This window comes from Coregonus clupeaformis, chromosome 35 (genome assembly GCF_020615455.1).
Source record: "Coregonus clupeaformis isolate EN_2021a chromosome 35, ASM2061545v1, whole genome shotgun sequence".
Lineage (NCBI taxonomy): Eukaryota > Metazoa > Chordata > Actinopteri > Salmoniformes > Salmonidae > Coregonus > Coregonus clupeaformis.
In genome coordinates this window covers 13877106-13947271 of record NC_059226.1, presented here as the reverse complement: position 1 = coordinate 13947271, position 70166 = coordinate 13877106, and the positions used below count along the sequence as shown (strand labels likewise).

At 44.7% G+C, this 70166-nt stretch overlaps 2 protein-coding genes across 3 annotated transcripts; one reads left to right on the top strand and one right to left on the bottom strand.

Moving 5' to 3' along the window:
• The first annotated feature begins 19192 nt into the window (after window positions 1-19192).
• LOC123482602 (serine/threonine-protein phosphatase 4 catalytic subunit B-like) lies at window positions 19193-28750 on the top strand. Its single transcript, XM_045210860.1, has 9 exons — window positions 19193-19435; window positions 19889-20189; window positions 20291-20342; window positions 24160-24210; window positions 24427-24528; window positions 25012-25185; window positions 26637-26763; window positions 26942-27131; window positions 27356-28750. Exons 2-9 carry the CDS (start codon window positions 20080-20082, stop codon window positions 27483-27485), a joined length of 936 nt encoding a protein of 311 aa, XP_045066795.1. The 5' UTR covers window positions 19193-19435; window positions 19889-20079; the 3' UTR covers window positions 27486-28750.
• A 15468-nt stretch (window positions 28751-44218) lies between these two features.
• mmp25a (matrix metallopeptidase 25a) lies at window positions 44219-69581 on the bottom strand. 2 transcript variants are annotated; one of them, XM_045210641.1, is made up of 10 exons: window positions 68714-69581; window positions 67890-68022; window positions 66045-66192; window positions 56367-56677; window positions 55679-55858; window positions 52464-52560; window positions 52256-52338; window positions 50153-50302; window positions 49635-49916; window positions 44219-45165 (listed from the first exon to the last, which is right to left on the bottom strand). In XM_045210641.1, the coding sequence occupies exons 1-10, from the start codon at window positions 68810-68812 to the stop codon at window positions 44903-44905; spliced, it is 1746 nt and encodes a 581-aa protein (XP_045066576.1). In that variant the 5' UTR covers window positions 68813-69581; the 3' UTR covers window positions 44219-44902. The 2 variants fall into 2 exon arrangements, with proteins under 2 accessions (XP_045066576.1, XP_045066575.1); XM_045210640.1 differs by lacking the exon at window positions 68714-69581 and having other exon boundaries at window positions 67890-68701.
• Window positions 69582-70166: the final 585 nt, after the last annotated feature.

The following is a 70166-nucleotide window of genomic DNA, read 5'->3' as shown; positions in this document are numbered from 1 at the left end:
TTCGGCAGCATCAAGTCTCAAAGCCTCCCATCACTCTACAAATCAAGAACCATCCATGAATCCAGAACATTTTACTAAGACACACCCACTATACGACCAGTACCAACAGCTGCTGTCAGGTCGAAGGTTCAAAACCCCACTCTGTAGAACAAACAGGGCACACAAGTCATTCATATCAACCAGCATCAGGTTCCTACATCCAGGAAGACTAAACCGTAACTCACCACCTATAGTATACCTCTATCTATTTGTCTGTCTGACCTTGTCTTGTGAAGTATGTCCTGTGATATTTATGTTGTATTTAAGTGAAGTGTTGAATGTTCTGTGATGTGTTACATGTGTGCCATTATTCCCAAACAAATGCTGCTATGGAACCATTAAGTATTCATTCATCCATCTTTGTCGGGCTATTGGATTCCCTCCCCTGGTCCCAATGCACTCCCTACCCCTTCCCCTTGGCTAGCTATCAGAGGGTTATGACTTCCAATTCTGAAAGAATAACATGCAAATCCTTTTTCCACAATAGTCTTTACTATTGTGTTGTCTTCCTGTTGTTTCCTCTAGAACTGGTTAGGGAATGAAAGAAGAAAACTGTCCCAGAGTCAAGCTGTCCCTAAAAAAAAAACTAAGCTCTACAAACAGAATGTGTCAGCTTTCAACTTGTTTATGAGGGACCACCTTAAAGCAAAAGGTTTGTGCAGGTTTGGCTTTAATTACCTGTTTGCAATTACAAGAGCAAGGCGGAGGACTGTATGCATTTCTCAATCGGTGTGTCTTGATGTAGGTTAATTATTTTTTTTTTTAGATGAATGATCAGAGGGGTTTCTCTTCAGAACTTTATGGGTCTAACAACAAATTCTAAAGTCTACTGACTCCATCTGACACATATTTCTACTTTGTTTCAACAAGTAAATGTTTTGTTGTAGAAATGCCTTATTTTTACATTTACATTTTAGTCATTTAGCAGACGCTCTTATCCAGAGCGACTTACAGGAGCAATTAGGGTTAAGTGCCTTGCTCAAGGGCACATTTACGTCATTTAGCAGACGCTCTTATCCAGAGCGACTACAAATTGGTTCATTCACCCTATAGCCAGTGGGATAACCACTTTACAATTATACTTTTTTTTTTTTTTTTTTGGGGGGGTAGAAGGATTACTTTATCCTATCCCAGATGTTCCTTAAAGAGGTGGGGTTTCAAATGTCTCCGGAAGGTGGTGAGTGACTCCGCTGTCCTGGCGTCGTGAGGGAGCTTGTTCCACCATTGGGGTGCCAGAGCAGCGAACAGCTTTGACTGGGCTGAGCGGGAACTATGCTTCCGCAGAGGAAGGGGAGCCAGCAGGCCAGAGGTGGATGAACGCAATGCCCTCGCCTGGGTGTAGGGACTGATCAGAGCCTGAAGGTACGGAGGAGCCGTTCCCCTCACTGCTCCATAGGCAAGCACCATGGTCTTGTAACGGATGCGAGCTTCAACTGGAAGCCAGTGGAGTGTGCGGAGGAGGGGGGTGACGTGAGAGAACTTGGGAAGGTTGAACACCAGACGGGCTGCGGCATTCTGGATGAGTTGTAGGGGTTTAATGGCACAGGCAGGGAGCCCAGCCAACAGCGAGTTGCAGTAATCCAGACGGGAGATGACAAGTGCCTGGATTAGGACCTGTGCCGCTTCCTGTGTAAGGCAGGGTCGTACTCTCCGAATGTTGTAGAGCATGAACCTGCAGGATCGGGTCACCGCCTTGATGTTGGCGGAGAACGACAGGGTGTTGTCCAGGGTCACGCCAAGGCTCTTCGCACTCTGGGAGGAGGACACAACGGAGTTGTCAACCGTGATGGCGAGATCATGGAACGGGCAGTCCTTCCCCGGGAGGAAGAGCAGCTCCGTCTTGCCAGGGTTCAGCTTGAGGTGGTGATCCGTCATCCATACTGATATGTCGGCCAGACATGCAGAGATGCGATTCGCCACCTGGTTATCAGAAGGGGGAAAGGAGAAGATTAGTTGTGTATCGTCAGCGTAGCAATGATAGGAGAGGCCATGTGAGGATATGACAGAGCCAAGTGACTTGGTGTATAGGGGAGAAAAGGAGAGGGCCTAGAACTGAGCCCTGGGGGACACCAGTGGTGAGAGCACGTGGTGCGGAGACAGCTTCTCGCCACGCCACTTGGTAGGAGCGACCGGTCAGGTAGGACGCAATCCAGGAGTGAGCCGCGCCGGAGATGCCCAGCTCGGAGAGGGTGGAGAGGTGGATCTGATGGTTCACTGTATCAAAGGCAGCAGACAGGTCTAGAAGGACAAGAGCAGAGGAGAGAGAGTTAGCTTTAGCAGTGCGGAGAGCCTCCGTGACACAGAGAAGAGCAGTCTCAGTTGAATGACCAGTCCTGAAACCTGACTGGTTTGGATCAAGAAGGTAATTCTGAGAGAGATAGCAAGAGAGTTGGCTAAAGACGGCACGCTCAATAGTTTTGGAAAGAAAAGAAAGAAGGGATACTGGTCTGTAGTTGTTGACATCAGTGGGATCGAGTGTTGGTTTTTTGAGAAGGGGTGCAACTCTCGCTCTCTTGAAGACGGAAGGGACATGGCCAGCGGTCAAGGATGAGTTGATCAGCGAGGTGAGGTAGGGGAGAAGGTCACCGGAGATGGTCTGGAGAAGAGAGGAGGGGATGGGGTCAAGCGGGCAGGTTGTTGGGCGGCCTGCAGTCACTAGTCGCAAGATTTTATCTGGAGAGAGAGGGGAGAAAGAAGTCAAAGCATAGGGTAGGGCAGTGTGAGCAGGACCAGCAGTGTCATTAGACTTAACAAACGAGGATCGGATGTCGTCAACCTTCTTTTCAAAGTGGTTGACAAAGTCATCCACAGAGAGAGAGGAGGGGGGGGATTCAGCAGTGAGGAGAATGTGGCAAAGAGCTTCCTAGGGTTAGAGGCAGATGCTTGGAATTTAGAGTGGTAGAAAGTGGCCTTAGCAGCAGAAACAGATGAAGAAAATGTAGAGAGGAGGGAGTGAAAAGATGCCAGGTCGGCAGGGAGTTTAGTTTTCTTCCATTTCCGCTCAGCTGCCCGGAGCTCTGTTCTGTGAGCTCGCAATGAGTCATCAAGCCACAGAGCTGGAGGGGAGGACCGAGCCGGCCGGGAGGATAGGGGACACAGGGAGTCAAAGGATGCAGAAAGGGAGGAGAGGAGGGTTGAGGAGGCAGAATCAGGAGATTGGAGGGAGAAGGATTGAGCAGAGGGAAGAGATGATAGGATGGAAGAGGAGAGAGTAGTGGGAGAGAGAGAGCGAAGGTTGCGGCGGCGCGTTACCATCTGTGTAGGGGCAGAGTGAGTAGTGTTGGAGGAGAGCGAGAGAGAAAAGGATACAAAGTAGTGGTCGGAGACATGGAGGGGAGTTGCAGTGAGATTAGTAGAAGAGCAACATCTAGTAAAGATGAAGTCAAGCGTATTGCCTGCCTTGTGAGTGGGGGATGGTGAGAGGGTGAGGTCAAAAGAGGAGAGGAGTGGAAAGAAGGAGGCAGAGAGAAATGAGTCAAATGTAGACGTGGGGAGGTTGAAATCCCCCAAGACTGTGAAGGGTGAGCCATCCTCAGGAAAGGAACTTATCAAGGCGTCAAGCTCATTGATGAACTCTCCAAGGGAACCTGGAGGGCGATAGATGACAAGGATATTAAGCTTAAATGGGCTAGTGACTGTGACAGCGTGGAATTCAAATGAGGAGATAGACAGATGGGTTAGGGGAAAAATTGAGAATGACCACTTGGGAGAGATGAGGATTCCTGTGCCACCACCCCTCTGACCAGATGCTCTCGGGGTATGCGAGAACACATGGTCAGACGAGGAGAGAGCAGTAGGAGTAGCAGTGTTTTCAGTGGTAATCCATGTTTCCGTCAGTGCCAGGAAGTCGAGGGACTGGAGGGTGGCATAGGCTGGGATGAAGTCAGCCTTGTTGGCGGCAGAACGGCAGTTCCAGAGGCTGCCTGAGACCTGGAACTCCAGGTGTGTGGTGCGTGCAGGGACCACCAGGTTAGAGAGGCAGCAGCCACGCGGTGTGAGGCGTTTGTGTAGCCTGTGCGGAGAGGAGAGAACAGGGATAGGCAGAGGCATAGTTGACAGGCTGCAGCAGATGGCTACAATAATGCAGAGGAGATCGGGATGATATGAACTAAACATCAGGGAAAGGAGAGAGCAGGCCTCCCTCACCAAAAAAAAATAATATATATAACTCTCCCAACTTCCACCTCATAAACTATAATTGTTTCACTGAACCACCCGAGTAAAACTCTCCCAACTTCCACTTTAGAAATTAGAATTGTTGTAAACTACAGCAGACTGTTATCAGTAGCTGTAATTAAGTACAGCAGCTACCAACCACCTAACGTTAATGCCTCGGATGAGGTTAGAAAAACAGCTGAATGGTAGCAGCTAGCTGGCTCAATCACAGGTACTCTTAAGCATGAAATAACATTGGAAACAATTAACCATAGTTGCAAAAAGTTACCAGTAGCTACCCGCTAGCTAGCTAGCTTTGTTGGTCCAAGTAGTGGGTAGGCTAGCCTCGTGCTTCGCCGGAGTCCGCCGAATACAGTCCTTACCTACAATAATTACCTACAATAACCTTCAATAACTACCTGAGTAAGCTACCTATAATACCAAACTACAATACCTACCTACAATCTAAATACATGGTTTAAGCTTAACTCAACACCATATAAGAAGCCAAGCTTACCTTTCATAACGCAGCAACGATTAAACGTTGGGTAGCTAGCACAAAGATATTGTATTTAGCTACCACAGCCTGCTGGTAGTGTTGGCTGGCTAGCAATGGCTACTGTGTTGACTTTGTTTGAAAAACGGCGTCGCTGCGAACGAATGTAGCTGGCTAAAAGGATATTGTTTTTAGTTGCAACCGTTGCTAATAGCAACTCGCCAGCTAATCCAGGAGGTGAGTTAGCTAGCTAGCTTCGTGCTACATCCGGCACCGCCGAATACAAAAGTAACCTACAATAACTACACAACAGCTACCCACAACAGCCCACGATGCCTACCTATACTACTTAATAATATACAGCCCACGATGCCTACCTATAGTACCTAACTACAATCTAAATACATAGTTTAAGCCTTACTCGACAAAGCCCAAGCTATGTATAAAGCCAAACTGGCAGACTGATAGAATAGATAGATAAAACATTGTTACTGACATGGTCATGTTTTCTGTTGTATGTCACGAGTTATGGCAGGTACACAGGGCAAAAGGCAGGCATTACCATCTGCCACAAAAGCCCATTACAGTGAGGAGGCAGACAAGCTACAGGCAGGAGGTCAGGAGTTGAAGGGGAACCTGAAGGCCTTAAAAGTCAAAGATGATTTAAGACGGCTGAAATCAATGGTGGGAATATATACTGTAAGGTCACAATAGTAAATCATGAAATTGTAAACTCTTACTTAAAAAAAAAAGGTAATGGATTTGGATTTGATAGTTGGAGTTAGATTTGAGATACAGATTCAAGATCCAAAGAACAGGCATTTTTCTTACGAAAGAATTTCAGTCTTTTTGACAACTCTTTTCCTATAAGCATTTTTAGGTATTGTCTTTTTTTTACATATAATTTCATTTATTATTTATCTATTTCTACATAATTGTTTGTTAGGTTATCGAGTTGGAAGGTATGGGGGTCGACACAGCATTCCTTGTCCACAACCCTGAGGACCCCATACCAGTCAGCACAGCCTCATCTGGGAGGGGAAAGGAATTTGTTGAGGGCCAGGATCTGATCGGCAAGTTTTCTGTACACTTTTCTGGTACACATATTTTAAAAGTAACTTTGGTAACACTTAACCTCAAGCATAAAGATGTAGGATATGAATTGTATCACCCTGTTGCAGGATAACTTTTCTGTAATGTAGGACATTTTTAACTTGTAGTGTATTTGAGGTTTGAAAAGGCTTCTGAAGTTTTTAATTTCCATGTAGAAATTTCAGACTTGATTTTCCCTTGCGATAAATGTATCAACCCCCGACAAAATGTCAATTTATTATAATCCACATATCACATTTCCTGTTACTGCAGGATTATTTTCCTGCTGTAGAAAACTGACTCAAATTAAGATCATACATCTGTACATCTATAATGCCTTTAAACACACTCATACAGTTATTGTTACATCTAGGCAAAACTGCAGCTTCACAAGCCTTATTCAACGAGAAGTATAGTATTGTAACGACCCGGTATTGTGTTCTGTGTTCGTGGGTGTGTTATTGTTCTCATGGGTGCTAACAGGGGTTAAATATGACAGGACAGACGGAAAGGTTGGGGGGGTATGATGGGTAATCCCGCAGGGTTTTGAAATGCATAAATAGGGGTTACTGTCTCATCTCTCTCTCTTCTGTTCGGGACCCTTAACTTGACATGTTATATTTGTGTACGTTCGGAATTTAGCGGCGTGGGCTGTGGCCTGAACAATAGCCCATTTAGGAATAAACCTGTGTTCTGCCCTGTACACCTGGTGCCCGTCTTTCTTTTCCTTTATGACCCAGCTGGGTCATTACATTGGTGTCAGAAGTGCTTTCGAACTACGGGATAGATCGAGATTAGGCGAGTTAGCTGTTTCAGTATAGGCCGCGGTTGGCTTTAGCGTGACTCGCATCTACGGTCGTGATGCTCGGGGCGAGGCGGAAAATTAAGGAAGAGTCGGACAAAGTGTCCGTTGTGGGCTCGGGGGTACCCGGTCGGGAGGGTCAGGCGGCGACTGCTGTAGAAGAGCTGGAGGGCCACATGGCGGTAGTTAAATTGTCAGTCAGCAAGATGGCAGAACTGGCGGGTTTTCCTTCACACCGCTCGACCAGAACAGACGTCACGGCGACGGGGTTGTCGACGTCACCGCGTGCGGAAATGGCTGGGCCTGCTTATGTAAACAGAGATGGCAGCACCCTATTGCCATTAGCCACGGTAGTGGCTAAACTCCCAAAGTTCAATGGACAAGGTAAATGGGAAGTTTTTTTCACTCAATTCGAGTTGTTGGCTAGAGCCGGGAGGTGGTCTGACGAGACGAAAGCGTTACAGCTTGCCCTGAGCCTGGCAGAGGAAGCGTCGGAATGCCTGCTAACGCTAGCCCCGGATGAGAGTGGAGGCATTGGGGGGCCGTTTCGGCAGTGATGCACAGCCCAACATGCTGCGGATTGAACTGAGTTACAAAAAGAGACTTCAGGGGGAATCATTAAAGGTGTTGGCAAGTGGTATTCTGAGCCTGACCAGGCGGGCTTATGCAACTATGCCGATTGGGGTGCAAGACGAGCTGGCACAGGACAGTTTTATTAGAGCGCTCTCCCCCACCGAACTGGGTAAGCATGTTCAGATGTCGGACCCAGCATCTCTGCGGGCTGCAGTGGAGATAGCCAGGAAGAGGGAGCTGATCTGGGGTGTGAGAGTGGAGGTTGCCAGTCAACCAGAGGTGAGAGCAGCGGCGGCCGGGGTGCCGGGGGTCACCAAACCAGAGTGGGTCGACGAGTTGGGCGGGTTAGTCAAGACCGCTTCGCTTGTCATTGAGAGGGGCTCCAGGCAACATCGCAGTGTCAGCTCAACTCCCATTGTCTGCTGGGGTTGTGGCCAGCCTGGCCACATTCAGTGGGAGTGTGGCAGATTCTCCCGTCACCAGGGAAACGACAGCGGGTTCTCGCGCAGGGGGCAGCGCGGGCCCACCCCCCCAAACCCACAGTAAGCAGAAGAGGTACCCAGCAGCGCAGGCAAGAGGGTGGGGACCTGCTCCCCCAGGGTGTAGCTGCCCCCGGGTTTCCTAGTCCGGTAGTTGTGGTGGGACATTCTGCAATGTCATCGTCAAAGTAGAGGGGGTGGAATGTTTGGCCCTGGTCGACACGGGCTCTACAATAACCCTGGTGAGACCAGACATACTACCTGTTGGGGTGCGGGTAGAGCCGACCCTTGTCCAGCTGCGGACTGTCACGGGGGAGCTAGCCCCCATGTTAGGGAAGTGTCAGCTGTCTGTGACTGTGGGGGGGAGAACTGTGGGGTGTCCGGTGTGGGTAGAAGCGGTGCAGGACCCCTGTATACTGGGAATTGACTTTTTGAAAAACTGTGGGGCTCAGTTGGACTTGTCGGGAGGTCCCACTCCCACAGTGGGAATGTCGCCTTCGGGAGGGCCAGCAGGGGGCAGGGCTGTCCCTCCGTCTTCCTCCAAGCTTGCCGAAACTCCACTGGTCGTCCCGGCTGCTCCCTTGGTCGTTGTGCCATCCCAGCAGCTGTCTCCGGCGGCGACGACCTTCACTCCCCATAATGGTGCAAGCACAGGCAGCCCAGTAGCCCAAAACACACTGGCTCCTTCACCCCATCAGCCCGACGGGGGGAAGGAGGAATTTATCGATGCCGTTGAGGCTGTGTGGCTGAAAAACTGTCAAGGTCTGGATGAGAGACAACAGAGATAGTTAAAGCAGCTGCTGTTTGACTTTAAAGATAACTTCGCTTGGGGGGAAGATGAGGTAGGGCAAACGCACCTGGTTCAGCACGACATCGACACTGGGAACGCCCGACCCATTAAAATTCGGCCCCGTCGTATTCCCCTTGCCAAGAGGGAAGCAGCAGACACAGCTATTGCTGACATGTTGCGGGCTGATTTCATTGAGCCATCAGATAGCCCATGGTCCGCGCCGGTCGTCATGGTGCCTAAGAAAGGGGGTAAACTTAGGTTTTGTGCTGACTACAGGGGCCTAAATTCTGTCACCACTAAAGATTCTTACCCCCTACCGAGGATCGATGAGTCGCTAGACCACGTGAGCGGGTCCTCGTGGTTCTCCTCCCTTGATCTGCGCAGTGGCTACTGGCAGGTGCCCCTCTCGCCTGGGGCACGTGAAAAAACTGCCTTCTCCACGGATAGGGGCCATTGGCAGTTCAAGGTGCTGTGCTTCGGGCTCTGTAATGCTCCTGCCACCTTTGAGAGGCTCATGGACAGAGTGCTGGCGGGGGTTCCGAGAGACGAGTGTGTCGTGTACCTAGACGACATATTGGTGCATGGCACATCGTTTGAGGGGGCACTGGGGGCACTTAGGCGAGTGTTGGAGAGGATCTCGGGGGCGGGGCTAAAATTACATCCGGAAAAGTGCCATTTCATGCAAAGGGAGGTGGCGTTCCTGGGTCATCAGCTGGGTGGTGAGGGCATCAGCACGATGCCAGACAAGGTGGAGGCTGTGAGGGGGTGGCCAGTTCCAGGGGGGAAAAAAGAGGTTAAGAGCTTCCTGGGTCTGGCATCCTACTATCGTAGGTTTGTGAAGGGGTTTGCGGGGGTAGCAGCTCCTTTGAACCACCTTCTCAAGGAGGACACTGTTTTTCAGTGGACCGAAGAGCACCAGCGGGAGTTTGAGGCCCTCAAACGTGTCCTGGTGGAGGCCCCTGTCCTGGCCTCACCAGACCCGAACCGTCCGTTCATCCTGGACACCGACGCAATAAATGAGGGCCTGGGGGCTGTGCTGGCTCAGCGTGGTTCTGACGGGGAGCACGTAGTAGCTTATTACAGCAGAACTTTTGACAAGGCTGAAAAACGCTACTGCGTGACAAGGAGAGAGCTTTTGGCTGTCGTGGCAGCAGTACGCCATTTCAAGTACGACCTGGGGGGCCTGCCGTTTGTGGTCCAAGACGGATCACTCCACCCTGCAGTGGCTTCTCTCCTTCAAGGAGCCAGAGGGTCAGATCGCCCGCTGGTTGGAGGAGCTGCAACCCTACGACTTCCAGGTGGAGCACAGGGCCGGCCTTCGCCACAGCAATGCAGACGCCTTGTCCCGCCGCCCGTGTGCTGAGGACGGCTGTGGGTACTGCGCCAAACGGGTGGAGCGAGAGAGAGAACTGTGCATGGAGGAGGGAGTCACCGCCACGGTGAGTCAGCTGAGTGTGACAGAGTGCCGGGAGCTTGAGGCTGTGGAAGTCGGGGAATGGATGCGTCGCCAGGAGGAGGACGCAGAGCTGCGTCCTGTGCTGGGGTGGGTGGAAGAGAGAAGACGACCGCCGTGGGGGGAAGTAGCCCCTCTATCACCAGTCACCAAAGGACTGTGGGCTAAATTCACAGTCCTTAGAGTGGCTGAGGGAGTGCTCCAGAGGGGGTGGAAAAAGCCAGCTACTGGAGAAATGACGTGGCAGGTAGTGGTGCCCAAAAGGCTGCAATGGAGCGTGTTACAGCAGCTTCACGGGGGAGTAGGCGCAGGGCATTTTGGGGTCTCCAAAACATTAAAGCGCGTGCGTAAAGGCTTCTATTGGGCCAGGCACAGGAGGGATGTGGAGGACTTTTGTAGGCAGTGCGACGAGTGTGCTGCTAAAAAAGGACCTCCAGGTCAGTCACACGCCCTCCTACAACAACTCCCAGTAGGGGAGCCCATGGAGAGACTGGGGGTAGACATAGTTGGACCGTTTCCAACCACAGACAGTGGTAACAGGTGGATTCTAACTGCTATGGACTACTTCACCAAGTGGCCAGAGGCTTACGCTCTCCCAGACCAGGAGGCAGAAACAGTAGCTGATGCGTTGGTAGGGGGAATAATCAGTCGGTTTGGGGTGCCACAGTCTATACACAGCGACCAGGGGAGAAACTTTGAGTCACGGGTGTTCTCAGAGTTGTGTAGACGGTTAGGCGCGGAGAAGACGCGCACTACTCCGCTTCACCCCCAGAGTGATGGGCTGGTGGAAAGATTTAACAGAACATTAGCACAGCAGCTGGCCATCGTTACCTCAAAACACCAGAGAGATTGGGACACCCACTTACCGTTTATTCTTATGGCATGTAGGTCGGCTGTTCAAGAATCGACTGCGTGCTCCCCAGCGCTACTAATGTTAGGTTGTGAGTTGCGCACCCCAGCCGAACTGACGTTTGGCCACCCTCCTGATAACGACGACAGGGTTTTGCCTGGCTCGAACTATGTTCGTCGTCTGCAGAACCGGTTAGAAGCGGCTCACACCATCACAAGAGAGCAACTCGAGAACGCAGGGATGCGCCAAAAGCGCCACTATGACTCACGCGCTAGGGGGAGGCACTTTGGAGCGGGAGAACGCGTGTGGCTTCACAACCCCACGCGCAAGAAGGGGCGGTGCCCAATGCTGGACAGTGCCTGGGTGGGGCCGTGTCTGGTGATAGAGAGAGTGGGGGAGGTGACGTACCGGGTGGAGGTTCCCCCACGGAGCAGGAAGGTGGTGGTCCACCGGGACCGATTGGCGCCCTACAGAGGGAGGAAAACGGTAGGGAATGGAAGTGAGGACTCTGATGTGAGCCCACGGTAACAGTCTAGCGAGGAGACTCTAGCGCAACCTGAGCCTGGGGCGGGGGCTGCCTCTTCGGAGGGCGCTGGAAATGACATTGGGGCAGATGAGTGTTCTGGGGGTCCACCGGTGAGAGTCACGGGGAGGCACAAGAGACTGATGCGACCTCCGGGTCGTTTTAAGGATTTTGTTTTGTAACCCTAGGGGCTAGGGTTTAGAAAGGGGGGGGCTATGTAACGACCCGGTATTGTGTTCTGTGTTCGTGGGTGTGTTATTGTTCTCATGGGTGCTAGCAGGGGTTAAATATGACAGGACAGACGGAAAGGTTGGGGGGGTATGATGGGTAATCCCGCTGGGTTTTGAAATGCATAAATAGGGGTTACTGTCTCATCTCTCTCTCTTCTTTTCGGGACCCTTAACTTGACATGTTATATTTGTGTACGTTCGGAATTTAGCGGCGTGGGCTGTGGCCTGAACAATAGCCCATTTAGGAATAAACCTGTGTTCTGCCCTGTACACCTGGTGCCCATCTTTCTTTTCCTTTATGACCCAGCTGGGTCATTACAGTATGTACCATTTTTTTTTTAAATAATTCACTAAAGCCTTATTTCTGTTTCTGTTTATATTAAGCAGATGGACATGGCAGAGTTCCATATATGGCTGTGGCTGCCAAGAAGGTGGTCATAGAAGTAGAGGGCATGCCAGGTGGGATAGAGATAAAAAAGCCCTCCCACTATGGCATGGACCAACTATCTTCCATTTTTGAGGCAGGCCGTGGCATCAAGTTCACAATAAGCAAGATGCAATGAATGCTCTCGACAATGTTTCAATGCAGAATTGTAATGTATTGGTCATTGAGATTAACAACATTGACATGTACAGTACAGGCAGTGACTTGACCCATTACTTTAGACAATCAGGACATTCCCTTTGAACAGATACCCATTGTGGCCACTGCTCTCACTAAAGGGCAACGGTGGGCTTTACTATATATGGCCATCCACCACTTGTTATAGTTTTCTTCTGGGTTAATGTGTCTGCTGATTTTATTTTATTTTAGAATATCTGTTTGCAGCTGGGGGTGGTGCTGGGTCTAGAGATGGTGCTGGGCCTGGGCCTGGGCCTTTAACTGGAGGTTGGGCTGAGATTGGAGCTGGAGGTTGGGCTGAGACTGGAGCTGGAGGTTGGGCTGAGACAGGAGGTTGGGCTGAGGCTGGAGCTGGTGGTTGGGCTGAGACAGGAGGGTGGGCTGAGACTGGAGCAGGAGGTTGGGCTGAGACAGGAGGTTGGGCTGAGGCTGGAGCAGGAGGTTGGGCTGAGACAGGAGGTTGGGCTGAGGCTGGAGCTGGAGGTTGGGCTGAGGCTGGAGCTGGAGGTTGGGCTGCACCAGGACCTGTGTCTAATTCCCCAGAGGTTGGTAATAATATATGCATGTACACTGAGTATACAAAACATTATGGACACCTGCTCTTTCCATGACATAGACTGACCAAGTGAATCCAGGTGAAAGCTATGATCCCTTATTGATGTCACTTGTTACATTTACTTCAATCAGTGTAGATGAAGGGGAGGAGACAGGTTAAAGAAGGATTTCTAAGCCTTGAGACATGGATTGTGTATGTGTGCCATTCAGAGGGTGAATGGGCAAGACAAATGATTTAAGTGCCTTTGAATGGGGTGTGGTAGTAGGTACCAGGCTCACTGGTTTGTGTCAAGACCTGCAACGCTGCTGGGTTTTTCACGCTCAACAGTTTCCCGTGTTTATCAAGAATGGTCCACCACCCAAAGGACATCCAGGTAACTTGACACAACTGTGGGAAGCATTGGCGTCAACATGGGACAGCATCCCTGTGGAACGCTTTGTTATGAATGATGCTTGGCTTAGTTCAATACTAAATTCCAGATAAACAACAGCACTGCACCTGACTCTGCACAGCAAATGTGTACTGCATGATGAAAGAGTAAAAGATAAAACAGTAAATGTAGTCAATGACCAGAATATTTGCTGACATAGAAAGAGTCAGTTCAGAATTAGAAATTGGGTAAATGTGTGGAAACTCATTTACCACACTACGCAATGAATGAGGTGTTTCAGTGCAGACGCTATATTAAAAACATTTTCAAAATGTACTATGAATGTAGCCAACAAGTCAACATGTATTTTGTCTCTGATTATGAAGAACATATTTTATTACCTTACAATTTATCACTTTGTAATTGTGTCTCTGTATTTCTTTTCTTCCAGTCATACACAGACATCCTTGCAGTTGCAATGAACTCCATTATTACTTAGCCACAATGAATTGTTTTTTAATAAAAAAATGTATTCAACATTGTGTTGGGTGTAATTACATTGATACAGTTGAAGTCGGAAGTTTACATACACTTAGGTTGGAGTCATTACAACTCGTTTTTCAACCACTCCACAAATGTCTTGTTTACAAACTATAGTTTTGGCAAGTCGTTTAGGACATTACTTTGTGCATGACACAAGTAATTTTTCCAACAATTGTTTACAGACAAATTATTTCACTTATAATTCACTGTATCACAATTCCAGTGGGTCAGAAGTTTACATACACTAAGTTGACTGTGCCTTTAAACAGCTTGGAAAATTCCAGAAAATGATGTCATGGCTTTAGAAGCTTCTGATATGCTAATTTATCACTTACATTTTAGTCATTTAGCAGACGCTCTTATCCAGTAAGTGCATACGTTATTTTTTTATTTTATTTGTCATACTGGCCCCGTGGGAATCGAACCCACAACCCTGGCGTTGCAAACGCCATGCTCTACCAACTGAGCTACATCCCTGCCGGCCATTCCCTCCCCTACCCTGGACGAATTGTGCGCCACCCCATGGGTCTCCCGGTCACGGCCGGCTACGACAGAGCCTGGATTCGAACCAGGATCTCTAGTGGGACAGTGCCACTCGGGAGACATAATTAGACCACTGCGCCACTCGGGAGACATAATTGACATCATTTGAGTAAATTGGAGGTGTACCTGTGGATGTATTTCAAGGCCTACCTTCAAACTCAGTGCCTCTTTGCTTGACATCATGGGAAAATCAAAAGAAATCAGCCAAGACCTCAGAAAAAATATTGTAGACCTCCACAAGTCGGGTTCATCCTTGGAAGCAATTTCCAAACGCCTGAAGGTACCACGTTCATCTGTACAAACAATAGTACCCAAGTATAAACACTATTGGACCACGCAGCCATCATACCGCTCTTGAAGGAGACACGTTCAGTCTCCTAGAGATGAACGTACTTTGGTGCGAAAAGTGCAAATCAATCCCAGAACAACAGCAAAGGACATTGTGAAGATGCTGGAGGAAACAGGTACAAAAGTATCTATATCCACAGTAAAACGAGTCCTATATCGACATAACCTGAAAGGCCGCTCAGCAAGGTAGAAGCTACTGCTCCAAAACTGCCATAAAAAAGCCAGACTACAGTTTGCAACTGCACATGGGGACAAAGATCTTACTTTTTGGAGAAATGTCCTCCGGACTGATGAAACAAAAATAGAACTGTTTGGCCATAATGACCATCGTTATGTTTGGAGGAAAAAGGGGGATGCAGCATCATGCTGTGGGGCACGGGGGTGGCAGCATCATGCTGTGGGGGTGCTTTGCTGCAGGAGGGACTGGTGCACTTCACAAAATAGATGGCATCATGAGGAAGGAAAATTATGTGGATATATTGAAGTAACATCTCAAGACATCAGTCAGGAAGTTAAAGCTTGGTCGCAATTGGGTCTTCCAAATGGACAATGTCCCCAAGAATACTTCCAAAGTTGTGGCAAAATGGCTTAAGGACAACAAAGTCAAGGTATTGGAGTGGCCATCTCAAAGCCCTGACCTCAATCCTATAGAACATTTGTGGGCAGAACTGAAAAAAGCGTGTGCGAACAAGGAGGCTTACAAATCTGACTCAGTTACACCAGCTCTGTCAGGAGGAATGGGCCAAAATTCACCCAACTTGTTGTGGGAAGCTTGTGGAAGGCTACCCGAAACGTTTGACCCAAGTTAAACAATTTAAAGGCAATGCAACCAAATACTAATTGAGTGTATGTAAACTTCTGACCCACTGGGAATGTGTTGAAAGAAATAAAAGCTGAAATAAATCATTCTCTCTACTATTGTTCTGACATTTCACATTCTTAAAATAAAGTGGTGATCCTAACTGACCTAAGACAGGGACTTTTTACTAGGATTCAATGAAAGGGAATTGTGAAAAACTGAGTTGAAATGTATTTGGCTAAGGTGTATGTAAACTTCCGACTTCAACTGTAGATCTAGTGAACATTAGATAAGCAACACTGAACTGCACTGGTTGGGTGTGATGGAGAGAAGTTGTCACTACAAGCCTTACATGAAAGTTGCCTGAAGCTGAATGGAACTATGCCCTGACTAGTTATTCCAAAGAAAATCCTTGTGTCTAAACAGGCCGTGGCTCGGGTGGTTGATGTCCTTGATTATATTTTTGGCCTTCCTGTGACATCAGGTGCTGCAGGTGTCCTGGAGGGCAGGCAGTGTGCCCCAGGTGATGCGTTGGGCAGACCGCACCACCTTCTTCACCACATTGTCTGTGTGGGTGGACCATTTCAGATTGTCAGTGATGTGTACGCAGAGGAAATTGAAACTTTTTCACCTTCTCCACTGCGGTCGCGTCAATGTGGATGGGGGCGTGCTCCCTCTACTGTCTCCTGAAGTCCACAATCAGCTCTTCTGTTTTGTTGACATTGAGGGAGAGGTTATTTTCCTGGCTGTTCTATATTGTTTTGTCTCTTGCAATTCAAGAATCAATGCAATACACACTGTGCCTTAACATGTTCTACAAAGTTCAAACTAAAACCATGTGAGAGTTTTTGCCTATCATGCTGTACCAAAAGCAATGACCACCAACTCTGATTGTGTGGCAATAAAGAGTCTTGCTGCGACCAGTGTAACAGAACAATCTAAAGACACTACACGAGATGGGAGACCAAGACCAGTCCGTCACATCTTCCTTTTGATCTTTCCTTTGAGCAGTGGCAGTCTTTCTGAATTCGTAAAGTACAATCTGGGTCGGCCATCGTTCAACGACCAATGCGCGAGACTGCTCTCTACACAAAAACAAAACTTAAACAAAAGAACTGCAAATGAGCCGTCGTGGGGCAGTGTGCCCACAAATGCCTGGGACTTGGTTGGAGGCCGTACAGGGTCGTATTCACTAGGCACCAAACCGAATGAAAACGTACTGAAACTGCAAGGGACTACCTGAACTTGTCCCATAAGAAACGCTTGTTTTTAGTTTTTCATTGCAAGGGTGTTTTGCTACGGTCCATACCAATAAATACGACCTAGTACTTACATAGGTTACAACAGAGCTACCTAACCCTCTTCCTGGAGATCTACCCTCCTGTGGGTATTCAGTCCAACCTGGACCTAACATACCTGATTCAGCTAGTTTTGGGTCATGTTCCAGGCCCTGACCAAATTGCAGATAATGCATTGCATCAACCAGTAGTTGCATAGCACGTCATTTGCATGCCACGTCATCGACTGCGCAGTCGGGCATTAGATTACTATCCCACTATATCATATGGGTCCATTCCTGCTTGACTTCATTGCAGACGGCTGCTTGGATAGGTGTTTAACATGTCAGCTAACCACATCATATGATATAGCAATGTAATGCCTAACAGTCGATGACATGGCACACAACCATTGGTTGATGCAATGCAAAGTCTTCAACATAATCAGGCAGGAACACCACCAATATGTGGTTAGCTGATATGTTCAACACTAGCCTCATGTGGCCATCCTTCCAAATCTTGTCTCGTTGAATCGTGTTGGAAATCTTGAGAAATCCAGTATATGATTCTGGGTTTGAATGGGAGTGTAGGTTTTTCTTCAAATCCTTATCTAGTGCACCTTACTAACTGGTTGATAAGCTGAATCACGTTAGTTACTACTGGGTTTGGATCGAAAACCTACAGGATTGTAGCTCTACAGGAACAGAGGTAGTAAGCCCTCCAATTGTTTTTATTTAAACTTTATTTAACCAGGTAAGCCAGTTGAGAACAAGTTCTCATTTACAACTGCGACCTGGCCAAGATAAAGCAAAGCAGTGCGATAAAAACAACAACAACACAGAGTTACACATGGGATAAACAAAACGTACAGTCAAAAACACAATAGGAAAATAGAAAATCTATATACAGTGTGTGCAAAATGTAGTAAGTTATGGAGGTAAGGAAATAAATAGGCCATAGTGCAAAATAATTGCAATTTAGTATTAACACTGGAATGATAGATGTGCAGAAGATGATGTGCAAATAGAGATACTGGGGTGCAAATGAGCAAAATAAATAACAATATGGGGATGAGGTAGTTGGGTGGGCTAATTACAGATGGGCTGTGGACAGGTGCAGTGATCGGTAAGCTGCTCTGACAACTGATGCTTAAAGTTAGTGAGGGAGATAAGAGTCTCCAGCTTCAGAGATTTTTGCAGTTCGTTCCAGTCATTGGCAGCAGAGAACTGGAAGGAATGGTGGCCAAAGGAGGTGTTGGCTTTGGGGATGACCAGTGAGATATACCTGCTGGAGCGCATACTACGGGTGGGTGTTGCTATGGTGACCAATGAGCTAAGATAAGGCGGGGATTTGCCTAGCAGTGATTTATAGATGACCTGGAGCCAGTGGGTTTGGCGACGAATATGTAGTGGCCAGCCAACGAGAGCGTACAGGTCACAATGGTGGGTAGTATATGGGGCTTTGGTGACAAAACGGATGGCACTGTGATAGACTACATCCAATTTGCTGAGTAGAGTGTTGGAGGCTATTTTGTAAATGACATCGCCGAAGTCAAGGATCGGTAGGATAGTCAGTTTTACGAGGGCATGTTTGGCAGCATGAGTGAAGGAGGCTTTGTTGCGAAATAGGAAGCCAATTCTAGATTTAGTTTTGGATTGGAGATGCTTAATGTGAGTCTGGAAGGAGATTTTACGGTCTAACCAGACACCTAGGTATTTGTAGTTGTCCACATATTCTAAGTCAGACCCGCCGAGAGTATTGATTCTAGTCGGGCGGGTGCAAGCAGCGTTCGATTGAAGAGCATGCATTTAGTTTTACAATAGTGATTTGGGATGTGTAAAAAATAAAATAAAAGTAGAGGCCAATAAATCACCAAATAATCTGAACTAGTTATGCTAATCTGTTATGTTAACTATCCAAACGTTGTAATACACCCATAAATTAAGAAGCAATGAAGACACCTGGAACGCACCCGTGTGGACCTGCAACCGCAGCCTAGCAATGAACGCACCCGTGCCGACCTGCAACGCGTCCGCGGGCTAGCGATGTGGTGATTGTTGTCTAATTTGTATTTATTTAATTAGGCAAGTCAGTTAAGAACAAGTTCTTATTTACAATGACGACCTACCCTAATCGGGTGAGCCAGCAGCCAGCGGGGCCACGAGTTGCCGGAGCTCGTTCAGAGTTTACGTTGTAGGTTTGAAATATTTTTATTAATTAAGGTGCTGCAAATGCAATGCTCTCTTATTATTTATTAATTACCATTTTGCTTCCTATGGCGGGCAAGGGAGGTCTGGTTGTCGGCCATGCTGGAAATGTGATCTCGCGTTATTGTGTCATTGTCAATACAGGACATGTACACCAAGATATGAAACGATTATTTGAACCTTCTGACCAACTAGTGGTCAGGCGGCGCCCAACTATCTGATTCATATCGCGTGGTTTCTGATGATTGCTCTCGATTATATCGACTGATTGGTTCTGTATGGGATGATTGGGGATGAAATTGTTTGTGCATAGCAAATTAATAGTGTTATTATTTTACATTTTCAGGATGGGAAAAACGCTTTCAGTGTAAACTTAAACGACTAAAACCAAATAGAAAGTATGTAGAAAAGATATGTAGACAGTCAGGACCCCATTGATTTTGTTATAATGTTTGAGCATAAGAACGCAGCATAAATTTGCTTAAAATCGGAATAATTTCCCTCCCGTTTCAGGACTGCGAAATGCGCGTCCCCGACAGCGGAAGTTGCAGACAGCCCGTCCGGCGGTGGTTAGGCGAACCGGTGAAAAAAAGAAAATAACCGTGGTGGAGCGGAAAAAAATTGCTTTTACGTGGAATAAAACAGCTATATGTCTGTATCTCGAGTTCTTCTTCCCCAATATTCAAAGGTATTTATGTTAGCTTTGGATTACGCCTAGAAAACATAGGTTACAGCTAGCTAGTAAGCTAAATTAGCTAGCTAACCAACGTTAGCATTTCGTAAGGACTCGATAAGCGGGCCAAGATTGTTAGCTAACTATGCTAACAACGCAGTGGTAGAGAAGAGAACTGAGTATTAAATATTAACACAAATATACCCATAATACCAACTTTACTGAAAAGACCAGCCAACTAGCTGACTGCGCTAACGTTACCTACTAACTAACGTTAGTTAGCATGAAGTGAGTTCAACACTAACATAACGTTAACTCGCTAACTTCGCTAGGAACGTTAGCTAGCTATTAAATTAGCTAGTTTATTGGTGTTTCTACTGCTTGATGCCCTCAGACTGAACAGAACGGACATATAACAATGTCTTAATGTAACATGCTCTAAAAAAATGTTATCTTACTCTTCCATAGATCCCTCTCTATTGCACCAATCTGCCGCTCTCTCTTTGTGACTAGAACTGCCTGAACAGCTAGAGAGAGAGTGTGTGTTCCGGACCAGGGTGTCTGTGTGTGTGAAGTATACACACCCTGTGTTTGCGAGGCCCTGTAGGAGACTCCCCCAGACCCCAGAGTGAGGATTGTGTGTGAGCCTCTCGCTCCATATGTGTGTGACAATGGGGGACATCAGTGATCTGGACAGACAGATAGAACAACTTAGGCGCTGTGAACTCATCAAGGAAAATGAAGTCAAAGCACTGTGTGCCAAGGCCAGGTAATTAAACACACACACACACACAGGCCATATTACTGTAACATTTCTGATACGATCTAAATCTTCATCACTAAGCCTGTCTGCTTGTGTTTGTGTTACAGGGAGATTCTGGTAGAGGAGAGTAACGTACAGAGGGTGGACTCTCCAGTTACAGTGAGTATTTTCAGTATAGAAGACATCTTGATTACTTCGTAGATCTGCCTAGACTGCCATTATTTGCACTTCCCAATCTGAGCCCTCATGTTACATGTGTAATGTTGGATGGCTGAATACATTAAGGGGGACTGGAAACACACGGCTTTAGAACACCAGCTAACCGTAAAAGCCAGTTTATACTTGGTCTAACGACATGTTTGTAGACAATTAGAATGCGACAAGTGTCGCTGGTCAAAACAACATTTCATTTATACTCCGGTGGAATGTCTGTAGACCGTCCGTCAGTTTCCTTGTCGTGCAGACATGAAAAAAGTTTACTTCTCTGCGACTGTCGGAACGTCTGTTGTCGTGGTTACCGTACTGTCACAGCAACCAGACCAAATCCTCCTGTGACGATGATGCAGTTCTAAAATTCTCGGATAGAATGACCTACTTTTATTTCGTCACACTGTGGCAGTAAGCTATTTTCTGTAAGCTCGCCATAACCATGTAAATCATTATGTTGTTGTGGATTTACTTTCCTGTAATAATGAATAAGATTTACCTAAAGTTTAGACGTTGTCAGCTATACTCTGGTCATTATTTGAACTGGCTAGACAACGGACCAAAACATTGTTTCGAAAATTGCTTTTAGTTGCCTGGCTTGCTAGGTTGACATTTACTGAATTCATTTTCAAACGGATAGGTTTATTGGTGTTAAAATAGAGCACCGGGCTGCTGATGTCATGCAGAGGCTGTCGTTTTGTGTTTATACATTTTCAGACAATAGAATGTTCATGATGTCGCTAAGACAATTGTCTACAGACATGTGGATAGACTGTAAACCAGCCTTAATTGTAAATCGCCATATAGGCATTGTTGCATCATCGGTAGGAGTGTTTTGAAATTCCTGAATTTACTGAGATCATGACCCCTGCATACATTAATGAGCCATACTTTGCTGGTGTCAAACCATTTATGAAAACATGATACATATTTTGAAAGCTGAGAAACAGCCCTTTCAAATGATATGATGTCAATCAAATGGTAATCAGTCAAGAAAAACCACCTGTGAAAATGTGTATCTTATACACTTTTTTTCCCAAACAACTGCCATTTACACAACTTCCTAATGAAGATAAAGAAACACTTAGAGTATATTGAGTCTTCCTTGTTTTGTAAGGATTGATAATCTGAAATCAGAATAGTAATACCTTTTACTGTGAATGAGTTACAGCTGTTTTAAAGACCGGTTGTGTTTTTCTAGAATTTTATGGAATGTTCTGTGATCAGACACTTTCTTATTTGGATAGTATAGTAAACACATACATGCACCAAAACATATTACAAATGGCATTTAGTCTTACATTTTATAAGGAAAGACATTCATAAGTAATAATAAATAAAACTATAACTTTATGGAAAGAATAAGGTTAGGGGAATACATGATCTCATTCCACCCTGAAAACAAAGTGCAAGTTACATCATGCTATTTTAACCATAACATTATATACAACATTCATCTCAGGGATATTGTCATCAAAATTGAACTGGAATTACTAAATATTATAAGAATAAGGCATATAATAACTATTTGCTTTTACAACTTAAATTTTTTCTTACATACAGTGGGGAGAACAATTATTTGATACACTGCCGATTTTGCAGGTTTTCCTACTTACAAAGCATGTAGAGGTCTGTAATTTTTATCATAGGTACGCTTCAACTGTGAGAGACGGAATCTAAAACAAAAATCCAGAAAATCACATTGTATGATTTTTAAGTAATTAATTTGCATTTTATTATGTACAAGTTATCAATCGGCTTGCAAGGTGACAGTTACATTTTATTCTCCAAAGGTTTTCACTCTAACATTTGAGAAAACATGTAACATAATTTCATATCTGATAGTCCATAATCCTTAAGAGTCTATTGACGCACCCGTGAGTCAATCTAATTAACATAATACACATCTGCGGTGGAAAGGGGCAGAGCTACAGCACTGTTTTCAGAACAGGAGACATTCCGAAAATCGCTTTTCTCATAAAAACGTCTGTTGCGTCCGAACGGTAATATGACCACTATGGAAAGATGAGACGCTTAGGAGCGCGATGATGTTCACTGTTTTGCTCTACGACCCCCAGAAGCCACACGGGACTCATCTGAAGTCAGTACCGCCGATATGCCAACTTCTATCTGTAGCGTCCAAACTATTTGGGCTACAAACTAGTATGACCCCGCTATGGAAAGGGGAGACTCCATTTAGTTTTTCAACACTCTCTCTCTCCCAGAAACACATACACACTGCTCCCAACTTTAAAAACGTTAAGCACCAAACAGAATATAAGGAGCACCAGAAAGAGAGAGATTTTTGATAGTTTAGACTAACATTAGGCCTATATGAATCCTACCTTTTTGAAGCACATATCATCAGTAGTAGACCCTTTTCCTTTCTTCCTGTGCCAATCAAATTTGCCTAAACCTAGTGTCAAGATACCAGGTTGTTAGCTAGCTTGGTAACATGGCTGAACGTTGTTTATCAAAACAATAATTAGTAGCCCGGGATTAGTTTGAAACGGCCCACGTCATGGTTTGTGAAATTAATTCAAATGCGTGCAAAATCGCGCAGGAGGAGAAAAGTTTGTATTTTTTTTACCCTTTGAGCTAGAGACAAGTCATTTTCTTTGCTGTAAAGCTGCAAGCATGACTGTCGCAAAGCTGTTTGCTTCTCTGGCACTGCTGTGTGACAGCGAACTTACAATGCCTATCAGACTGGCCTGTGCTCTTGGTTTTGCCAGGGATTCAATTATATACAATGTAGGCCTATCAACTTTGCTTGCTCTGCGCGCTGCTCCAATGTACAAATGTAACAACAGAAGACTGATCAGTGTCTGCATAGCCCCTCGCCATCACTGCTAAATTATATTTTAAAAACGGAGGAATAGATGCGCAGGAAGAGCGGATGGAGAGAAGCTGGTGAGTGATGGTTGGAATGGGATGCGGCTGGAGGATTACAGCTATGCGCATGAAAGTGAAGGGGACATTATTGGACCGGTACTTACAAGAGACTAGTAAGTTGCTGTTGCTTACATTTTAACAATTATAACAGGTGCCAGCGGGTTCTTTAGATCGGTAGTATCAAATTTGGTAGTATCATATGAAACATCTAAAATGTTGGTATCATAAGTATCATGACGTTTTGGTACCGTGACATTACTGTGGTACCGGTATACCATGCAATACTTCTTCATATCTAACTTAATCATTAGCTAGTTCGTGTTAGCTAGGTCTAGCTCATACCTAATGACAAATGCTCTTCAAATTTTCATATAAGTATTTTAGTTTGTAGTTATCAATGAAAACATTTACATAAAAAAGATTGACAAAAAGATTGCTTTTTGTCCGAATTTCATTTCACAGACTCATCAATTGGAAAAAATACTCTAAAATGTACATATAATTACCAACTAATTGTATACAGTTTCATAACTTTAATATTGTTGTCCTGATCTCAATGACAGCTGTCAAAGTTGAGAAACCTTTCAGGTCCAGTAGAGGTGAGGTGCCTCCCAGTGGCAGCATTCACTTTCAGGCTCGGCGCCAAAACTCACAATTTGCTCACTCCTACCAATGACACATCGGCGTCAGTCGTTACAATGGCAATTCAAGATGGCGCTACCCATACCTCTAATAAACGTTGTTCAAGATCAAAATACTAAAAATATAGATTTTTCTATGTTACATGCACATGTTCAGTAGTATTAGTGTGTTTGCGCAGCTTTACTTCCTGAATTGTTTCCTTTTAATTCTCTACAATTCTCCTTTTCTATCACAGGTGTGTGGGGATATCCATGGACAGTTTTATGACCTGAAGGAGTTGTTTAGAGTAAGTTCAGTCTCCTTTCTGTCTGTATTTCCTGCATTCCATCTGTATGATTTCTCAGAGTGCTGCTTTGTGCGGTGTCTGTACAGTTCCATACTCAACATATGCACCATTTGGCTTCATAATGCCATGAACTCCATGTCATTTACATACATGTCATATTCTACTGTGCCATTTTTGCTGTGTCATTATTTAACACTTCAATTGCGTGTGTGCAAGGTAGGGGGCGACGTTCCAGAGACAAACTATCTCTTCATGGGTGACTTTGTGGACCGAGGCTTCTACAGCGTGGAGACGTTCCTGCTGCTGCTAGCACTCAAGGTACTCGAGAGAAGCCAAATCAGAGCTATTCAATTATTCTGAGGCTAGATGTTTTCATTCTTTAGACCGGCTTTTACCCCCTCTGTAGTAGTGTTTCTAATGCTATGCAGGGTTGGGGTTTATTCAATTTCAACTTATGTAAATTCAGGAAATATTATAATAATATGCCATTTAGCAGACGCTTTTATCCAAAGTGACTTAGTCATGCGTGCATACATTTTTGTGTATGGGTGGTCCCGGGGATCGAACCCACTACCCTGGCGTTACAAGAGCCGTGCTCTACCAGCTGAGCTACAAATTATTGGAAATGTTTTATACTTCTTCATTGTACTGTGCGAAGTGTGCCCTTTGTGTCTAGTGCCACTACTAACCTCTCTATGGGACAAAGTCGGACCTACCACCCCTCTCATTTGCCTTTTGGCCAGTAGGGTCCCTCTGAAGGACCCATTCTAACAAGTAACTTACCCCCTCCTCCTCCCACAGGTGAGGTATCCAGACAGGATCACTCTGATCCGAGGGAACCACGAATCACGGCAGATCACACAGGTCTACGGCTTCTATGATGAGTGCCTCCGCAAGTACGGCTCGGTCACCGTGTGGAGATACTGCACCGAGATCTTTGATTACCTGTCCCTCTCTGCCATCATCGACGGCAAGGTGAGCTCCCTGGCCTCTTCAGTCACATCTCTCTGCTGCTCTCTGATTGTTATTTGTGCCATCTTACCAACTCTTATGGTCATGCCAAGGAGGGACGTGACAATAAACATAGGAGTTGACAATACAGCACAAATAGATCTGGGACCAGGCTAGATTGTAATGGTTAGATGGCTAGTCTCACTAAATAGCTAGCTCTAACTGAAACAGCATGACTCGCTACTATACTCGCTTTATATCTCTCCTGCTAGCTCTGGTTTTCCTCTGTAATTAATGCAAGTAACTGTGGATCGCAATCACACCCTTCGGTTCAAACATGTTTTGTTGCTGTATTGGGAAGAATGTTTTTAAAGAAACCTGTTTCCGGAATTGGATTGTGTAGGGCCTTAACTATACTGAACAAAAAATATAAACATAACATGCAACAATTTCAAAGATTTTACTGAGTTACAGTTCATATGGAAATCAGTCAATTGAAATAAATTCATTAGTATGGAGTGGCGCAGTGGTCTAAGGCACTGCATCGCAGTGCTAGCTGTGCCACAGGCTCTGTCGTAGCCGGCCGCGACCGGGAGACCCATGGGGCGGCGCACAATTGGCCCAGCGTCGTCCAGGGTAGGGGAGGGAATGGCCGGCAGGGATGTAGCTCAGTTGGTAGAGCATGGCGTTTGCAACGCCATGGTTGTGGGTTCGATTCCCACGGGGGGCCAGTATGAAAAATAAATAATGTATGCACTCACTTATCTGTAAGTCGCTCTGGATAAGAGCGTCTGCTAAATGACTAAACTGTAAAAATGTGTGACCACCATTTACCTCATGCAGTGCAACACATCTCCTTTGCATAGAGTTGATCAGGCTGTTGATTGTGGCCTGTGGAATGTTGTCCCACTCCTCTTCAATGGCTGTGTTAAGTTGCTGGATATTGGCAGGAACTGGGACACGCTGTCGATCCAGAGCATCCCAAACATGCTCAATGGGTGACGTCTGAATATGCAGGCCAAAGAAGAACTAGGATATTTTCAGCTTCCAGGAATTGTGTACAGATCCTTGCGACATGGGGCCGTGCATTATCATGCTGAAACATGAGGTGATGGCTGCGGATGAATGGCAGGACAATTGGCCTCAGGATCTCGTCACGGGATCTCTGTGCATTCAAATTGTGTTGTGTGACAAAACTGCACATTTTAGAGTGGCCTTTTATTGTCCTCAGCACAAGGTGCACCTGTAACGATCATGCTGTTTAATCAGCTTCTTGATACGCCACACCTGTCAGGTGGATGGATTATCTTGGCAAAGGAGAAATGCTCACTAACAGGAATGTAAACAATTTTGTGCATGTAGAACATTTCAGGGATCTTTTATTTCATTTCATGAAACATGGGACCAACACTTGACAATTTGTGTTTATAGTTTGGTTCAGTGTAGATTATCTTTCTCTTTCTCTCATTGTGTAGATATTCTGTGTGCACGGCGGCCTTTCTCCCTCTATTCAAACTCTGGACCAGATCAGAACTATCGACAGAAAGCAGGAAGTGCCTCACGACGGCCCCATGTGTGACCTGCTGTGGTCTGACCCAGAAGGTAAGATACTGGTACTGTCCAGAAACAACCCCCTAAATAACCATTCCACCCCAAAAATGTGTAGCTATAAGCAAGATGGTGAAAATTCCAGCAAAAATAGCATCTATGCCCCAACGAAGAGGAATGAGACAATTCAAGTAACGACCAGAATTTCTCTCTCTCTCCCTCCCTCTCCCAGACACCACGGGGTGGGGTGTGAGCCCGAGAGGGGCGGGTTACCTGTTTGGCAGTGACGTGGTGGCCCAGTTCAACGCGGCCAACGACATCCACATGATCTGCAGAGCCCACCAGCTGGTCATGGAGGGATACAAGTGGCACTTCAATGAGACCGTGCTCACTGTGTGGTCCGCACCCAACTACTGCTACAGGTCTGTGTCCTGTCTCTCCATCTCTTGCTCGCTTGTCGTCTCGTTTTCTTCTCCCGTCCTCTATATTGTGTTATTTGGACTGCTGAGTTTATGGCCAAACTCTGCTGTGTATGCATGTGCTTTGTTAACTTATAGCAATGTTTAGGTCACCATAGCAACAATCTCTCTCTCTCCTGCCCCCCTCTCTCTCTCTCTCTCTCTCTCTCTCTCTCTCTCTCTCTCAGATGTGGAAATGTGGCGGCCATCTTGGAGCTGGATGAGCACCTGCAGAGGGAGTTCATCATATTTGAAGCCGCTCCGCAGGAAACCAGGGGCATTCCCTCCAAAAAGCCAGTGGCAGACTACTTCCTGTGACCTCTCACCCTGGAGGGAATATGGGGCCTTTGGTCGCGTTCCCCTGCTCAGACGTTGCATGCACCAACCAATGGTTGCGTGCCACGTCATCGACTGTGTCGTCGACTGCTATATTGCTATAACTTGATGTGGTTAGCTGATACTTAAAATACCTATCCAGGGGTTGTAAGATCTGGCATGCGTCAGCAATGCCTGGGCAGAGGAACGCGCCCTTTATGTTAGGATGGATTCTGGTGTCTTGAATCTCTTCGGTTCTGTTTGAAACTGACCCCTAGACCAGGGGTAGACAACCCTGTTGCTGGAGTGCCACAGGTACTGTACAATTGTCTCAAGGCACCACACTGAGCTACTAAGCTTATTGATCAGTTCAGTGATTGCCTAAATTCAACACATTTGGTCTTCCAGGTCGGTTTAATAAAAAACAGGAAGTGCCTGCCGCACTCCAGGACCAGGGTTGCCTACCCCTGCCCTAGACACTTCTTGAATCCCCAATGGAGGGATGAAAGAGCTGTGTCAGTGTGAGCAAAATGGCATAAACTCCACCTAGCCCTCTATCCACCCTATCAGAGGATGAGATGGAGCTATTACCATACTGCTGATACTGTCCAGACCTTGGTCCTGAAGATCATGAAGTGTCTAGTTGTGACCGCTTTGGGTCCGCATGAAACTGTGCCCATGACTGTTGTTATTTCAGCTCTCTAAAATCACCACGTTCTTCTTTTTCTTCCTCCCCTATTAACGTCTCTTATCCCCTCTCGCCGCCATTGAGCTGTTCGGTGTTTGTCCCCCTAATCTTGTCTTTTTACATTTGAAAATGTGAACATTGTCCTACAGATGGAGAGATACTTGAAAGGAGATGAGAATCTTTTAATCTGCAGATATAGGAAATTAACCCCATTTCTTGGTTGGATTTATCATATGCATAATTTCTTATACAAAAATCTAAGAAAATATAAATGTGTAACTGTTGTGTAAAGGATGAACTGCATTTTTTTCCTTTTTTTGTTTGTTTGCTATTTCAGTTTCCTGTTTGCTTGTGTTTTGTCTCCAACTCAGTTTTCAAAAACATCATTCTCAATGCAACTCAGCATATCCTGAACAGCACCTACCCTCAAACAAAAATAAAGTAACTGGTTGAATGGGATCACTACACAGAACTTTTTTTTCTTCTCTACCTTGTTGATGCCTATTGATCCACAAATCTCTGTAGGGTTCACTGTTGACTTTTGATATTGTGAAAATAAAATCTTTTTGTATCAATCTAATTTATCTGCTGGAGTGGCTATCATTTGGAGGTTTGAAGTTCTGTTTATTTAGCCAGTTGATGCATGGAGTGAAAAAAAACTTCAATTATATATCCATACATGACGTACTGTGGTGTTCCCAACCAAAATCCTAATAGCAATATTACGGAAGGCATGAAGCGAGTAAGTATGGTGATTTTAGATCATAATATTTAGCAGACATACTGTTTTTATATTTTTCTACATATGCTTATATATTTAAATGTATGATGTGTAAATACATTTTAGCTAGTAAAATATAATCCAAAATATATTTCAAATATGTTGCCATGTTTTTTATTAATGTAAAAAACAGATTGTTACCTTCCATACTGTAGCTAGGCTACATTAAAATACAATGCATATAACTACAAAGTTCAGCACTAATTTACAATAGCAGTATGGAGGACCAAAGATGCTGTAATTAAAATCTAATAAATGCACACATAAATTGATAAATAATTATTGAAATAATGAATCCCACTTTGTTTCATTTTATTCATTTATATTATGTATTTCTTCTTCCAATATGATAATGAGGGTGTCAAGCAATCGTATGTGGGTGGTATATACACTGCTCAAAAAAATAAAGGGAACACTTAAACAACACAATGTAACTCCAAGTCAATCACACTTCTGTGAAATCAAACTGTCCACTTAGGAAGCAACACTGATTGACAATACATTTCACATGCTGTTGTGCAAATGGAATAGACAACAGGTGGAAATTATAGGCAATTAGCAAGACACCCCCAATAAAGGACTGGTTTTGCAGGTGGTGACCACAGACCACTTCTCAGTTCCTATGCTTCCTGGCTGATGTTTTGGTCAATTTTGAATGCTGGCGGTGCTTTCACTCTAGTGGTAGCATGAGACGGAGTCTACAACCCACACAAGTGGCTCAGGTAGTGCAGCTCATCCAGGATGGCACATCAATGCGAGCTGTGGCAAGAAGGTTTGCTGTGTCTGTCAGCGTAGTGTCCAGAGCATGGAGGCGCTACCAGGAGACAGGCCAGTACATCAGGAGGCCGTAGGAGGGCAACAACCCAGCAGCAGGACTGCTACCTCCGCCTTTGTGCAAGGAGGAGCAGGAGGAGCACTGCCAGAGCCCTGCAAAATGACCTCCAGCAGGCCACAAATGTGCATGTGTCTGCTCAAACGGTCAGAAACAGACTCCATGAAGGTCCGACGTCCACAGGTGGGGGTTGTGCTTACAGCCCAACACCGTGCAGGACGTTTGGCATTTGCCAGAGAACACCAAGATTGGCAAATTCGCCACTGGCGCTCTGTGCTCTTCACAGATGAAAGCAGGTTCACACTGAGCACGTGACAGACGTGACAGAGTCTGGAGACGCCGTGGAGAATGTTCTGCTGCCTGCAACATCCTCCAGCATGACCGGTTTGGCGGTGGGTCAGTCGGACCTTCATACCATGGTGTGGGGTGGCATTTCTTTGGGGGTCCGCACAGCCCTCCATGTGCTCGCCAGAGGTAGCCTGACTGCCATTAGGTACCGAGATGAGATCCTCAGACCCCTTGTGAGACCATATGCTGGTGCGGTTGGCCCTGGGTTCCTCCTAATGCAAGACAATGCTAGACCTCATGTGGCTGGAGTGTGTCAGCAGTTCCTGCAAGAGGAAGGCATTGATGCTATGGACTGGCCCGCCCGTTCCCCAGACCTGAATCCAATTGAGCACATCTGGGACATCATGTCTCGCTCCATCCACCAACGCCACGTTGCACCACAGACTGTACAGGAGTTGGCGGATGCTTTAGTCCAGGTCTGGGAGGAGATCCCTCAGGAGACCATCCGCCACCTCATCAGGAGCATGCCCAGGCGTTGTAGGGAGGTCATACAGGCACGTGGAGGCCACACACACTACTGAGCCTCATTTTGACTTGTTTTAAGGACATTACATCAAAGTTGGATCAGCCTGTAGTGTGGTTTCCCACTTTAATTTTGAGGGTGACTCCAAATCCAGACCTCCATGGGTTGATAAATTTGATTTCCATTGATCATTTTTGTGTGATTTTGTTGTCAGCACATTCAACTATGTAAAGAAAAAAGTATTGAATAAGATTATTTCATTCATTCAGATCTAGGATGTGTTATTTTAGTGTTCCCTTAATTTTTTTGAGCAGTGTATATATATATAAACTCAGGCTCACCAGGCCAGTATCGCTCAGTTCAACAGTGTGAATATTCACTTAGATACAGTGTCTTCAGAAAGTATTCATACCCCTTGACTTTTTCCAAATTTTGTTGTGTTACAGCCTGAATTCAAAATGTATTACATTCAGATGTTGTGTCACTGGCCTACAAATAATACACCATAATGTCAAAGTGGAAAAATGTTTTTTTAAATGTTTACAAATGAATTACAAATTAAAAGCTGAAATGTCTTGAGTCATTAAGTATTAAACCCCTTTGTTATGGCAAGCCTAAAGTTCAGGAGTAAAAATGTGCTTAACAAGTCACATAATACATTGCATGGACTCACTCTGTGTGCAATAATGTGTTTAACATGATTTTTGAGTGACTACTTAATCTCTGTACCCCACACATACAATTATCTGTAAGGTCCCTCAGTCGAGCAGTGAATTTCATACACAGATTCAACCCCAAAGACCAGGGAGGTTTTCCAATGCCTCGCAAAGAAGGGCACCTATTGGTAGATGGGTCAAATAAAAGTAAAAAAGCAGACATTGACTATCCCTTTGAGCATGGTGAAGTTATTAATTAGACTTTGGATGGTGTATCAATACACCCAGTCACTACAAAGATACAGGTTTTTCCATAGGTGCAACATCGGCGGAAAGTCCAAACCAGGTCTCCCCCATGCACATTCCTCCCGAATATGCCGATTTGGCTCTCGCCTTCTGTAAAAAGAAGGCGACTCAATTACCACCCCATCGACGGGGGGGATTGTGCGATAAATCTCCAGGTAGACGCAGCACTTCCCAGGAGTCACGTGTATCCTCTGTCACAGGAGGAGACGGCGGCTATAGAAACATATGTCTCCGAATCTCTGGGACAGGGATACATTCGGCCTTCCACTTCACCTGCCTCCTCAAGTTTCTTTTTTGTGAAGAAGGATTGGAGGTTTACCCCGTGCATTGACTATAGGGGTATAAATCAGATCACGGTGAAGTACAGTTACCCGTTGCCTCTCATAGCCAGTGTGACCGAGTCATTGCACGGGGCGCGCTTCTTCACAAAACTGGATCTCAGGAGCGCGTACAACCTGGTGCGTATCCGAGAGGGGGATGAGTGGAAGACAGTATTTAGTACCACCTCTGGGCACTATGAGTACCTCGTCATGCCGTACGGGTTGATGAATGCTCCATCAGTCTTCCAATCCTTTGTAGACGAGATCTTCAGGGACCTGCACGGGCAGGGTGTAGTGGTGTATATAGATGACATTCTCATATACTCCGCTACACACGCCAAGCATGTGTCCCTGGTGCGCAAGGTGCTTGGTCGACTGTTGGGAGCATGACCTGTACGTCAAGGCTGAGAAATATCTGTTCTTCCAACAGTCCGTCTCCTTCCTAGGGTACCGCCTGTCCGCGTCTGAAGAATGACCGCATTTCAGCCGTGCGTAATTGGCCGACTCCAACCACGGTAAAGGAAGTGCAGCGGTTCTTAGGGTTTGCCAACTACTACCGGAGGTTTATCTGGGGCTTTGGTCAGGTAGCGGCTCCCATTACCTCCTTGCTGAAGGGGGGACCGGTGCGACTGCAGTGGTCAGCTGGGGCGGGCAGGGCTTTTGGTCACCTGAAGGCTCTGTTTACCTCGGCTCCCGTGCTGGCTCATCCTGATCCCTCCTTAGCATTCATAGCAGAGGTGGACGCGTCCGAGGCTAGGATAGGAGCTGTGCTGTCTCAGCACTCGGGTACGCCACCAAAGCTCCGCCCCTGTGCTTTCTTTTTGAAGAAGCTCAGCTCGGCGGAGCGAAACTATGATGTGGGGGACCGGGAGCTGTTAGCTGTTGTCAAGGCTCTGAAGGCGTCGAGACATTGGCTTGAGGGGGCTAAACACCCTTTCCTCATTTGGACTGACCACTGCAATCTGGAGTACATCCGGGCGGCGAGGAGATTGAATCCTCGCCAGGCAAGGTGGCCATGTTTTTCACCCGTTTTGTTTTCACCCTATCCTACAGACCAGGTTCCCAGAACGCTAAGGGAGATGTTCTGTCCCAGAAGTATGACACAGAGGAGCGGTCCACGGATGCCACTCCCTTACTTCCGGCTTCTTGCCTGGTGGCACCGGTTGTATGGGAGGTTGACGCTGACATCAAGCGGGCGTTACTTACGGAGCCCACTCCCACCCAGTGTCCGGTTGGGCGTCTGTACATTCCGTTTGATGTCTGCGATCGATTGATCTGTTGGGCTCACACGTCACCCTCCTCTGGTCATCCTGGCATCGGTCGGACAGTGTGCTGTCTTAGTGGGAAGTACTGGTGGCCCACTTTAGCTAAGGACGTGAGGGTTTATGTTTCCTCCTGCTCGGTGTGTGCCCAGTGCAAGGCACCTAGACACCTACCCAGAGGGAAATTACAACCCCTACCCGTTCCACAACGGCCGTGGTCACACCTATCGGTGGACTTCGTGATGGTAACACCACGATCCTGGTCGTTGTGGATCGGTTTTCTAAGTCCTGCCATCTCCTTCCTTTGCCCGGTCTCCCTACAGCCCTACAGACTGCGGAGGCTCTGTTTACCCACGTCTTCCGGCATTACAGGGTGCCTGAGGATATAGTGTCTGATCGGGGTTCCCAGTTCACATCAAGGGTCTGGAGGGCGTTCATGGAACGTCTGGGGGTCTCGGACCTCAGGGTTTCACCCCAAGAGTAATGGGCAGGTGGAGAGAGTAAACCAGGATGTGGGTAGGTTTCTGCGGTCCTATTGCCAGGACCGGCCGGGGGAGTGGGCGGCTTTCATCCCCTGGGCAGAGATGGCCCAAAACTCCCTCTGCCACTCCTCCACTAACATGTCTCCATTTCAGTGTGTACTAGGGTATCAGCCGGTCCTGGCACCGTGGCATCAGAGCCAGATCGAGGCACCTGCGGTGGATGAATGGTTTCGGTGCTCGGAGGAGACCTGGGACGCTGCCCATGTGCGCCTGCAACGGGCCATCAGGCGACAGAAGGCGAGCGCCGACCGCCACCGCAGTGAGGCCCTGGTGTATGCACCGGGGAACCGGGTCTGGCTCTCGACCCGAAACTTGCCTCTTCGCCTGCCCTGCCGGAAGCTGGGTCCGCGGTTTGTGGGGCCATTTAAAGTCCTGAGGAGACTGAACAAGGTTTGTTATAGGTTACAGCTCCCCCCTGATTACCGTATTAACCCCTCGTTCCATGTGTCTCTCCTCAGGCCGGTGGTGGCTGGTCCGCTCCAGCAGTCAGAGGTACGGGAGGTTCCTCCGCCCCCGCTGGACATCGAGGGGGCCCCGGCGTATACTGTGCGAGCCATCATGGACTCAAGGCATCGGGCGAGGGGCCTTCATTACCTCGTGGAGTGGGAGGGGTACAGTCCGGAGGAGAGATGCTGGGTGCCGGTGGAGGACATCCTGGACCCTTCCTTACCGCAGGAATTTCACCGTCTCCACCCGGATTGTCCTGCGCCTCGTCCTCCGGGTCGTCCCCGAGGTTGGTGTCGGCACGCTGCTGGAGCCGCGCATCAGGGGGGTACTGTCACGACTTCGGCTTTCTAGCTGCCACCGATCTACGTTTCTGTTTTCCATTTGTTTTGTCTGTATTGTACACACCTGGTTCCCATCACGTTAATTTGTTTCCCTATTTAACCCTCTGGTTCCCTCATGGTGTTGTGCGTGATTGTTCTTTGTTTGGTGTTTATACTGCTGTGAGCTGATGTATTTCCCTGCGTGGAAATTAGATTTGTTGTTTTTCAAGTAAAGTTTGTCTATTACTCAGTTCTGTGTCCTGCGCCTGACTCCGTCCTACCGCTGCACACTGACACCTGACACCTCTTCATATTTTCAAGCATGGTGATGGCTGCATCATGTTATGGCTACTCTGTCTACTGTCTTGAAAATCTATGGCAAGACTTGAAAATGGCTTTCTAGCAATGATCAACAACCAACTTGGCAGAGCTTGAAGTGTTTTTAAAAGAGTAATGTGCAAATATTGTACAATTCAGGTGTGCAATGCTCTTAGACTTAACCGGAAAGCTGCCAAAGGTGATTCTAACATGTATTGACTCAGGGGTGTGAACAATTATGTAAGTTAGATATTTCTGTATTTCATTTGTGTGATGAAAGGAGTCAGGCGCAGGAGGGTAATCACCGAATACAGAGTTTATTCCTTCGTTGACACACAAATGCGCTTAAATAGCGATCAACAAAACAGGCACAGGGGAAACTCTCATCCCTGGCAAATACACTGTAACGGTAGAATCCAATAATACATCGGCACAGGGGAAAATCTACCCTGGCAACAAAATGTACGAGTAGCTCCACCGAGCTATACTACTCTCACAACCAAAAAATCACCCACAAGGACAAGGGGGCAGAGGGAACACTTATACACTGACTAATTAGGGGAATAGAACCAGGTGTGTGTGATTGACAAGACAAGACAAATGTGATGATGATTGGGGTGGCAGTGGTTAGTACTCCGGTGACAACGAACGCCGAAGCCTGCCCGAACAAGGAGGGGAGGCAGCCTCGGCCGAAGTCGTGACAATTTTCAATAAATCTACAAAGATTTCTAAAAACATGTCTTCACTTAGTCATTCTGGGGTATTGTGTGTAGATAAAATAAAAAAATAAAATAAAAAACTTATTTTCAAATTCAGGCTGTAATACAACAAAATGCGGAATAAGTCAAGGGGTATTAATATTTTCTGAAGGCATATTCACAAAACTAAAACGCAGTCTCCTCACAGGCCTAATATGTAAAAGCCAATTTATGCTTGATCCGAAAATGTGGTCAGAGGCTCCGTATAGGGTGTGATGCAATTGCGGAGCCTCTGGAGGCATGCAGAGGCCAAATTTAGCTCTGTACCGCATCGCTGTGCGCCTACCAAATGTTGTAACAAGCTATAGAGAACTGCCAGTATATTGCTTGTTATGTGTTGGCATGTGAGTACCAATCACTTTAAGAATTAATATTTATTTTGAGAACTGTGACACATTACCAATTTGATAACAATGTGAAAAATGGCTTGACAGAAGTAAAATGTATCAAAATCCTTGTGAACGTTTTAGGATGGGGAACTGGACTGTGCAAGTCTTAATGGGAATAACTCACCTTTTGTCTCTCTTACTCCAATCTCCAATACGGCATTCAATCAAATGCCAACCGTATCATCTCCCAAGAGAATTCTCTTCGGTTATTGTTACAGCCGTGTATATCCCCCCTCAAGCCGATACCACGACGGCCCTCAAGGAACTTCACTGGACTTTATGCAAACTGGAAACCATAGATGCTGAGGCGGCATTTATTGTAGCTGGGGATTTTAACAAAGCAAATTTGAGAAAAAGGCTACCTAAATTCTATCAGCATATTGACTGTAGCACTCGCGCTGGAAAAACACTGGACCATTGTTACACAAACGTGTTAACCTTCGCAAGAATGCCGGCCCAGACGGCATTCCTAGCAGCATCCTCAGAGCATGGCCAGACCAGCTGGCTGGTGTGTTTACGGACATATTCAATCTCTCCCTATCCCAGTCTGCTGTCCCCACATGCTTCACGATGGCCACCATTGTTCCTGTACCCAAGAATGCAAAGGTAACTGAACGAAATGACTATCGCCCAGTAGCACTCACTTCTGTCATGATGAAGTGCTTTGAGAAACTAGTCAAGGATCATATCACCTACACCTTACTTGTCACCCTAGACCCACTTCAATTTGCTTACTGCCCCAATAGGTCCACAAACTATGCAATCGCCATCACACTGCACACTGCCCTATCCCATCTGGACAAGAGGAATACCTATGTAAGAATGTTGTTCATTGACTATAGCTCAGCATTCAACACCATAGTACCTTCCAAGCTCATCATTAAGCTTGAGGCCCTGGGTCTCACCCCCGCCCTGTGCAACTGGGTCCTGGACTTCCTGACGGCCCGCCTCCAGAAGGTGAAGGTAGGAAACAACATCTCCACTTCGCTGATCCTCAACACTGGGGCCCCACAAGGGTGTGTGCTCAGCCCCCTCCTGTACTCCCTGTTCACCCATGACTGCATAGCCATGCACGCTTCCAACTCAATCATCAAGTTTGCAGACGACACAACAGTAGTAGGCTTGATTACCAACAACGATGAGACAGCCTACAGGGAGGTGAGGGCTCTCGGAGTGTGGTGTCAGGAAAATAACCTCTCACTCAACGTCAACAAAACAAAGGAGATGATCGTGGACTTCAGGAAACAGCAGAGGGAGTACCCCCCTATCCACATAGACGGGACAGCAGTGGAGAAGGTGGAAAGTTCCTCGGCATATCACTAACAAACTGAAATGGTCCACCCACACAGACAGTGTGGTGAAGAAGACGCAACAGAGCCTGAAGAAATTTGGCTTGGCACCTAAAACCCTCACAAACTTTTACAGATGCACAATTGAGAGCATCCTGTCGGGCTGTATCACCGCCTGGTACGGCAACTGCACCGCCCACAAACGCAGGGCTCTCCAGAGGGTGGTGCGGTCTGCACAACGCGTCACCGGGGGCGAACTACCTGCCCTCCAGGATACCTACAGCACCCAATGTCACAGGAAGGACAAAACGATAATCAAGGACAACTCCCACCCGAGCCACTGCCTGTTCACCCCGCTATCATCAAGAAGGCGACGTCAGTACAGGTGCATCAAAGCTGGGACCGAGAGACTGAAAAACAGCTTCTATCTCAAGGCCATCAGACTGTTAAACAGCCATCACTAGCACAGAGAGGCTGCTGCTACATACAGACTTGAAAATCACTGTCCACTTTAATAAGTGGAACACTAGTCACTTTAATAATGTTTACATATCTTGCATTACCCATCTCATCTTTTTTTATATATTTTTTTGTAATTTAGCAGACACTCTTATCCAGAGCGACTTACAGTTAGTGAGTGCATACATTCTTTTTTTTATTTTCATACTGGCCCCCCGTGGGAATCAAACCCACAACCCTGGCGTTGCAAACACCATGCTCTACCAACTCTACATCCCTGCTGGCCATTCCCTCCCCTACCCTGGACGACGCTGGGCCAATTGTGCGCCGCCCCATGGGTCTCCCGGTCGCGGCCGGCTACGACAGAGCCTGGATCTGAACCAGGATCTCTAGTGGCACTAGACCACTGCGCCACTCGGGAGACTCATATGCATATACTGTATTCTATACTATCTATTGCATCTTAGCCTATGCCGCTCTGACAATGACATTACTCATCCATATATTTATATATTCTTATTCCATTCCTTTACTTAGATTTGTGTGTATTAGGTATTTGTTGTGGAACTGTTAGATATTACTTGCCAGATATTGCTGCACTGTCGGAACTAGAAGCACAAGCATTTCGCTACACTCGCAATAACATCTGCTAACCATGTGTATGTGACCAATACATTTGATTTGATTTGATTCAGCTGATCAACTGCCTGTTATGAAAACAGAAAAGCATAATTAGCACAATAACATGAGTTTAATATTAGTTAAAATTTGAACACTATATTTGAATACTAGCAAATACAACAAAGAAAACATTTATTGTAGCTACTGCTAGCCTAGCTTTTTAACGTTAACGTTAGCCCTATAATTTTTGTTAGCAAAAACAAACTTGCTTGCAAGCTATCTAGCTAGCTAACTAGTCAAAACGTCTAGCTAACCTGCAATTTATGTAAAGATTCCCAGTTTATTACAGTTAAATATGTGTGTAGCTAGCTAGTTAGTAACTTTGAATGTTAAAATGTGTTTTTTCTGTTGGTTGTTACACAGCAATATAGCTAGCTAGCTATGTTCTACAGCAGGCTAGCGTAGCTAACTTAGCTAGCTAGCCAGCTAACTCTGGTAGCTATGGGAGCAGTGCCTGTGTTCTCTAGATAGACATGAATAATATACCTGGACATAGAAAGGGTACTACAACACTCCATGTCCTAATTTTACGTGTCTCCTTGTAACAAAAGTGTTCATAGCAACAGGTTTTTCAAAATGCCCCAGCTTTTTTTTTCTCAGGCAGATGGACGCCTATTTAGTGTGTTACTGCCACCACTGGTTCTTCTTCTTCATCTTTTTCGATGGGGTTTAACGGCGGTTGGCATCTAATGTTAATGGTGCATTACCGCTACCAGCTGGACGGGGTAATGAATAATAAAAAATAAAAACGGGGGAAACGACATCATACAAAATAAAACACAGAAACTAAGAAATCCCATAACACTTCTTCAATCACAGTCCACTCCAAAATACATCCCTACACAGGCTCAGGGGCCTGTGATGGGGGTACATTCACCGACAGGATTTCTTGCACCACCTCGGCTGTGAAATCACGAAGACCCAAAAAACGTTCAGCGGCATTCACAATTTAAAATTGTCTTTGACTTTTTCTCCGCTTGTGCTGTACAGTTTATGACCATTGCAATAAATACAGTCCCACCTTTTTAACATGTAGCATTTCACTATCCCTCGGTTGATGAGCAACCTTCCCTGGTCGTGGTGGCTCTACTACCATTGCTTCTTACACGCCACTCGTTCAAATTTCTAACCGCCTCCAGATAGGAGACACGCTGGACACTCCTTACCCTTGCCACCTCATTCTCCTTCACCCTAACAGGGCACTCCAAGAATTCAGGCGCATGTTCACCTCCCCAGTTGCAGCATTTCCCTTGATCTGGCATACGATATTCTTCCCTTCTGCACACACTTGACACGTGCCCTGCTACGAAAATCCATACAGGAAACATTCCACTCCGATATCTTTTTGAGTCTTAGAACACGCTTCTTCTGCTCCGCAGACACACAAAAAATCAAAATAAGACCACTTCTTGTGACTCTCACCGACTCCACACTTTCCTCCAACACATTCCAGATTTTCCTGGAGACGTTAAACGGATTTCCCAAGTAGCATTGATCCAAAACCCTCACTCCGACTAAAAATGAGTCTATTGGTTTCCTATTTTCCACCACAGCTTTACTTCTCTTGTTTCCCTTTTTCTTCGCCATGGTAACCCACTCATTCTCACTTTATGTACTATTATCTTCACTCGACTCACTAGCAGTTTCAAACAAAACCTCAGTTTCCGTCATCTTCCATCCTACCCCGCTCCTGAGGCGGGGGTCAGTCAATCTTCTACCTCTGCCTAGTCACCACCACTGGTTGGAGTGCACACTGCACTCTTAACCCAAACAAAAGATTGTGACCAAAACTAACCACAGATGGTAATGACCTAACATAAAACATCAGAGCCATATATTAAGAAAACTCTCTATCCATATTTGACCAAACCTGATAGTAATTAGTCAATCTTCGGGATTTTGGCAATCAGGCCCTTTATCTACTTCCCCGGAGTCAGAAGAACTCGTAGATACCATTTTTATGTCACTGTGTCCAGTAGAAAGGAAGTTAGAGGTAGTTTCGTGAGCCAATGCTAACTAGCATTAGCGCAATGACTGGAAGTCTATGGGTACTACTAGCATGCATTCACTTGCTAGACTGTACACTGGGTATACCAAACATTAGGACACCTTAATATTGAGTTGCAATCCCCCCTCCCCCCCTTTGGGTGGTGGACCATTCTTGATACACACAGAAAACTGTTGAGTGTGAAAAACCCAGCGATTGTATTTTGACATTTGCAAAAGGCACATTGACAACCGCAACCAACCATAGAAATATGGGCCCCGTGTAGCTCAGTTGGTAGAGCATGGCACTTGCAACGCCAGGGTTGTGGGTTCGATTCCCACGGGGGGCCAGTATGAAAAAAACAAAAATACTTGTATGCACTCACTAACTGTAAGTCGCTCTGGATAAGATCTCGCGATACATGGCCCCATCCATCCTCCCCTCAATACGGTGCAGTCGTCCTGTCCCCTTTGCAGAAAAGCATCCCCAAAGAATGATGTTTCCACCTCCATGCTTCACGGTTGGGATGGTGTTCTTGGAGTTGTACTCATCCTTCTTCTTCCTCCAAACACGGCGAGTGGAGTTTAGACCAAAAAGCTCTATTTTTGTCTCATCAGACCACATGACCTTCTCCCCTTCCTCCTCTGGATCATCCAGATGGTCATTGGCAAACTTCAGACGGGCCTGGACATGCGCTGGCTTGAGCAGGGGGACCTTGCGTGTGCTGCAGGATTTTAATTCATGACGGCGTAGTGTGTTACTAATGGTTTTCTTTGAGACTGTGGTCCCAGCTCTCTTCAGGTCATTGACCAGGTCCTGCCATGTAGTTCTGGGCTGATCCCTCACCTTCCTCATGATCATTGATGCCCCACGAGGTGAGATCTTGCATGGAGCCCCAGACCGAGGGTGATTGACCATCATCTTGAACTTCTTCTATTTTCTAATAATTGCGCCAACAGTTGTTGCCTTCTCACCAAGCTGCTTGCCTATTGTCCTGTAGCCCATCCCAGCCTTGTGCAGGTCTACAATTTTATCCCTGATGTCCTTACACAGCTCTCTGGTCTTGGCCATTCTGGAGAGGTTGGAGTCTGTTTGATTGAGTGTGTGGACAGGTGTCTTTTATTCAGGTAACGAGTTCAAACAGGTGCAGTTAATACAGGTAATGAGTGGAGAACAGGAGGGCTTCTTAAAGAAAAACTAACAGGTCTGTGAGAGCCGGAATTCTTACTGGTTGGTAGGTGATCAAATACATATGTCATGCAATAAAATGCTAATTAATTACTTAAAAATCATACAATGTGCTTGCTTTGTAAGTAGGAAAACCTGCAAAATCGGCAGTGTATCAAATACTTGTTCTTCCCACTGTAGCAAATAGTATTTGGCATGTAAAACCATCAAATTGTACCATAAGAGGCTATATGACATTATATAGAACTCACTGTACTAGCAGTGTCAATTCCCATAAAGCTACAAATGACTGGAGGCCTGTGCTAAACAATGCTACAACCATTACATTTTAAACCATCAACATGTGAGCTAACAATAGCTGAAACCCTAGAGCTTAGCAAAGCTAAATTCAGTTAGCATAAAGCTAGTGAACTGTTAAATGCTTTTTTCTTACAAATATAAACACTTTCAACACATTTTAACATCACGTCACATATTTACATATATTACCTGAAGTAAACTGAGCCTTTCTTCATAGAAAATAAAGCAAATAAGAGCAATGAAAAAAAAACAATGTTGAAAAAAGTTTGGATGCCATCTTATTCCCTTTTCTTACATATAAACCATTAGCAACCTAGCAAACCTCCATTACTTATAATGGGGGAAAACACCAACACATTTTTCGCTCGTTTAAAACTCCCTTCAATTGCCTTCAAACATCATCCAACTCATGGACTATGTAGTTAACCATGTTATCTCAACATTTCATGAGTCATTTTGCACTTTTGCGCATTACATACCTGAATTAACAGAGTGGAATGATGAGATGGAGAAAAGTTAGTAGCGTTTAGTATTAGGCATTCTCCAAGATTGAAGAAGCAACAAGACCTCACTATCCCAGCAGTAGCAGCTCCCCCTAGTGGCAGTAATCATATATATTACATTCAATGCAAATACCTTGGAGGCCTAGAAAATGATACAAGGGATGGCTCCATAAAATAATAAACTAAACAAAACATTAAAAATGTGACCATACATATTTGTGTGCGTCACATGAGCACTTCTGGTGTGGAGGGAGAGTAAATAGCCTTCAAACGTTTTATTAAGCTCGAATTCCATCTCAGTGCATTCTTTATCCAGATAGCTTGCAAATGTTTTTCTATCTGGTGGCCCTTCGTTGCCTGTCATCTGTATTTTGCTAAGTCTGTCTGAAAGAGGGGGATTCTACTGTGGATAAGGGCAACATTTCCTCGACTACATACCCCATACCCAGCTACAAGCTTGTTCAGCTCTCCCTGGATGTGACGACCACACAGTAAAAACCGCACATTTGTTATTGTCGTTTCTCTATGTTGAGTCGATGCAGCATAGTTTTTGTTGTAACAGTCATTGGTGTCATCTACCGTTATAATAACTCATATCCTTATCTACAAACAGTCAAAGTTCTAGGTAATGTCTTCGGTTTACTTCAGTGTGTCCGCAGTTACCGGCCCAATGTCTGCAGCATGGAAGCCAACTGTGTTCTGGTAAAGGAGATCCGACCAGAATTCCGTTGTTTAAAGCAGGGTTTCCCAAATTCGGTCTTGGGGCCTGCCATGGGTGCACGTTTTGGTTTTTACCCTAGCACTACATAGCTGATTCAAATAACCAACTCATCATCAAGCTTTTATTATTTGAATCAGCTGTGTAGTGCTACGGCAAAAAACAAAATGTGCACCCAGAGGGGACTGAGTTTGGGAAACCCTGGTTTAAAGTATCATTCCGAAGGGGCGTTGGAAAGTGCCACCCCTCTGTTCACTGCGAGGGGACACATTTTTCCTTCACGTTTTGAAATAGCAAAGTATCCTTCAGACATTGATACTGTGTACTGTTAAAATCTGATCAGTACCCTGAAACTTTATATAATGTGTATTGAAAATGAATGTTTTGCAAAACTCTACTTCTTCCTGAGAATTGAACAGGCCACTCCCAATATATTCTCAATGTGAAGCTCCCTCTTGTCAGTTTTGATTTATGATTTGATTTATGAGTTGATTTACTGTATGTTACGTTCTGTTCTGCAGTTTTTTACTTCAGTATTTTTTAAAATCTCCTGCTGTCCTAATTTTTTGCAAATTGGAGGAATAAAGCCCTAATATTTGCATCCTATCTCAGTGTCTCTTGTTGCCTACTTGGTCAACCATGACCTGGGTTACAGCCTGTCCTCCCGACTGATTAAAATCAAGCCTGGGTTGTTTGGATGAAGTGGGCTTACAGTCATCTTCAGCAGGTCTCAGGCGTCTTTTGCTACAAGTTTGCTACAATCTTTTGCTGGTACTTCAAGAGATTGGAAGTTGTGTTTCTAGCAGTGGAGAGGTGTTTCTGGGAAGTAATGGGAGTACTTCCACGCTGAGAAACTCAATGTTTTAGCCATTTTTAATTTCCCTCACTAAAAAAGTTAGTAGTGTGTGCATGCGTAAACAGGAACTTAGTGAGGTCATGACGAAAACAATTTGAATCTGGGGTGGGGGGATTTTTTATACTGCGCCAACAGAAAGGGAATAATTATCATCATGAATATATATTTGCATCAATAACTTGAATAGGAAGGGAATGATAACAAAAGTAATGAAGTAACTTTGATCAGTAACTGTAATAGTATTACTCAAATTGGAATAGTACTCCATTATATTACTAGTTACTGCAAAAAGTTATATTATTACTGTAACGTGTTACCCCCAACACTGTTGCTAATCATCATTAGTTTTGGTTATTGATGACTCATTTGCCTTTGGATCATGAAATATGTTTGTAAAACTATATGGGCACATTTACACACATTGCATTCAGTATTTTCACAACACATCTTTATATTTACATTTCTTGCTAAATTGTTTAATTTTTTTGCAATCTTAAGAGGTGAACCTGCAAGTAAGCATTTAATTGTACTTTGTACACCATGTGTATCCTGTGCATACGACAAATACATGTTGATTTAATTTACATCATTTTGTTCGAAATCTGTCTTTACCAACATCTCTGTATCCTTGTTCGCAAACATAGCAAAATATTCAATCAACTGAACGTGCCCCTAAGCTAAGTTCAGAACGACTCAATTATAATTGAACCAATCATGGCATTACACTGGATAGGATGCAATAGTATAATTTAATATCCCATATGGAAATTGTCTTTGCAACAAAGGACAGGCATACTTGGCGTACAGATAACATACATCACAAGACATAATGACCAAACAGACATACGTAAATACACTGTAAATGTCTTATAATTCCTCAGAGCACTGAAATCATCACAACTCATGAACCCTGCTTGCTGTGTGTCATTTTATCTATTTCATTTCATTTTCAACAAATCATTGTAATCATTGTAGTTAACAGAGAAAAAAACATTGAAAAAATAAAACACTAACATACAGAAACAGAAAATAACAACAAAACAAAAACAGACAGTATGATTAGCCAATAAGATGCTTGTTTTGTCACAGTTCTGCTCCGGTCACAGTCTCTGCCAGTATGGTGAGGCATCTTGGGTAAGTGGGTGGGAGTTGGTCCAGCAACCTTACATTTCATCCAATCCACTGCTGTGGATTTTGGAGTGATACTTCCCTGGTCCAATCCCCCTCTCTTTAGCACCCAGTAGGAGGTGTCCTTGAAAAAATAAGCATCTCCTGAGGGGCATAGGGAAGAGATTGATTGTGGTATGGTTTGTGTAGTTGAAGGAGAGATATGGTCAACTAAACACATTGGGAGATTCTCAATTGGTTGGCTCGACTCCTCGCTTCCTCTCCTCCGTCCTCTCCTTGCCTCCTTTTGAAAAAGGTCAAAGGTAATCGAGGAGCGGCGGCGAGGAGAGGAAACGTTGAAAGAAATGCGCTTGTATGAAATTAGACTCTCCTTCTCCACTCGCACGTCATCAGGCAAATTCACAGGGGTGGAATCCCAAAATAAATGTGTAAAGTGATAAAAGGTTATATAAGTAGCGTATAGTTTTTAAATGTGAGCATGCTTTTCTCCTTTGAGGGGGTATGGCAATTTTTAAAACACTTCCGCGCTAGCTGCTGGGAGGAAACTCTTGTGCATCCTCTGCCAAAGTAGGTAATCGAGGAGGAGAGCATACTCCTCCTTTCGCTTACTAACAAATTGACACTCTCCTCGACCACTCATTGGTTTCCGTGTCACAGAGGATAGGAGGATGGAGGGGTCGAGGAGAGGACGGACTTTTCCACAATTGATAATCTCCCAATATCACACTCTCAGTAAAGTTGCATATAATATATTTATATTCATGTGACGAATGGGGCATTCATGTGCTCGTGGGAAGTGGGAAAGTGGGAAAGTGGGAAGTTATAAGTCCAACATGATTGTGTTCAAGTGCTTTTGAAGTCGGTACAATTATTAAACTAAAAAGATTTAGGTAGCTAGATAAGATAGCTAACGTTGCTAATAATAAAGTTAGCTAGCTTGCTTAACATTGACAATATGGTCAACTGGCTATATTCACATTATTTAAATAATTGTTTTTATTTATTTATTTATTTTACCTTTATTTAACTAGGCAAGTCAGTTAAGAACAAATTCTTATTTACAATGACGGCCTACACCGGCCAAACCCAGACGACGCTGGGCCAATTGTGCACCGCCCTATGGGATAAGTTTGTAATTGTCAAATTGATTTGTTGTCATCTTTTGGTTGAAAAGGTCAAAGGTCAGTGGTGAAACGGTAACAACTCGGCAACTCGGTAACAAAAATTATGCAGGTTTCCCACTTGTACAGTGCATTCGGAAAGTATTCAGGCCCCTTGACTTTTTCCACATTTTGTTATGTTACAGCCTTATTATAAAATGTATAAAATAAAATAAATATCCCCTCATCAATCTACACACAATACCCCATAATGACAAAGCAAAAACAGGTTTTTAGAAATATTACATTTACATAAGTATTCAGACCCTTTACTTAGTACTTTGTTGAAGCACCTTTGGCAGCGATTGCAGCCTTGAGTCTTCTTGTGTATGACGCCACAAGCTTGGCATACCTGTATTTGGGGATTTTCTCCCATTATTTTCTGAAGATCCTCTCAAGCTCTGTCAGGTTGGATGAGGTGAGTCGCTGCACAGCTATTTTCCGGTCTCTCCAGAGATGTTCGATTGGGTTCAAGTCCGGGCTCTGGCTGGGCCACTTAAGGACATTCAAAGACTTGTCCTGAAGCCACTCCTGTGTTGTCTTGGCTGTGTGCTTAGGGTCATTGTCCTGTTGGAAGGTGAACCTTCGCCCCAGTTTGAGGTCCTGAGCACTCTGAAGAAGGTTTTCATCAAGGATCTCTCTGTACTTTGCTCCGTTCATCTTTCCCTCGAACCTGACTTGTCTCCCAGTCCCTGCCACTGAAAAACATTCACACCGCATGATGCTGCCACCACCATGCTTTACCGTAGGGATGGTGCCAGGTTTCCTCCAGACATGACGCTTGGCATTCAGGCCAAAGAGTTCAATGTTGATTTCATCAGACCAGATAATCTAGCTTCTCATGGTCTGAGAGTCATTTAGGTGTCTTTTGGCAAACTCCAAGCGGGCTGTCATTTACCTTTTACTGGATGGCTTCCGTCTGGCCACTCTACCATAAAAGCCTGATTGGTGGAGTGCTGCAGAGATGGTTGTCCTTCTGGAAGGTTCTCTCATCTCCACAGAGGAACTCTGGAGCTCTGTCAGAGTGACCATCAGGTTCTTGGTCACCTCCCTGACCAATGCCCTTCTCCCCCGATTGCTCAGTTTGGCCGGGCGGCCAGCTCTAGGAAGAGTCTTGGTGGTTCCAAACTTTTTCCATTTAAGAATGATGGAGGCCACTGTGTTCTTGGGGACCTTCAATGCTGCAGAAATTATTTGGTACCCTTCTCCAGATCCGTGCCTCGACACAATCCTGTCTCGGAAAGGGACAAAGGGTCTGAATACTTATGTAAATAATCTGTTTCTGTTTTTAATTTTTTATACATTTGCAAAAAAAAAATCTAAAAATCTGTTTTTGCTTTGTCATTATGGGGTATTGTGTGTAGTTTGATGAGGAAAAACATTTATTAAATTAATTTTAGAATAAGGCTGTAACGTAACAAAATGTGGAAAAAGGGAAGGGGTCTGAATACATTCTGAATGCACTGTAATTACGACTTGGAGGGTCGTTCAAGAGAAACTTCCAAGTCGGAACTATGAACTTCTGATAACTCCTACAACACATAAGTGCCAAAAGCTCCTCTCAGAGTAGTGTGGTCCTGTACAGCTCAGTTGGTAGAGCATGGTGCTTGCAACACCAGGATTGTGGGTTTCATTTCCGGGGCCACCCATATGAAAAATGTATGCCCTAATGTCATAACGAAATAATACAGAATCATAATGTGTACAAGCAAGTGATATGCTATCATTTGTCTGATTGTTGATAATATGATCTGTGTTTTCTGTTTTATTGGTTATGCCTAAGAATTCCTATAAGAGGCGCATGGAGCTTCCCAGCTCACTCATTACACTGACTTGAAGCTGAAACAAATTCTCTGTGTGATTCATTTCTATATTTCCCCCCTTTCAGGTCCGAATTCAATTTAAAATGTATTTGTTCATGTCAGAATGTTACAGAAGTTACTGTGTGTAGTTTAATCGAAAGTAAATGTGTTTGAGTGATGATATAAATATGCTATTTGAATGTCTAGCAATTAGACGTTAGCCGTCTTGCTCACTAGCTTTCAAGGAGGCTACTCACCAGCTCACGAGATGTTGGCGTGGTCAGAGCGTGCCCAGTGCAGCTGTGAGTGAGAGAGAGACCACGTGCAGCTCCTGTGTGTGTGTGTGTGTGTGTGTGTGTGTGTGTGTGTCCGAGTGAATGAGCGAGATAACTTTTGGGAAATGTGAAGATGATTTATTTTGTTATTGCAATGTAGAGCAATAAGACAAATGTATACATGCTCATACACGTTGCCTTTGTTTACTGAAGTGAGTTTATATAGGGATTACAGTTACGGTATGTACAGTTAATAGTGATAATAGGATAGTTAATAGTGATAATTCATTAAGGCATGTGTCATGCATTTAAAAATGTTAAATTTGTCTGTTTCTCAGACCATGAGACATCCCAAAAATCGGTCTTCTCACTGAAAACGTCTGTAGTGTCCGAACGGTATGAACTACAAACTATTATGACTCTGACGAACACGATGGTGGTCTCCGTTTTGCTCTACGACACCCACAAGTGTTAGGGGACTCGTCTGAAGTAGGTACCATCGATGTGCCAACTTCTGTTTGCAGCGTCCGAACCGTTTCGGCTACAAACGAATCACTATTTTTTTCCCATTTATGAACGTGTTATTCAATGCGTTTCTATGGGCCATAGCCAAATTATTTTTCTAAATCAAATAGCTAAATGATCCACTGTATGACCATCTTAAAACAATTCCATATGTCAGCTTAGAACGGAACTCATCATGAGAGGCTCGTGGTTCTGCGTACCCACATCCATACCCACAGTAAATCCATACCCACAGATGGCCCTAGCCTTTTTGGGGCCCTAAGCAACATTTTGTTGTGAGCAAAACATTTTAGCGGCCCCCCTCTTGACAGCGAAGAGAAACATTTATAGTTTTAGAGTTAATTTCCTGCAATTCTACACATTTTGCCATGGGGCGGAGAGAAAATGTTGCAATTTTATAACAAATTTCATGCAATTCTACTAATTTTGCCAAGGGGTGGAGAGAAGAATTTGCAGTTTTACAGCTAATTTCCTGCAAGTCTACACATTTTGCCATAGGTTGGTAATTCGACCATGCTTACTACAAGTTTAGATAGCTGGCCGCTAGACTAATTTACCAATCTAAAACATTTTAGCTGACATGGGCGAATTGAGTGACTGTCAGTGACTGACATAATAGAAAAACTGCTGATGCACAACCATATTTTCAAATTGCACCTTGTGTATTCTATTGCTCTAACTCTCAACAGTTGAGACCCCGACTGAGTTCCTAATTTTTTTTTATTCGCGGGTCTACAAAAGGGGGGTCCGCCAGTTGCCCATCCCTGGGTAAAATGGTTGGATTGGGTAAAGGCTAATCTGATCCTGGATCTGTAATTAGGGGCAAGCACTAACTCGAGCGCCTCTCTTACCGTCTCCCCAGCTGATGATGTCATCGGGGTCAGAGGGCACCCCTGTCCAGAGGGAGGCCCTTTTGGGGTACCCCCCCTCCAGTTTCCTGTCCCGCCCCCCTTCGTCAAATCTCCAGAACTCCCCTCCGCTGAACACGTATGTTTTCCCGTTGTGTGCCCACACGAACACCGCCTCCACCCTCTCCAGTGCCCGACCGTCCATGGTACGCATGCCCCATTCCTCCAAAGAGCGTGGGTACCCAGGCAGAGAGGCCCTGTCTTTGAACACCCAGTACTGGGCTCCTGCACAGAGAGTACAGAGGACAGAGGACAACCAGAGAGAGATGAATCAAATTGAAATATATCATTTATCAGACATAAACAAATAGAAGACGCTCATTTGGGCATTCATATACTACTCACACAAGCACATAACAGTAAACAATAAACAATTCAGAATATTATGTATTTACGATATATATCATAATATATAATATTATGCAGTATTATATATTTTGGAATATTTTTGCCTCTCTCACCGATGAAGAAGATGATGTGTCCGTCGCTCCTCTCATAGACTGTGTCGATCCGGTCCAGCCTTAGGGGGAGCCCAACCCAGAAGTTGTGGATCAGTGCTGGGATGAAAGACACCAGAGAACCCCACTGCTGAGCACGCCAGAAGAAAGCACCTGAGAGAGGGAGGGAGAGAGAAAATAAAGGGAGAGGCAGAGGTTGGGGGGAGAGAGAATGGGAAAGTGTGTGTTTTGGGTGTACAGTATACAGCATGTGTATGCACTATGCATACGTGCTTGTGTACAATGTACAGGTTACAGTTGACTTCTGATAAGTGCACTTCGGATAAGTGTTAAAGGAAAGGTTGCACGATATACAGTATATTCCACAAATCTAACAACGTAAATTGATTGTATTCCATCTAAACCGGTCTTTATGCAACAAAAAAAAGATATACACTTCTATTTTCACAATTTGATTTACATTTATCAAAAACTCCTATACCATTGGGCTTTGATGTCAAGAAAGAAACAGCTGGCTGGCGGCTTTGGTGATGGAGGCGAATTGGGTAAGTAGATACTAAAGTGCCCAAAGAGTTTTGTCATGTTATGTTGCTAGTAGATGATAAACAACGAAGAAGTGCACCGGGCCATGCAAAACGAACTGGCCCACTCGGATCTAGCATGGTGTTTGGGGATGGAATAAGATAGCTAGCTAACAAGCAAGCTACAACAACTCCATTAACACTGCACGTTTTGCAGAAATAAATGGTGAAATATTAATGTCATTGTTTATTTCAAGGTATGTCTTTATTTTTGCTGAACTGTCTGATCTTTATTTGCCGATATAAGTTGCAGGATATCATGGTAGCCAATGTTTGTGTTAGCCATTATACCTGGATTTACTATTACTGCTGCTAGTAACGTTAGTACTCAGGTTAGCATGTGGCTAGCTATAGCTACCATCGGCCAACAACAGTTTTAGCCAGTTTGGTTATAGACGTTCAATGTCTACTATGATGATATAGGTTCATCTTGATTTTGTGTAATAGTATGAGAAATGCTGATGTGCTGAGCTGCTAATAAGTGATGTGTTTCAAGGCTGCTAGTGGTTAGCTAGTAGGGGTAAACCAGCAGTGGTGTAACGGGCGCTATGCTAAAAGCCTGCATGCTGTCTAAGTGATGAAAACATTTTTAGCTGATACAGAATAAAGAAATCACAGGATATGGTCAGATGATAAGTTGGCTTTATTCAGAGTGCAAAACTATTTAAAACACTAAACAATGATGTGGGTCTTTCCTGTCTTATGTGGACAGTGACTTCACTCCTGCGGTGTATTCACACGTGTGTTCTTCTCTTGACGTCACTTTTCTGAACGACATCACTTCGGTTAAATTCGGATAAAATAAAATGTTGCCCAAAATACAATTGTAAAGTGATATGTCGTATTGGGACTTTTAGTTGGAAGGATGAAACCAATCAGAATGTTTAACAGCAACCTAATTCTGCAATCTTCCCTTCATAGAGAGACTCTGGTACTTTGTATACTTTTTAGCCAAAAGTGGTCCCTGAAAATTGCATACTACAGTGAGATCCAAAAGTATTTGGACAGTGACACATTATGTGTTGTTTTGGCTCTGTACTTCAGCACTTTGGATACAAATGAATGGTAAATAATGTATTGTGTCATTTTGGAGTCACTTTCATTGTAAATAAGAATATAATATATTTCTAAACACTTCTACATTAATGTGGATGCTATGGATAATCATGAATGATGAGTGAATAATGATGAGTGAGAAAGTTACAGAGGCATAAGCATCATACACCCCCCCGTAATCATGCTAATGTAGAAGTATTTAGAAACATATTCTATTCTTATTTATAATAAAAGTGACTCCGAAATGACACAATACATTATTTACCCTTCATTTGTATCCAAAGTGCTGAAGTACAGAGCCAAAACAACACAAAATGTGTCACTGTCCAAATACTTTTGGATCTCACTGTAGTATGCAATTTTCGGGGACCACTTTTGGCTCGTGAGAAAATTGCGCCACACAGACACTAACATTCTCAAGCCCATACATTTTTCTGGAGTTAACATGAAAAATGGTTGTTCTTCTTACCCTTGAAGAAGAAGACTTCTCCTCTGATGTTGGCAATGGCATCATATTTCCCCTCACAGCGATCTGGCAGAGCAGGGTCTGGGCTGTGTTTTGTAAGGGGCGGTAGAGAGAGGGTACTGTATCTTTATGATATTTTCATCATATTGTGATATAGTATCTTAACTATAACAATAGTAGTAGTGCAGTATTTTCCCAGTTATACACTTACTGTGGTGTTAGTCTTGGGGAAGGAGGACTAGGCAGGAAAGGTAGCTTGGGAGTGGTGGGGGCCGGAGTGGGATGCGTTGCAGACTTTCTTCTCTTTCCTATGAAATACCATTTCAGTATTTTTTGAGCATTTGTGTTCCTATGTCTCTGTTTGTGTTGTGCATGCGTGCGTTTGTACTGCATATGGGTCTTTATGACAATTCCCTTTGTTGAGGATCCAAATAATATAATATAATATGCCATTTAGCAGACGCTTTTATCCAAAGCGACTTACAGTCATGCGTGCATAATTTTTTTTGTGTATGGGTGGTCCCGGGGATCGAACCCACTACCTTAGCGTTACAAGCGCCGTGCTCTACCAGCTGAGCTACAGAGGACCACAAAGACCACAGAGGACCATAAAGACTTCAAATGACTACAGCTCAGCATTCAACACCATAGTGCCCTCAAAGCTCATCACTAACCTAAGGATCCTGGGACTAAACACCTCCCTCTGCAACTGGATCCTGGACTTCCTGACGGGCCGCCCCCAGGTGGTAAGGGTAGGTAACAACACATCTGCCACACTGATCCTCAACACGGGGGCCCCTTCGGGGTGCTTGCTCAGTCCCCTCCTGTACTCCCTGTTCACCCATGCCTGCATGGCCAGGCACGACTCCAACACCATCATTAAGTTTGCAGACGACACAACAGTGGTAGGCCTGATCACCGACAACGATGAGACAGCCTATAGGGAGGAGGTCAGAGACCTGGCCGTGTGGTGCCAGGATAACAACCTCTCCCTCAACGTGACCAAGACAAAGGAGATGATTGTGGACTACAGGAAAAAAAAGAGGACTGAGCACGCCCCCATTCTCATCGACGGGGCTGTAGTGGAACAGGTTGAGAGCTTCAAGTTCCTTGGTGTCCACATCACCAAGAACTATCATGGTCCAAACACACCAAGACAGTCGTGAAGAGGGCACGACAAAGCCTATTCCCCCTCAGGAGACTGAAAAGATTTGGCATGGGTCCTCAGATCCTCAAAAAATTATACAGCTGCACCATCGAGAGCATCCTGACTGGTTGCATCACCGCCTGGTATGGCAACTGTTCGGCCTCCGACTGCAAGGCACTACAGAGGGTAGTGCATACGGCCCAGTACATCACTGGGGCCAAGCTTCCTGCCATCCAGGACCTCTATACCAGGCGGTGTCAGAGGAAGGCCCTCAAAATTGTCAAAGACTCCAGCCACCCTAGTCATAGACTGTTCTCTCTGCTACCGCACGGCAAGCGGTACCGGAGTGCCAAGTCTAGGTCCAAAAGACTTCTCAACAGCTTCTACCCCCAAGCCATAAGACTCCTGAACAGCTAATCATGGCTACCCGGACTATTTGCACTGCCCCCCCCACCCCCACCCCCCACCCCATCTTTTTACGCTGCTGCTACTCTGTTAATTATTTATGCATAGTCACTTTAACTCTACCCACATGTACATACAGTGGGGGAAAAAAGTATTTAGTCAGCCACCAATTGTGCAAGTTCTCCCACTTAAAAAGATGAGAGAGGCCTGTAATTTTCATCATAGGTACACGTCAACTATGACAGACAAAATGAGAATTTTTTTTCCAGAAAATCACATTGTAGGATTTTTAATGAATTTATTTGCAAATTATGGTGGAAAATAAGTATTTGGTCAATAACAAAAGTTTCTCAATACTTTGTTATATAACCTTTGTTGGCAATGACACAGGTTAAATGTAAATGTAAATGCTTCTTACGAAGCCACTCCTTCGTTGCCCGGGCGGTGTGTTTGGGATCATTGTCATGCTGAAAGACCCAGCCACGTTTCATCTTCAATGCCCTTGCTGATGGAAGGAGGTTTTCACTCAAAATCTCACGATACATGGCCCCATTCATTCTTTCCTTTACACGGATCAGTCGTCCTGGTCCCTTTGCAGAAAAACAGCCCCAAAGCATGATGTTTCCACCCCCATGCTTCACAGTAGGTATGGTGTTCTTTGGATGCAACTCAGCATTCTTTGTCCTCCAAACACGACGAGTTGAGTTTTTACCAAAACCTATTTTGGTTTCATCTGACCATATGACATTCTCCCAAACCTCTTCTGGATCATCCAAATGCACTCTAGCAAACTTCAGATGGGCCTGGACATGTACTGGCTTAAGCAGGGGGGACACGTCTGGCACTGCAGGATTTGAGTCCCTGGCGGCGTAGTGTGTTACTGATGGTAGGCTTTGTTACTTTGGTCCCAGCTCTCTGCAGGTCATTCACTAGGTCCCCCCGTGTGGATCTGGGATTTTTGCTCACCGTTCTTGTGATCATTTTGACCCCACGGGGTGAGATCTTGCGTGGAGCCCCAGATCGAGGGAGATTATCAGTGGTCTTGTATGTCTTCCATTTCCTAATAATTGCTCCCACAGTTGATTTCTTCAAACCAAGCTGCTTACCTATTGCAGATTCAGTCTTCCCTGCCTGGTGCAGGTCTACAATTTTGTTTCTTGTGTCCTTTGACAGCTCTTTGCTCTTGGCCATAGTGGAGTTTGGAGTGTGACTGTTTGAGGTTGTGGACAGGTGTCTTTTATACTGATAACAAGTTCAAACAGGTGCCATTAATACAGGTAACGAGTGGAGGACAGAGGAGCCTCTTAAAGAAGAAGTTACAGGTCTGTGAGAGCCAGAAATCTTGCTTGTTTGTAGGTGACCAAATACTTATTTTCCACCATAATTAGCAAATAAATGCATTAAAAATCCTACAATGTGATTTTCTGGAGAAAAAAAATCTCAATTTGTCTGTCATAGTCAATTTGTCTGTCATAATTTGTCTGTACCTATGATGAAAATTACAGGCCTCTCTCATCTTTTTAAGTGGGAGAACTTGCACAATTGGTGGCTGACTAAATACTTTTTTCCCCCACTGTATTACTTCAACTACCTCAACTAGCCGGTGCCCCCACACATTGACTCTGCACCGGTACCCCCCTGTATATATAGCCTCCCTACTGTTATTTAATTTTACTTCTGCTCTTTTTTTCTCAACACTTTTTTTTTGTCACTGTTTTATTAAAAATAAATGCACTGTTGGTTAAGGGCTGTAAGTAAGCATTTCACTGTAATGTCTGCACCTGTTGTATTCGGCGCATGTGGCCAATAAAATGTGATTTGATTTGATTTGAAATGTGTGTGTGTGCACTGTGTGTGAGTGTGATGGTGTGTACCGTATATAGCCTGTATTCCCAGCCTGTCATCGGTAGGTAGTGTATAGCTCTGGATGTCCCCCACAGTCCCCTGGTAGTATGGCCTCATGATGGAGGGATTGGAAGAGGAATGTGAGAGGCCCAGGGCGTGGCCAAACTCATGCACCGCCACCGTGAAGAGATCAGTGGTGCCAATGTCATCTGAGAAAGAGATGGAGAGGAGAGAAAAAGAGAGATGTTGTATTTGTCACATGCTTCGTAAACAACAGGTGTAGACTAACAGTGAAACGCTTACTCACGGGCCCTTCCCAACAATGCAGAGAGAAAAAATTTGAAATAATAGAAAAATAATAACACAAGGAATAAATACACAATGAGTAATGATAACTTTCTATATACATGGGGTACCAGTACCGAGTCGATGTGCAGGGGTACGAGGTAGTTGAGATAGACATGTACATATACTGTAGGTATAGGCAATTTGGCGATAGAGGGAGAGAATGACAGAAATGGAGGGAGGGAAAAAAAGGGAGACAGAGGTTGGGGGAGCTAAAGATGAAGGGAAAAGAAAGGGAGAGACAAGGAAAGAGGGAGAGAGGAAATTAGATAGATGGATAGAGAGGGAAAGAGAAAGCAATTCAAATCTCATTATGTTATTCACAGAAGTACACACTGTGTATGTGTGTTACGCCGTAAGCCTCTCTCTCACCTCCATACCCGTAACTCCAGCTCTCCCCGTTGTCAAAGTGGGTGTCCCCCGCCATGTCCGCCGTCCCGGGGAAGAAGGCGTGAGCCAGGGTGCCCCCTTTGCCATCAAAGGGGTACCCGTCCTCGTGGTAGGAGCTGGGGAAGGACACCCTGAAGTCCCCCTCTTGGTTGGGGTGGTCCCGGGAGGGGCGAAGAAGGTGGAAGTTGAGGGGGGTGGGGTTGCTCCAAACACGGAGGGCGTAGGTGAGGATGAGGTCCACCAGTTCGGGGCGGAGGGAGGGGGACAGGGAGGGGGAGGGGTAGCTGTGCACACTGGAGTGGGGAGGATGAGGCAGGGCATGAGAGGAGATTAGGGTTGCAAAGGGAGGGTATATTACTGGAAACTTTCAAAGTTTACCAGTAAACTACCAGAATCATGGTATCTTTCAAGGATTTTATGCCTATCATGGGGCATGGGTCCTCAGATCCTCAAAAAATTCTACAGCTGCACCATCGAGAGCATCCTGACTGGTTGCATCACCGCCTGGTATGGCAACTGCTTGGCCTCTGACCGCAAGGCACTACAGAGGGTAGTGCGTACGGCCCAGTACATCACTGGGGCAAAGCTCCCTGCCATCCAGGACCTCTATACCAGGCGGTGTCAGAGGAAGGCCCTCAAAATTGTCAAAGACTCCAGCCACCCTAGTCATAGACTGTTCTCTCTGCTACCGCACGGCAAGCGGTACCGGAGTGCCAAGTCTAGGTCCAAAAGACTTCTCAACAGCTTCTACCCCCAAGCCATAAGACTCCTGAACAGCTAATCATGGCTACCCGGACTATTTGCACTGCCCCCCCACCCCACCCTTTTACGCTGCTGCTACTCTGTTAAGTATTTATGCATAGTCACTTTAACTCTACCCACATGTACATATTACCTCAACTACCTCAACTAGCCGGTGCCCCCCGCACATTGACTATGCAACGGTACCCCCTGTATATATAGCCTCCCTACTGTCACTTTATTTTACTGTATATATAGCCTCCCTACTGTCACTTTATTTTACTTCTGCTCTTTTTTTCTCAACACTTTTTTTGTTGTTGTTTTATTCTTACTTTTTTTGTTTAAAATAAATGCACTGTTGGTTAAGGGCTGTAAGTAAGCATTTCACTGTAATGTCTGCACCTGTTGTATTCGGCGCATGTGACCAATAAAATTTGATTTGATTATCACAAGACATCTAGTGGCCCTTTTGGGTACTTCAGATTTGTACGGTTGTCTGTAACTATCTCTGGCCCTCTGTGTGACCTTAGCACCTGTAAACCTGTGACCTGTAAAATGTATAAAATAATAGTATGACAAAGCTGTAAAACATTATCCTGAATATAAACCATCAACTTAATGAATAATATGAGGGTTTTAGCATGAAATATCCTTTATAATTTGTTTTATATTGTCAGTTTGTATTTGTTGTCAATCTTTTGGCATCAAACTGACGGCAGTTGTGAAATACATCAATAGTTGGAAGAGTTGCAGAGTTAATTGAAAATAAAACCATTGTTGATTAAATGCTTTTTTCATTAATTAGGCTATTTTCTCTTTAACCATATGGTCTATCTACTATAGATATGGAAACAGTATGGAAACAGATACAAAAAAAATGTATACTATACACTACCGGTCAAAAGTTTTAGAACACCTACTCATTCAAGGGTTTTTCTTAATTTTTACTATTTTCTACATTGTAGAATAATAGTGAAGACATCAAAACTATGAAATAACACATATGGAATCATGTTTTAACCAAAATAGTGTTAAACAAATGAAAATATATTTTATATTTGAGATTCTTCAAATAGCCACCCTTTGCTTTGATGACAGCTTTGCGCATACACAAGCAGCTCGTGAGTTTCATGTTTGGGGAAGATAATTTTCACCATAAAAATGCACCTTTATAATTAAAGCATGACATGCATAATTGCATTTGCGGTCACTTTTGATAATGGTGTTTTCCTCTAATGGAACATTCGCGCTTATAGCTTACTACCAAGTGTGCATTGCTGCGCTTATAATGTGAAGAAATAGCCTAATAGTTTATCAACATTTTAAGCTAAACGTTCTTATCTGTTGCATCAGCTACATTGTGTAAAAAAGGTTTTATAATGATAGTGGTTGTATTAATTTGGGATCTATCGCATCCCACAACTGTCCTAGACTATGTTTGGAATATTTATTTCTCGCACAGAATAGAATAGGTCGATCTTTGTACTATGGGGGATAGTAGATTGACATAGGCTAGTGTTTTTCTCTTCGTTAGGCCTACTCATCTGGTTGGCTGACGAAAAGTAAATGTGGACAGCTCTTCCAATATCTTCAATATGCACCTTGGAATTCAAATCAAATCACATTTTATTTGCCACATGCGCGGAATACAACAGGTGTATACCTTACAGTGAAATGCTTACTTACAAGCCCTTAACCAACAATGCAGTTTTAAGAAAAATAAAAAAAGTGTTAAGTTAAAAATAGATAAGTAAAAAAAAATATAAAAAATATTAAAGAGCAGCAGTAAAATAAAATAACAGTAGGGAGGCTAGGGGGGTACTGGTACAGAGTCAATGTGAGGGGGCACCGGTTAGTTGAGGTAATTGAGGTAATATGTACATGTGGGTAGTGTTAAAGTGACTATGCATTAATAATAAACAGATTAGCAGCAGCGTAAAAGAGGGGGTGGGGTTGGGTGGGTGGGGGATGGGGGGGGACAATGGGGGGCAGCTGTAGTACTTTTTGAGGATCTGAGGACCCATGCCAAATCTTTTCAGTCTCCTGAGGGGGAATAGGCTTTGTCATGCCCTCTACACGACTGTCTTAGTGTGTTTGGACCATGATAGTTTGTTGGTGATGTGGACTCCAAGGAACTTGAAGCTCTCAACCTGTTCCACTACAGCCCCGTCGATGAGAATGGGGGCGTGCTCAGTCCCCTTTTTTTCCCTGTAGTCCACAATCATCTACTTTGTCTTGATCACGTTGAGGGAGAGGTTGTATTCCTGGCACCATACGGCCAGGTCTCTGACCTCCTCCATATAGGCTGTCTCATCATTGTCGGTGATCAGGCTTACCACTGTTGTGTCGTCTTCAAACTTAATGATGGTGTTGGAGTCGTGCCTGGCCATGCAGTCATGGGTGAACAGGGAGTACAGGAGGGGACTGAGCACGCACCCCGGAGGGGCCCCCGTGTTGAGGATCAGTGTGGCAGATGTGTTGTTACCTACCCTTACCACCTGGGGGCGGCCCTTCAGGAAGTCCAGGATCCAGTTGCAGAGTGAGGTGTTTAGTCACAGGATCCTTAGCTTAGTGATGAGCTTTGAGGGCACTATGGTGTTGGAACGCTGAGCTGTAGTCAATTAATAGCATTCTCAAGTAGGTGTTCCTTTTGTCCAAGTGGGAAAGGGCAGTGTGGAGTGCAATAGAGATTGCATCATCTGTGGATCTGTTGGGGCGGTATGCAAATTGGAGTGGGTCCAGGGTTTCTGTGATTATGGTGTTGATGTGAGCCATGACCAGCCTTTCAAAGCACTTCATGGCTACAGACTTGAGTGCTACGGGTCGGTAGTCATTTAGGCAGGTTATCTTACTGTTCTTGGGCACAGGGACTATGGTGGTCTGCTTGAAACATGTTGGTATTACAAACTCAGTCAGGGACATGTTGAAAATGTCAGTGAAGACACTTACCAGTTGGTCAGCGCATGCTCGGAGTACACGTCCTGGTAATCCGTCTGGCCCTGCGGCCTTGTGAATGTTGACCTGCTTAAAAGTCTTACTCACATCGGCTATGGAGAGCGTGATTACATATTCATCCGGAACAGTTGATGCTCTCATGCATGCTTCAGTTTTGCTTGTCTCGAAGCGAGCATAGAAGTGATTTAGCTCGTCTGGTAGGCTCGTGTCACTGGGCAGCTCGCGGCTGTGCTTCCCTTTGTAGTCTATAATCGTTTGCAAGCCCTGTAACATCCGACGAGTGTCGGAGCCGGTGTAGTATGATTCAATCTTAGTCCTGTATTGACTCTTTGCCTGTTTGATGGTTCGTCAGAGGGCATAGCGGGATTTCTTATAAGCGTCCAGGTTAGAGTCCCGCTCCTTGAAAGCGGCAGCTCTACCCTTTAGCTCAGTGCGGATGTTGCCTGTAATCCATGGCTTCTTGTTGGGGTATGTACGTACAGTCACTGTGGGGACGACGTCATCGATGCACTTATTGATGAAGCAAGTGACTGATGTGGTGTACTCCTCAATGCCTTCGCAAGAATCCTGGAACATATTCCAGTCTGTGCTAGCAAAACAGACCTGTAGCTTAGCGTCTGCGTCATCTGACCACTTTTTTATTAACCGAGTCACTGGTGCTTCCTGCTTTAGTTTTTGCTCATAAGCATGAATCATGAGGATAGAACTATGGTCAGATTTGCCAAATGGAGGGCGAGGGAGAGCTTTGTATGCGTCTCTGTGTGTGGAGTAAAGGTGGTCTAGAGTTTTTTTCCCTCTGGTTGCACATTTAACACGCTGGTAGAAATGAGGTATAACGGATTTAAGTTTCCCTGCATTAAAGTCCCCGGCCACTTGGAGCGCTGCCTCTGGATGAACGTTTTCCTGTTTGCTTATGGCCTTATACAGCTCATTGAGTGCAATCTTAGTGCCAGCATCGGTTTGTGGTGGTAAATAGACAGCTATGAAAAATATAGAAGAAAACTCTCTTGGTAAATAGTGTGGTCTACAGCTTATCATAAGATACTCTACCTCAGGCGAGCAAAACCTCGAGACTTCTTTAGTATTAGATTTTATGCACTGCTGTTGTTTACAAATATACACAGACCGCCACCCCTTGTCGTACCGGAGCCAGCCGTTCTATCCTGCCGATGTAGTGTATAGCCCGCCAGCTGTATGTTATACATGTCGTCGTTCAACGACGACTCGATGAAACAGACGATATTACAGTTTTTAATGTCCCGTTGGTAGGATATCCTTGATCGTATGTTGCCTAATAGGATTGATGGAAGAGGCAGATTACTCGCTCGCAGTCGGATCCTTAAAAGGCACCCCGACCTACAGTTGAAGTCGGAAGTTTACATACACCTTAGCCAAATACATTTAAACTCTGTTTTTCACAATTCCTGACATTTAATCCTAGTAAAAATTCCCTGTCTTAGGTCACTCAGGTTCAACACTTTATTTTAAGAATGTGAAATGTCAGAATAATAGTAGAGAATTATTTATTTCAGCTTTTATTTATTTGATCACATTTCCAGTGGGTCAGAAGTTTACATACACTCAATTAGTATTAGGTAGCATTGCCTTTAAATTGTTTAACTTCGGTCAAACATTTCGGGTAGCCGTCCACAAGCTTCCCACGATAAGTTGGGTGAATTTGGCCCATTCCTCCTGACATAGCTGGTGTAACTGAGTCAGGTTTGTAGGCCTCTTTGCTCGCACACGCCTTTTCAGTTCTGCCCACACATTTTCTATAGGATTGAGGTCAGGGCTTTGAGATGGCCACTCCAATACCTTGACTTTGTTGTCCTTAAGCCATTTTGCCACAACTTTGGAAGTATGCTTGGGGTCATTGTCCATTTGGAAGACCCATTTGCGACCAAGCTTTAACTTCCTTACTGATGTCTTGAGATGTTGCTTCAATATATCCACATAATTTTCCTTCCTCATGATGCCATCTATTTTGTGAAGTGCACCAGTCCCTCTTGCAGCAAAGCACCCCCACAGCATGACGCTGCTACCCCGTGCTTCACGGTTGAGATGGTGTTATTTGGCTTGCAAGTAACCCCCTTTTTCCTCCAAACTTAACTACGGTCATTATGGCCAAACAGTTCTATTTTTGTTTCATCAGACCAGAGGACATTTCTCCAAAAAGTACGATCTTTGTCCCCATGTGCAGTTGCAAACCATAGTCTGGCTTTTTTATGGCGGTTTTGGAGCAGTGGCTTCTTCCTTGCTGAGCGGCCTTTCAGGTTATGTCGATATAGGACTCGTTTTACTGTGGATATAGATACTTTTGTACCTGTTTCCTCCAGCATCTTCACAAGGTCCTTTGCTGTTATTCTGGGATTGATTAGCACTTTTCGCACCAAAGTACGTTCATCTCTAGGAGACAGAACGCGTCTCCTTCCTGAGTGGTATGACGGCTGCGTGGTCCCATGGTGTTTATACTTGCGTACTATTGTTTGTACAGATGAACGTGGTACCTTCAGGCGTTTGGAAATTGCTCCCAAGGATAAACCAGACTTGTGGAGGTCTACCATTTTTTTTCTGAGGTCTTGGCTGATTTCTTTTGATTTTCCCATGATGTCAAGCAAAGAGGCACTGAGTTTGAAGGTAGGCCTTGAAATACATCCACAGGTACACCACCAATTGACTCAAATGATGTCAACTAGCCTATCAGAAGCGTCTAAAACCATGACATCATTTTCTGGAATTTTCCAAGCTGTTTAAAGGCACAGTCAACTTAGTGTATGTAAACTTCTGACCCACTGGAATTGTGATACAGTGAATTATAAGTGAAATAATCTGTGTGTAAACAATTGTTGGAAAAATTATTTGTGTCATGCACAAAGTAGATGTCCTAACCGACTTACCAAAACCATAGTTTGTTAACAAGAAATGTGTGGAGTGGTTGAAAAACTAGTTTTAATGACTCCAACCTACGTTTATGTAAACTTCCGACTTCAACTGTACGTCCACGATATATCCGTCTCTTTCTCATGCGAATGACGGGGATTTTGCCTTGTCGGGTGTCTGTAGAATATCCTTTGCTTCCGACTCGTTGAAGAAAAAACCTTCGTCCAATACGAAGTGAGTAATCGCTGTCCGTTTTGCTCAGATTTACCAAGGGTGCCAATATCAGCGAAAGGCACTGTATAGCCCAATGTTTGTAGAACAACTAAAGTTACATTAATAACTCTAAATTAAGCATTTAGGAATACCTATTTCTTTGTTAACCGCTCAACACAGAATAGCCGACTGTGCGCACTCCCTCAAATCGTTTGGAGAAAATATCCTTTCTATTTTATTCAGCTTTGTTCAGCTTTGTTCAATTGTATTCTTCATACTTTAAAATAATGCCATGGAATTCTAAGCAAATCTTGTCTGCTAAATTAACTAGTGTAGCCCACAGCCATTTGGCATAGCTAGTTCAGGACCTAACATAAGGACAACTCAGAGTAGACTACATTTTCTTCATATCATGCTTCTTTAGACCTGTCTAAAATAAGTAATGGATTTATTGTGAAGGTATAGGCTATATTACATGGATTATTAGACTTTTTTTTAAATGTAGATGTTCCAAAGGTCAGCATCAGTGGCTTGTAGGCTATGCGTGGAAGCCAGAAGATGCTAAATGTGTTTACGTTAATTAACAGTCAATTACCTTGAGGCCGTCAGTTATTTTCTTGACAATCACCGGCTGACAAAATGTTGTGACCGCCACAGCCCTACCTGTGGTAAATTCAATTGATTGGACATGATTTGGAAAGGCACACACCTGTCTATATAAGGTCCCACAGTTGACAGAGCATGTCAGAGCAAAAATCAAGCCATGAGGTCGAAGGAATTGTCCGTAGAGCTCCAAGACAGGATTGTAATCGAGGCACAGATCTGGGGAATTGTACCAAAAAGGTTCTGCAGCATTGAAAGTCCCTAAGAACACAGTGGCCTCCATCATTCTTGAATGGAAGAAGTTTGGAACCACCAAGACTCTTCCTAGAGCTGGCCGCCCGGCCAAACTGAGCAATTGGGGGAGAAGGGCCTTGGTCAGGGAGGTGACCAAGAACCCGAAGGTCACTCTGATTGAGCTCCAGAGTTCCTCTGTAGAGATGGGAGAACCTTCCAGAAGAACAACCATTTTTCGCAGCACTTCACCAATCAGGCCTTTATGGTAGAGTGGCTAGACGGAAGGTAAGTATCTCATGTACGAGCTCATCTGGTACAACCCCTTCCCAGATGGTGTCATCTGTCTCATAGTTTTGACTCTCAAGGCATAACACCCCATTCTTCACATGTAATGCATTATTGTAATGCATAATTCATTAAAGGCCACTTCACACGCTGCGTTCCACTCAAACATTTTCCCCTTATCTGTCAATCTGTACAAAGGCTCCGCCATAGCTGTAAAATCTGTTATCAACCTCCTGTAGTATGACGCCAGGCCTAAAAAGCTTCTGTCTCTGTTTTCATGGGGTCAGTGGACACTCCCTCAGCTGGCACTTAGATGGCTTCACCTTAGTCCTGCCTGCTCCAATCTGCTGAAAACCTTGTCTAAATGCTTCACTTGCTCTTGGAATGTACGACCAAACACTATGATGTCGTCTAAGTACACCAAACATGTTGTCCACTGTAAATCAGCCAAAACCAGGTCCATGAGACGCTGGAAGCTGCTTGGAGCATTTGTCAAACCAAACCCCATGACCTGGAGTTCGAAAAGTCCTCTCTTTGTCACAAAAGCAGTTTTGCAATGATCCTTGGGGTGCATCTCGACTTGCCAGTACCCACTGGCTAAGTCTAAAGTGAAAAACCACTGAGCGCCGGCAAGCGAGTCCAAGGTCTCGTCGATCCTAGAAAATACACTACCGGTCAAAAGTTTTAGAACACCTATTCATTCAAGGGTTTCTCTTTATTTTTTACTATTTTCTACATTGTAGAATAATAGTGAAGACATCAAAACTATGAAATAACACAAAACAGTGTTAAACAAATAAAAAAATATGTTATATTTGAGATTCTTCAAATAGCCACCCTTTGCCTTGATGACAGCTTTGTAGTTGGTTCCAGCAATGAGGTGTATTAAAACTAAAAGCAGATTATCCTATTTCGGTGGAGACCCGAGGAACCTGAAGAGTTAACCAATCCTGTGAACGGGTTTGGTATCTCATGCTTTTATACTTTAACAAGTTAGGTAAGTCGGAAGGTTAGTAGTAGAGCTTTGTAAACAAAAAGGGAGTAGTGATCTACGGGACTTTAATGAGTACCAGCCAACCTTTTGATACAGGATACAGTGATGAGTATTAAAACTGTCAGCTCTAATAAAGAGAAGGGCACTATGGTAGATGGCATCCAATGGTTTAAGAGTAGTGGTAAATGGTGTCACAATAGTCAAGAACTGGCAGGAAAGTTGACTGTACAATCTGCTTCCTGCTATTTAGGGAGAGGCAAGACCTATTTCTAAAAAAAAGAAGCCCACTTTAAATCGTAGCTTTTTAACTAGCGCATCTGTATGTTTTTGAAACGTTAAATCGAGTGGAGACTAGTATGGCCTAGTATGTGCCACGTAAACAGCTAGTAATTGAGTTGTTTCGAAATCTGGTAACTAAATTAATTCGGAATCTGGTAACTGGTATAATTAAGCAATAAGACCCGAGGAGGTGTGGTATATTGCCAATATACCACGGCTAAGGGCTGTTATTACGCACTACGCGGAGTGCCTGGATGCAGCCATTTGCCGTGGTATATTGGCCATATAACACAAACCCACAAGGTGCCTTACTGCTATTATAAACTAGTTACCAGCGTAATTAAAACAGTAAACAGTAATTTATTGTCATACCCGTGGTATACGGTCTGATATACCACAGCTGTGAGCCAATCAGCATTCAGAGCTCAAACCAACAAGTTTATAACTAGTATTTTACAGCGACAGTGACATCATACCTCCAGGTGATATCATTATTTTTCCAGCTCAGTCCGGTCAAAGCATATCTCTTTTTCCTCTTCCTCCTCTTCTTCCTCAGGTCTTCCGTTCCGACAATGTCAGGAAGGGAACAGCGAGGGGTCTTCATCAGAGAAAGAGTAGCATGGTCTGAGGGAGGAGAAGAAGGGGGGACAGAGAGAGAAAGATTCACATTCATATTTTCATAATTATATTCTATTCTTTCATCAGTGTGTACAATAACAGTTACGGTGTGTGATTGTTTTAGTAGAGAAACAAAGATTTCGTTATCCAGGCTCACACTCTCTCTCTCTCTCTCTCTCTCTCTCTGGGACCACAGGGGGACCACAGTCTCAAAGAAAACCATTAGTAACACACTACGACGTCATGGATTAAAATCCTGCAGCGCACTCAAGGTCCCCCTGCTCAAGCCAGCGCATGTCCAGGCTCGTCTGAAGTTTGCCAATGACCATCTGGATGATCCAGAGGAGGAATGGGAGGTCATGTGGTCTGATGAGACAAAAATAGAGCTTTTTGGTCTAAACTCCACTTGCCGTGTTTGGAGGAAGAAGAAGGATGAGTACAACCCCAAGAACACCATCCCAACAGTGAAGCATGGAGGTGGAAACATAATTTTTTGGGGATGCTTTTCTGCAAAGGGGACAGGACGACTGCACTGTATTGAGGGGAGGATGGATGGGGCCATGTATCGCGAGATCTTGGCCAACAACCTCCTTCCCCCAGTAAGAGCATTGAAGATGGGTCGTGGCTGGGTCTTCCAGCATGACAACGACCCGAAACACACAGCCAGGGCAACTAAGGAGTGGCTCCGTAAGAAGCATCTCAAGGTCCTGGAGTGGCCTAGCCAGTCTCCAGACCTGAACCCAATAGAAAATATTTGGAGGGTGCTGAAAGTCCGTATTGCCCAGCGACAGCCCCGAAACCTGAAGGATCTGGAGAAGGTCGGTATGGAGGAGTGGGCCAAAATCCCTGCTGCAGTGTGTGCAAACCTGGTCAAGACCTACAGGAAACGTATTATCTCTGTAATTGCAAACAAAGGTTTCTGTACCAAATATTAAGTTCTGCTTTTCTGATGTATCATGCGATGAGGCTGGTAACTCTAATGAACTTATCCTCTGTAGCAGAGGTAACTCTGGGTCTTCCATTCCTGTGGCGGTCCTCATGAGAGGCAGTTTCATCATAGTACTTGATGGTTTTTGCGACTGCACTTGAAGAAACTTTCAAAGTTCTTGAAATGTTCCGTATTGACTGACCTTCATGTCTTAAAGTAATGATGGACTGTCGTTTCTCTTTGCTTATTTGAGCTGTTCTTGCCACAATATGGACTTGGTCTTTTACCAAATAGGGATATCTTCTGTATACCCGCCCCTACCTTGTCACAACACAACTGATTGGCTCAAATGCATTAAGAAGGCACACCTGTTAATTGAAATGCATTCCAGGTGACTACCTTATGAAGCTGGTTGAGAGAATGCCAAGAGTGTGCAAAGCTGTCATCAAAACAAAGGGTGTTTATTTGAAGATATATTTTGATTTATTTAACACTTTTTTGGATACTACATGATTCCATATGTGTTATTTCATAGTTTTGATGTCTTCACTATTATTCTTCAATGTAGAAAATAGTAAAAAATAAAGAAAAACTCTTGAATGAGTACATGTTCTAAAACTTTTGACCGTTAGTGTATATAAGTATGTTGAAAAAATATTTTGTGAGTTTAATAACATTTATAATATAGGCATTTTGTCCATTTAGCAATACAACATGTTTTCCCCAATCAAACATAATTAGACTCAGGGATGCAAAGGTATGCTGAAGAGTTTACCCAGTGTTCCTGTCTCCTCTAGCCCAGCGAACCTCTGCATCTGGCGGAGAGCTTTCTGGATGCCCTCCCTGGTCTGGATCCTCTCCGTGCGGGGGTCCGGAGGGGGCAGGTACCCATACCGACTCAGCCAGTCCTCCACAGAGAGAGAGATATACACACACACACACACACACACACACACAGAGTGATTCCTAATTCCTTGATATATTTCAGAATATCTTCCACAATAATGTGAAGAAAGCATTTTTGAAAGGAAGTGATTGAGTGCGTTTGCATGTGTATATGTGTATATGACAGCTCAAGAATGACAACATACACACACATGCATGTACACACTTTGTACACACTCTCTCACACACACACTGTGAAACTATCTCCAGTATGCATATACACTGGCCTCAGTTCCTAGGAATATTGTAAACATGCACCACTTTATGTACTTTATTGTTAAACATTAGCCAGCCCACGTGGATTTGAGTACAATGAGCTTTTCTTTGGTTTAAAACACATAACTACCATGAGCTTTTCTTTACGTTTAAAACACATAACTGAAACATAATATTTACGGGCAACACCACAGTCAAATAATTCAGTGCAAATGGCAGTATGGATCTAGCGTAATTCATTAGTAGAATCCCAATACTAGCATAGAACATAGTATGCCAATGTGGATATTGGAACAATGCCTATGTATGAAAACGTATGTAATATCTAATTTGTACATCTCGCATGTCATGAGGGAATGTCATAAATGCGTATAATGAAGGTTATTCAATTGGTCGTCATTATTAGACTGGAAGAAGCGTGCAGGGTTTCCTACTTACCACTCCACGAGAGTACTGGTCAGCCGTTGGGGCACAGCCGATGGAGATTGTTAGAAGAAGCCCTGCTCCGCTCACCAACAGCAGACGATTATAACACATAGCTAACCTGAAAATGCGTTTGCTCACCAAAACCTCTCGTAAAGATGGGCAAAACAGGATGTTTAATTCCACAGAGTATGTAACCACTTAAGCGGTCAAGTGCTTGGCTCGTAACCGCTGGCTTCTCGTAGGCTACTCAACCTGAAACCTTTGCAGCTCTCTGGATAACTCTGATGAATGAAATAAATAAATAGATATAAACAACCTTTTTCCTGAGTAAGCAGAGAAAGCACAAGATGGAGAACAGTTCCTCAGAATAGTTGAAGATGCTTCTTTAGCAGAGCTCTGTCTCTGTCTGTGTTTTCCTCTTGTTAAGTCCCCTGGGACTAGGCTGGGCCTGCGCATGGATGGACATACTGCATAGATCAATAGGATGCGCTAATAGTCAGAAACCCTTTTTCTGGGTTCACTTTCTCGTCCACTCCATTCTGGTAAACACACACACACTTTCTGTTTCCTCTGACTCTGCGGAGCACTTGTTTAGAAGGTGGACACGCAAACAGTTTGTCCTCTATATTGCTCAGAAACTAACACCGCATCCTGAAAAGGAGCTGTCCCACACCCCATCAAACCCATACCCTGCCTCTGATCTGGGGATGATAAGTTCAAGAGTTCAAACGCCTTCATACAGTATGTCCAAATTGATGCCAAACGAGGATGTCATCGGCTACGGCAAACTGGCCAGAGAACTGACCCTGTGTCATACACATCAGATACCCACATGAATTCAGCAGAACCCACAACACAGATGGTAACAGTATTCACCACATATCTTTCATTCAAAGGAGAGAGATGTGTATCTTTGTCCGCCGTAAAGGGCCAGACAAGAGATGAAGGAGGGAGGGAATTTAAGAAAGAAACAATAGAGTGTCTGTGTGAGAGGATATGAATGGGGGGGAACATGGGGGCGAAGTATGGAAAGGGGGGGTGATGAGGTCCTGAAACAGTGGGTTCCACTCCTTCCTGTTTGCTGGGACTGATGTTCGACACCCCCTGGCGAGAATTCCAACCTGCTGAGTATTGTGTTTATAAAAATAGATTAGATAGAGGATGTTTATGAGGAAGATTAAAACAGAGGAAGAAAGCTGGGGATTTACAGAAAGAGAGACCGCAATACATACACTACATGACCAAAAGTATGTGGACACCGGCTCGTCGAACATCTCATTCCAAAATCATGGGCATTAATATGGAGTTGGTCCCCCCTTTGCTGCTATAACAGCCTCCACTCTTCTGGGAAGGCTTTCCACTAGATATTGGAACATTGCTGCGGGGACTTGCTTCCATTCAGCCCCAAGAGCATTAGGGAAGTCGGGCACTGATGTTGGGCGATTAGGCCTGGCTCGCAGTCGGC

Bases quoted from the DNA above. Each gene is read 5' to 3' on its own strand.
- LOC123482602 (XM_045210860.1), top strand. From the start codon at position 20,080: ATGTGTGTGACAATGGGGGACATCAGTGATCTGGACAGACAGATAGAA. The intron at 24,211-24,426 runs GTAAGTTCAGTC...CGTGTGTGCAAG, and splicing joins ACCTGAAGGAGTTGTTTAGA to GTAGGGGGCGACGTTCCAGA. The intron at 26,764-26,941 runs GTAAGATACTGG...TCCCTCTCCCAG, and splicing joins GCTGTGGTCTGACCCAGAAG to ACACCACGGGGTGGGGTGTG.
- mmp25a (XM_045210640.1), bottom strand. From the start codon at position 68,133: ATGCTTTCTTCACATTATTGTGGAAGATATTCTGAAATATATCAAGGA. The intron at 66,193-67,889 runs GTAAACTCTTCA...CTCCTCCCTCAG, and splicing joins AGAGGAGACAGGAACACTGG to ACCATGCTACTCTTTCTCTG. The intron at 52,561-55,678 runs GTACACACCATC...GGTATTTCATAG, and splicing joins GGGAATACAGGCTATATACG to GAAAGAGAAGAAAGTCTGCA.